Source organism: Salvia miltiorrhiza, chromosome 8 (assembly GCF_028751815.1).
Source record: "Salvia miltiorrhiza cultivar Shanhuang (shh) chromosome 8, IMPLAD_Smil_shh, whole genome shotgun sequence".
NCBI lineage: Eukaryota > Viridiplantae > Streptophyta > Magnoliopsida > Lamiales > Lamiaceae > Salvia > Salvia miltiorrhiza.
The window spans coordinates 23,647,306-23,708,253 of record NC_080394.1 but is presented as its reverse complement, the minus strand read 5'-3'; the positions used below and the strand labels follow the sequence as shown (position 1 = coordinate 23,708,253).

Here is a 60,948-nt window from a genome sequence, read left to right as displayed (position 1 = left end):
GAAGCCGCTGCCGTCGTCCGCTGGATTTTCAGAAGGAGGCGACGGCGGATCTGCTGCGAGGACGCCGGAGGCGGCGGAGCTCCGCGGAGGAGAGAGGGCTGGGTGCGTGAGTTTGTATTGGTGCGATGAGGGAGATGGGAGAAGGGGGTCTGGCGGAACCAAAGTAAATGAGAGAGGAAGATGATGTGGTGATTCGGCGGGCGGCGGCCAGTCGCCGGAGGAGGAGCCGTGGCGGTGGAAATTTGAGGGAGCCGAGAGAGGGAGAGAAGAGTGCTGCTGCGCAGCTGCTTGTGTGTATGAGTGTTGTGCGATTTGAGGGAGATAAGAGAGTGTAGGGTTGGGCTTTGGGCTTGGTGAGAGTTGGGCTTGGTTAGAGTGGGCTTGAGAGTGGGCTTGAGTGTAGTTTAGGGCTTAGTTTGAGAGTTTGGGCTTGAGGTTGGGCCTTTGTTTTAAATTTTGAGGTTGGGCCGATTTTAATTAGAGTGGGCTCGAGTCATGGGCCGATTTTTATGAGTTTTTGGGCCGAGATTTTATTTATTTTTGTTTCAGTTGGGCTTTTAATTTTTAAATCTGCTGGGCCTTTATTAATTTATTCAATTGGGCTGTGCAGCTTCTTTATTTAAAATGGACTATATTATTTTAATTAATTAAACTTTTTAAGTTTGATTAATTATTTTAAATTTTTATAATAATATTAAATTATTATTATGTGCATATTTTAAGTAAATTACTTATTATATGCTAAGCATGACAAGATTTGCATTATATTTTGCAATAAGAATATTTATGATTTAATTGGTTTTATTTATAATTCCAATTATTAAAAAAAATATGAGTAAGAATATTGTTGGTGTTCTTAACTCAAGAGAAATGTTTTCAATTATTTATTCATTAAATTTTGAAAACCCGGCTAAGTGAATTATAGAATATTAAGCACTTCACTATGACTTAAGATTAGAATTCAAGGAGACCTATTGAGAATAGATTTCTTGTAGGCTTTGAGCATCAGGAGGATTAGCACTGCTTTTCCAATTCAGAGATAAGATTAAACGACAGGCTTTGCCTATACAGGTGGGCTTATTTTTTCAAATGTATGATTTAGCTATTGAGCTTAAATATTCGTGAAATATAAACTGTTTATCCAATAAAATATTTTTGTGCACTCTACCATGTTTAAGGCTCGTACAGTTAATCAATTGAGGTTCTCTTATGACCTAACACGTTGTTTGAGAATTGTGTACACTTGTTAGCTGACTCGGTGGGTTGATCTCCATCGGGCACTAACCAGAGGCGTTATAAGGGTGCTCGACGGGATGTGTTCCGGAGCATGGTAATGATAGGCCTGTCTGGATTAATTTCCGAGGTTTATTATACTTGGCTGGGTTACGCCCTCAGTTCAAGTCAGCGGGAGACAGAGATCCGTCGGTGGCTAGAGGTCCGGGATCACAGCGAGTAACAGAATGGAGTGTGCAAACGCGCGAAAAATAATTAAGTATATATATATATGAAAATGTTTTAACATGCATATAAGTTATTTCTCTTTAAAACCTTCTATGTCATGTCAGTAAAATTGGATAAACTGTTCTTCAGATTATGAAATGCTTTAAAAGTTGCAGCCCACTAAGTACATTAGTACTTAGCCCAAAATTACTTTCAAATGTTTTCAGGTTAATGGCTGGTGATGACGGGGCAGAGCTGAGGCTAGGGTTCAACTCCGTATTTTGTCTTCCGCTATTGCACTAGCATTTATTTGTCTTTTGTTTCTCCAACTTAAGACTTTTATGTTAAATTCTGAATTATGTTTTTATCGAGCTTAAACTCTCAACTTCTAGCTCTATGTTATTTAACGTTGGTTATCGGAAGCATGAAACCGAACTTGTGATCCTAAGGCTTTGAATGTTGTTGATTGATTAGTATCACTTGATTTCTATCTTTCTTCATTCAAAGGGCATTGCCCAACATTTTATTCTATTATCTGAATTTCACAAGGTTCTTCCCTTGTTCATTTATATGATTTTAGTCGTACCCCAGTTATAGTTTATTCCTTCAAGAATTGGGGTGTGACAGAATGGTATCAGAGCATAAGTTTTCTTTCATGTCTCTGATAACCAAAAGCTTCTAATGTTGAGTCTAGATTAGTACCTCTAGACTTCTAAGAAAGTTGTTGAACCTCAGCTCGCCGTCACACTGCCGCAAGAAAAAGGTACGATTTAAAAGTTTCAAGGTTATTAAATGTTTTAGAGTTTTCAAGAAGTGCGCGCTTTAGTAAATGATGCTATGTGAATTGCTTACCGCTTTCCATATGCTATAAGTTATGAATTGCTAATCGCTTTCATATTGTTATTTTGAGTCTCCGACTCATATAACCAGCTAAGTATCGTGTTTGGGACAACCCGAGCCCTTAACGATAAGATAAGTCAGTATCGTGTTTGGGACAACCCGAGCCCTTAACGATAAGATGAGTAAGTATCGTGTTTGGGACAACCCGAGCCCTTAACGATAAGATGAGTTAAAGTCGTGTTTAGGACTATCGAGCCTTTCACGAATACCAGATGTATGGTCGAGTTAGATTTTTGAATCTTTCCGGCAATAGAAAAGTTTCATGTGGCATTTAATGTCGACATGTTTCAGGTTTCAAAGAGAATGAACGAATGAGAAAGTTATGTTATCGTTTTAGGTTCACTGCCTATACGATCAGAATGATGGGAACTCTTACAAACTGTTTGAGTACCACCCAAGAATGCCTTGGGAATGTTAGTCGTGATAGCTCCGCTTGATCGATTTAAGTAAGGACTGGTAAGATAGAAACGTTTAACATAGATATGTTATAACGTAGCAGAAATAAGATAAGAATAAGGATTCACTTGAGTATTCCACCAAGATAGATCAGTTTTCACGTAGAGTTAGCCTTTCATAGGGTTACACTATAGAAGAAATATACCTTGGGTATATCTATGTATGTATACATGTATGCATGCATGCGGAATGAGTCTCACATTTGTGTTGATTTCATCCGTTAATCAGAATGGAAGATGCGCCAAGAGGACGCAGTAGGGGATTCATCCCTGAACAGCCTATCCCTCAAGTAGCACCAGAGCGTACTGCTGAGGAAAAGTTTCGTAAGGAAAAGCCTCCAACGTTTGATGGCCTGGGCGATTCCACGAACGCCGAGAAATGGGTTAAAGCAGTAGAGCGAATCGTCAGTTACATTCGTTGCGATGACGAAGACAAAGTGACTTGCGCGACTCACCAAATAGTAGACGAAGCCGACTTCTGGTGGGAAAATTTCACATGCTGCCTGTAAGAGATTAGAACTGGCTCCACAATTGGCTGAGACAATTTTAGAAGTTAGCACTCCAGGTGGTAGAAGATTGGCTGCTAAGGACATTATCTCGAACTTAGAGCTGAACATAGGTGCTGAAACGTTTAAGGCATATTTGTATGTCATCACTATGATAGAGTTTGACATAATCCTAAGGATGGACTGGCTTACTCAAGTCGGTGCCACGATACTGTGTAGCGAGAGAAAGATATCTTTCCAATCCGCTGGAAAGGAGAAGGCAAGTTTTCATGGCATAAGAATGAGAGGAAAAGTACCAGTAATTTCTGCAATGAAGGCCACCAAGATAATAAGGAAGGGAGAATGTCAGGCTTTCCTAGTCAGTTTGACAGGAGAACGTGAAGTGGAGAAAACGATCGAAGAGGTTTCAGTGGTGCGAGAATTCAAAGATGTTTTTCCCGAAGAATTGCCCGGTTTGCCACCGAACAGACAACTAGAATTCACGATTGATCTTGAACCCGGGGCAGCACCAGTGTCAAAGGCACCATACAGGATGGCCCCGCCAGAGTTACAAGAATTGAAAGTGCAACTACAAGAACTGTTGGATCTTGGTTTCATACAACCTAGCGTGTCACCGTGGGGAGCACCAGTCTTATTCGTCAAGAAGAAAGATGGTTCACTAAGGATGTGTATTGATTATAGAGAATTAAACAAGCTCACGATAAAGAATAGATATCCTCTTCCAAGGATAGACGACTTGTTTGATCAGTTGAAAGGAGCCGGTGTGTTTTCCAAGATTGATCTAAGATCTGGTTACCATCAACTCAAGATGAAAAGAGAAGACATTCCAAAGACAGCATTTCGAACGCGTTACGGACATTACGAGTTCACAGTGATGCCCTTTGGATTAACGAATGCCCCAGCCGTTTTCATGGATTTGATGAACCGAGTGTTCCATCAATATCTCGATAGTTTTGTCTTAGTGTTTATTGACGACATTCTCATCTACTCTAAGACTGAAGAACAACACGAGGAGCACTTGCGCATCGTACTCGAAACCTTGCGTAATGAGAAATTGTTTGCTAAATTCAGCAAATGCGAGTTTTGGTTGAGAGAAGTGATGTTTCTCGGTCACATCGTGTCGACTGAAGGAATCAAAGTAGACCCCGCCAAGGTCGAAGCAGTCAAGGAATGGAAGGCACCATCAAATACCAATGAGATCAGAAGTTTCATCGGTCTAGCAGGATACTACAGAAGATTCATCGAAGGATTCTCGAAATTGGCTAGGCCAATGACTCAGCTTTTGAAAAAGGGGACTAAATACGTTTGGTCTGAAGCATGCGAACAAAGTTTTAAGGAGCTTAAGACTAGGCTGACTACTGCACCAGTGTTAGCAATACCAGAAGAGAATGAAGAATTTGTAGTGTATACTGATGCCTCGAAACTAGGATTGGGTTGCGTGTTGATGCAAAATCAGAAAGTGATAGCATACGCGTCTCGTCAATTGAAGCCCCATGAGCTGAAGTACCCGACTCATGATTTAGAACTAGCAGCCGTCGTGCACGCGCTGAAGATTTGGAGACACTACCTCTATGGAGTTAAGTGTGAGATCTTTACAGATCATAAGAGTTTGAAATACTTCTTCGAGCAAAAGGATTTGAACATGAGACAACGAAGATGGCTCGAATTAGTAAAGGATTATGATTACACCATCAGTTATCATCCAGGAAAAGCGAATGTAGTAGCTGATGCCCTGAGTCGAAAGACAAAGGCTAAGCTAGGGTATTTCATCACCCAGCAGAAGGAACTGATTCGTGACTTCGCCTCACTCAGTTTGGAAATTGTTCATCCTCCAGACACAGTATCGGGTTGTGTTGCTGCATTGATAGCTAAACCTGATTTGAGAGAAAGAATTGTGCAAGCACAAAGAGAAGATTGGTTCTTGGAGAAGATGCGTCTCGCTGCAAGAACGAATGAAACGAAAGGATTCACTGAAGCAAAGGATAATGCACTTATGGTTGGTGAAAGATTGTGTGTGCCACACAAAGAAGAATTAAAGAATGAGATTATGAGCGAGGCTCATGATACTCCTTACACTGCACATCCAGGCAGCACAAAGATGTACCAGGATTTGAAGAAAATTTTCTGGTGGAAAGGAATGAAAAGAGATGTAGCGTTGTTTGTAGAGCGATGTCTCGCTTGTCAACAAGTTAGGGCCGTGCATCAGAGGCCGTATGGAATGCTGCAACCACTACCTATCCCCGAGTGGAAGTGGGAGCACATCAACATGGACTTCGTAGTGAGCTTACCGAGGTCAGCACGTGGAAACACTGCTATTTGGGTCATAGTAGATCGATTATCAAAGTCAGCGCACTTTCTGCCGATTCAAATGACTTTTGGATTGGAGAAACTTGCAAAGTTATATGTCAAAGAGATAGTACGCCTTCACGGTGTACCTGTATCTATCACGTCAGATCGTGACACCAGATTCACATCGCGTTTCTGGAAAAGTTTACAAGAAGCAATGGGCACTCAGCTGAATTTCAGCACAGCGTACCATCCTCAGACTGATGGGCAGTCAGAAAGAACGATTCAGATTCTAGAAGATATGTTGCGAACGATTGTCGCAGACAAAGGTGGAAGTTGGGAGGATTTGTTACCTCTTGTAGAATTTGCTTATAACAACAGTTATCAAGCAACAATTGGAATGGCTCCATATGAGGCTTTGTATGGCCGAAAATGTCGATCACCACTTTACTGGGATGAAGTGGGCGAGAGAAAGTTGTTAGGTCCTGAATTGGTCCAACAGATGGTTGAGAAGGTCGACCACATCAAGCAAAGAATCAAAGAAGCTCAAGATAGACAAAAGTCTTACGCCGATAAATGCCGATCGGGGTTAGAATTCAATGTTGGGGATCGAGTTTTCCTCAAAGTTTCTCCCACAAAGGGAGTTATACGTTTCGGAAAGAGGGGCAAGTTACGACCCCGTTTTATAGGACCTTTTGAAATCCTAGATAAGATAGGCCCTGTAGCCTATAGGTTGGCATTGCCGCCCAGTATTGGAGACGTGCACAATGTGTTTCATGTCTCTCAGTTAAGAAAGTATGTGTTTGATCCAAAACACGTGATTAAGCATGATGAAGTGGTCCTAGCCCATGACTTAAGTTATGAAGAGAAACCAGTCCAGATACTTGATCGCAAGGTTCAAGTTTTACGTAACAAGAACATCGTTCTTGTTAAAGTGAAGTGGAACCATCACGGGATGGAAGAGGCCACATGGGAACTTGAAGATTCAATGAAAGTCAAGTATCCCCAGCTAGATTATCAAGGTATGTAATTTCGGGGACGAAATTTTTTTTAAGGAGGGAGGAATGTAATACCCCGTTCCTTTTTGCTAAGTTTAGAATAATTTTTCGAATTTAGAAGTAAGATGATTCACGCCGGATATAAAGAAAATGAATTTATTTTTAATTCCAACAAAAATGATTTACAAAAACATTTGTAAATTTAGTTATTGAATTTATATGCATTGCATATTTATTTAATTTAGCATTTAAGTATTTTCACGAGCTATTTATTTAACGAACCCTGAAGTATTTATTACAGTCCCAATATTTTATCTATGTTCCTAATAGCCACCTTATATCATGATTATTTATAGCATACATGTATTTATGCAGACTAATAAAATCCTCCCATATCTCATCCTCAATCCACTACTCATCAATGGTGCTACACTACTCACCAATTCACTACTTCCACCACCAACGTTAACATCACTACTCACTCACACTTTCCACCCACACTACACACGATACCTTGCCCCCCATTCCCTTCCACTCACCATTTCTCCTACATACCAAGGAACAAGTGCAGAGGTAAGAACTGCAATCATAATTTCATAATTTAATTCTTACAACCTTCAGCAACTCCCAAGCTCTCTCTCTCTAAAAAAAAAAAAACGCCACTGCCCATGTAAGTTTGGAACTTTGAAATTCTTTCATTTCTTCCTTGTCTCTCTTGCAAATTTTGAATAAAGCAACATCTGAAATTCTTGTACAACTCCATTCACAGAAGCTTAGTAAACAACAACAAATACAACAACAAACACCAGCCGAAACCTCACCAAAAGGTTATAATTCTAACTCAATTAGTTTATGCCCAATTCTTCCTGTGCTAATTGAGCCTAAAGCAGAGAAACAAATCCATATTCATCATCTCACAGATATATGCATATATTTATATATATATATATATACATTCATGTATGTGCATAAGCAAGTACTAAATAGTTTTTCAAGTCTGTGAATAAACGAAAGAAAGAAAAGAGGAGTCTTGATCTTGATTTAGCTTGCTTTCGAGTTTGAGGCGTCGAATCGGTTGGTTGTTGTTGCTGCTTGTATGAGTCGAGTCAGTGGTGGGAAGAGGTTGGCTGTGCGTCGACGGCGCAGTGACGAGCTGTTGCTGCTGCTGTCGCCGAGAGAGAGACCGAGGGAGGCGGCGGCGCTCGTCGTTGCCAAGGGGGAAAGAGAGAGTTGGGGGTTAGGACGCTGGTGGTGGTGGCGTGAAGCCGCTGCCGTCGTCCGCTGGATTTTCAGAAGGAGGCGACGGCGGATCTGCTGCGAGGACGCCGGAGGCGGCGGAGCTCCGCGGAGAAGAGAGGGCTGGGTGCGTGAGTTTGTGTTGGTGCGATGAGGGAGATGGGAGAAGGGGGTCTGGCGGAACCAAAGTAAAGGAGAGAGGAAGATGATGTGGTGATTCGGCGGGCGGCGGCCAGTCGCCGGAGGAGGAGCCGTGGCGGCGGAAATTTGAGGGAGCCGAGAGAGGGAGAGAAGAGTGCTGCTGCGCAGCTGCTTGTGTGTATGAGTGTTGTGCGATTTGAGGGAGATAAGAGAGTGTAGGGTTGGGCTTTGGGCTTGGTGAGAGTTGGGCTTGGTTAGAGTGGGCTTGAGAGTGGGCTTGAGTGTAGTTTAGGGCTTAGTTTGAGAGTTTGGGCTTGAGGTTGGGCCTTTGTTTTAAATTTTGAGGTTGGGCCGATTTTAATTAGAGTGGGCTTGAGTCATGGGCCGATTTTTATGAGTTTTTGGGCCGAGATTTTATTTATTTTTGTTTCAGTTGGGCTTTTAATTTTTAAATCTGCTGGGCCTTTATTAATTTATTCAATTGGGCTGTGCAGCTTCTTTATTTAAAATGGACTATATTATTTTAATTAATTAAACTTTTTAAGTTTGATTAATTATTTTAAATTTTTATAATAATATTAAATTATTATTATGTGCATATTTTAAGTAAATTACTTATTATATGCTAAGCATGACAAGATTTGCATTATATTTTGCAATAAGAATATTTATGATTTAATTGGTTTTATTTATAATTCCAATTATTAAAAAAAAATATGAGTAAGAATATTGTTGGTGTTCTTAACTCAAGAGAAATGTTTTCAATTATTTATTCATTAAATTTTGAAAACCCGGCTAAGTGAATTATAGAATATTAAGCACTTCACTATGACTTAAGATTAGAATTCAAGGAGACCTATTGAGAATAGATTTCTTGTAGGCTTTGAGCATCAGGAGGATTAGCACTGCTTTTCCAATTCAGAGATAAGATTAAACGACAGGCTTTGCCTATACAGGTGGGCTTATTTTTTCAAATGTATGATTTAGCTATTGAGCTTAAATATTCGTGAAATATAAACTGTTTATCCAATAAAATATTTTTGTGCACTCTACCATGTTTAAGGCTCGTACAGTTAATCAATTGAGGTTCTCTTATGACCTAACACGTTGTTTGAGAATTGTGTACACTTGTTAGCTGACTCGGTGGGTTGATCTCCATCGGGCACTAACCAGAGGCGTTATAAGGGTGCTCGACGGGATGTGTTCCGGAGCATGGTAATGATAGGCCTGTCTGGATTAATTTCCGAGGTTTATTATACTTGGCTGGGTTACGCCCTCAGTTCAAGTCAGCGGGAGACAGAGATCCGTCGGTGGCTAGAGGTCCGGGATCACAGCGAGTAACAGAATGGAGTGTGCAAACGCGCGAAAAATAATTAAGTATGTATATATATGAAAATGTTTTAACATGCATAGAAGTTATTTCTCTTTAAAACCTTCTATGTCATGTCAGTAAAATTGGATAAACTGTTCTTCAGATTATGAAATGCTTTAAAAGTTGCAGCCCACTAAGTACATTAGTACTTAGCCCAAAATTACTTTCAAATGTTTTCAGGTTAATGGCTGGTGATGACGGGGCAGAGCTGAGGCTAGGGTTCAACTCCGTATTTTGTCTTCCGCTATTGCACTAGCATTTATTTGTCTTTTGTTTCTCCAACTTAAGACTTTTATGTTAAATTCTGAATTATGTTTTTATCGAGCTTAAACTCTCAACTTCTAGCTCTATGTTATTTAACGTTGGTTATCGGAAGCATGAAACCGAACTTGTGATCCTAAGGCTTTGAATGTTGTTGATTGATTAGTATCACTTGATTTCTATCTTTCTTCATACAAAGGGCATTGCCCAACATTTTATTCTATTATCTGAATTTCACAAGGTTCTTCCCTTGTTCATTTATATGATTTTAGTCGTACCCCAGTTATAGTTTATTCCTTCAAGAATTGGGGTGTGACAATCATTGAAACATTCACCTTGTGAGGATTCAAGCTTGGAGGCTATAATGTTGAACTTACTATCACTTGTGACTTCTTGAAATGCATATCTACTTGTGATACACTAGTGAAATATTTTGAAAAAATTGAAGCCCTTGAAATGACACCAATTCATTCTCACATGTTTGTTATCTTTTATTTCTCTTCTCTTTGTTGTTTGGGGACAAACAACGCTTTAAGTTTGGGGGGGGTTGACAAACATGGTTTTCGTACCTCAATATCGCATGAATTGTTGTCATTTTCCCCCATGAATTGATTGCTAATATGTGTTTGTATCCCAATTTTGAGTTTTGTTGAGTTTTAATTCCTTGGTGTAGTTTTGGAGTGATTTCAGGGAAAATCAAGAATTAATTGGAGGATTTTGAAGACATGAGATCGAAGTACGTCTCGAGAGGAATCCGTTAGCGCAAACGGCGACCAAATCCGAGTCCGGACGAGGGAGAACGGAGCAAAACGAGCGGACTGTGCAAAACGCCCAGTACCCCGCGGTCACCACCCGCGGCCGCGGGGTAAGACCGCGGGTCAGCTGTTCCCGACTCAGGAGACACCCGCGGTCACCACCCGCGGCCGCGGGGCGGGACCGCGGGTCCCCTGAGCATCCCCCACGTTTGAAGGCCGCGGACGCGGGCCGTGACCGCGGGAAAAGGGCGGGGCTCCCCCAAGTGGACCCCAAACGCGATTTTAGCCTCAAAACTCCATTTTTCTCTTCTTTTCCCCATTCATTCACCACACACACCCACTTCATCTTCCCCAACTCTCCAATTCCAAACCCTAGCCTCCATTCTCTACCATTTTTTCTCTCTTCCACACACAAAAACAACACCAAAATCAAATAAAGAAGGGGAAGACTTGGAAAGGAGCTCATCAAGACTACATGATTGAAGATCAAGATTATAGGATTTGTCTATGAATCTCTATCTCTCTATATCTTTATTTATGTTTTCTTATGACTTGAGATTTGCTTTTATTATGAATATGCTTGGCTAAAATCTCTTATCTTAGGGATTAGATTAGATGGATTTGTAATGGATTGATTTCTTTGTTCAATATATATCTTGATTGTGCTTATTGTTATCTTTTCAAGTCCTAGATTTATCTCTTGTATGATTGGTTGGCCACCTTTTGTGCATTTCTAATTTGTGATTTGAATCGGGAGAGGATAATTACAATAGATTAGGAGTTTGATACATATCATCTCAATAAACCGGGAGGTTGAGAGGTGGGTGAGGGCTTATTGATCTTTTGTGCTATTGGGAGTTATAGGTTAGAAATTGACCGGGGACGGCAATTATGACCCGTAATCTACTGTTTTAGTCGTCCGGGAGGGGGCTAAAACTAGTGGGGAGATCGCCCTAGATAAGTAAGTCATAACAAGATTTATATTGATTTAAATTGAAGTTCATTACGATCCATCGAAATCTAGTCCCTAGGATAACTTTCATTCAAGTCATTCCCCAATTTATTCACTAAGTTTATGTTATTGTTATTTACTTTTCTTGCTTTATTTAGTTTTGTTTTAGTTATCAACACCTCTTGAACTTTGGTTGTCTAAATAGATTAAAAACAACTTATTAATAGTGTAAAGAAGTTTAAATTCACCAATCCTTGTGGAATACGACCTTGCTTCCCTTATATTGCAACTACACCGTATACTTGCGGCGTGGTGAAAATATTAGCGAACAATGACTTATTCGCACCATTCATCCCAAGGTCTATCACACCAAGTGTTGGCACGAATGGTACAAAATGGCATTTTCGCACCATTCATTCTGAGAGCTGTCGCGCCACACTTAGGACAAATTGCATGAAAGGGCCTATACGCACCATTCGTATCAAAGTCTGTTACTCCAAGTGTTTGGCACAAATGGTACGAAAGGGCTTCGCACCATTCGTACCAATGTCTATCGCACCAACAATTGGAATGAATGGTATGATATGCCATTTGGTATCATTCGTTCCACAAAAATGACGCAATTTGTTCCAATAAAAAAATATAGACTTGCAATTAGTTCCAACAAATCTAAGTATCAAAATTCAAATCAATAATTTTTTTATTTTCTTTATTTTTTCACAAATAGATTTATAATTACAAATCATATGAGCAAATCAACACGGAATCTTATAAATCTCACAACTAACACAAAATATAACTAAATCCCTATACTTAATCTTCGTTTTTTTTATCATTTTTTTACTTTCTTGCACGGGAGGAAAGCGTCGTGTGTCTTTGGCGAGCATTGCATAACGTCTTCATTGCAGACACGTTTTCTTTATCTCTTAATTTCTTTTATGATCACATGTATGTTCCTTGACCTAATCATATTCTCGTCATGTCAAACACCACATTCTCTTCTTCTATATTTAATCTTGCCACATATGAGTGACCTTCAAGGTGTTCCGTGGGTGGATGATTATAAGACTCACATACAACTTTCACAAGCCAAATATCGTCATTGTTTAATTTCACTCCCTGCAACAAAAATGGACAACCAATCTTTTTTGTACCAGTCCCAGGCCACGAGACATTGTAGAAATATTCTTAGAAAGCTTACACATTCCACTACGCTCACAACAAATTCGTAATCTAGCTTTTCTTCCACCATTTTGAGATTGAGAAGATAAGGCGATGATAATGTATCCTAATCTCTTTCCAGTTTCTTTCGCCCATGAAACTACTATTAAAAACTTGTAACATGAGTTTAATAGTGTTTTATTTGAAATAGTATATCTAATTATCTATTTTTATACTAGACTATCGACTTACATTGTCGGTATAAAATGCATTAGCAGAATTCAAAGACTTTATTTGATTTTCATAATTAACCATCTATCATCCATAATAATGTTAGCAAATTGAGATGCAAAAATAAACTCGAGAAATAACATATTTATTGTTAAACCAAGCGAAAAGCTTAAGCTTTAATTATTCAGCATAATAAGACAACAAAAAAGGTAAATATAATTAGAAATTGAACATTAATTATGCCATTCCACAAGTCTAATTTATATAAATAGATTAATAACAATATATATGTACCTAATCGCGCTCTTTTAAAAAATGTAGGGTCGAAATCGGACCAATCAAAATTACTGGGCATCGGCGCTCGAGGTGATTTTGCCATTGCTAAACTATGGGCTAACTTAATTTATGAATTGTTTGGACTAACCATGCTACGTGGCAATTAGTGAATTAGCTTTTGCTTCCAAAAATTTACTACTACTCCAAAGGATAGACGCAACTAAGCGGTAATTAAGTTGCTAAGTGAATATATTAATGGAGTGTTTAACATGAAAAACCTTAATATCAAGAGCCAAGCCTATTCCAACAAAAAATGATTTTTAAGAAAGTTTAACATGAATCACCAATCTCATAGTAGAAATTAAACATCCAAACTTCGAAAACTGAGATGACACAACATAATTTCGTAAATTTAAATGACACAGTAAAACTTTCAAAAATTAAAATGATTAAGAAGATTGCATAACACGGTTATAAAAACAAAGTATAGAAGAATAATTACTATGTAACTTGGGAGGCTATGAGCTATAAGGTAAATAATTGGGGATTATAAGTTATAAAGTATTTAATTCGAGGACTATGAGTTTTGAAATAAATAATAAATTTATAATTATTTATTTTGGACGAATGACTATACTGAGTAAATAGGAATTAGGAATAAAATTATCCATTAAAGAATGTAAATAAGACGAAAAAGAGATGGAGATTTTGGAAATATTGACCCACAGCAAGTGTGATTCATTAAAACTGAGTTGGATGGGCTCTCAAAGTCTCAATATAAAACTCCAAAACCTTAAATAATGTCCCCACCACAAACTTGTCCATGCTTTCTTGTTTCTTACTCATTCAACATCATCCTTCATTCCTTTTTAATTATTCACCATTTCAATCTACGCCACTTCTTTATTTTATTCAACAAACTACACAAACACATGCAATGCAATCATAGGTCGTATTTTATCCAAGGATTGCAAGTTTTTGCTACCTAACATACTTTATTGGGAAAATGTATTCATTAAATTGATAAATGTTCGTATTTTTCAAAAATGTATATCCTCATGGAATACTATTTATAAAAATATTTGTGTAATGAATTAAGAAGGTTTTCAAGTCTAATCAGAGGTCGATTTTTCGATGCTATTAAATTGAGCTGGCAACCAGAATAGTATTGAGTCGAATAAATTTGCTGACGTGGAAATTCACGTTGATTTTGACATCAAATCAAATTTGAAAAAACAAGTTGAAAAAACTTGCCAGATTATTAGTTACATTTGTAAGAATTGATTTATTAATTTAGATTTGAAAATACGAACATTTATCATATCAAAATTTGCAAGGACGCATTATTTTATACTAGTGACAATAGATATACATATATAATATCATATCACATTATTATTTTTAAAGTATAAGGGAAAGTCAATTCGATTAGCTTGATAATTCACATACTCATAACTTTCGTTTAAATTTTAATTAATACATTATTCTAATTCACATACTCATAACTTTCGTTTAAATTTTAATTAATACATTATTCAAATTCCACAAATTAATTTAGTGGTAATTTTAGCCCGATATGAATTTTCTATAAGAGAGTAACACGAGTTTTAAGAAAAATATTGCTAAGTGTATTAAAAATTATGAAAAAAGTGTTCTAATTAGTAGTGTTAATAGGCAAAAATGCCCTATTTCTTAAGGGCATGGTTGGTATGCAGTAATAGAATGAAAATGGAATGGTGATTCTTGCATCCATTCCCAATCATATGGCTGATACTGTTTTTATAATGAGAATCAGTCATGCTATTAACACATATATGGCAACAAGAAGGCATGCTATCAAGAAAAATGATCCGATTATTATACCGGCAAGGACTAAGCCTCATGATTATGATTTCTTGTGACTTGCACAGTTGTTGCTGGTTGCTTTGCTGAGCAGAGTCCTGGATTTCCGACATACGTCCGGGGATGGATGCGGAGCCAACACCTTGGCCTAAACTGTTGGGATTTGGACAGAGAGTTGATTTTGAAGAAAGAAACAGTGAGAGAGAGTCAGAAAATCGAGAGAGAGGGCTACAGAGCTTTCATAATTGGGCTGCGAAAGTGGGAATTATGGTTCCTAATTTAATTACAAATATATTTATCAGATATTAATTGAAAAATGTAGTGAGAATTACATGTAATATCCAGCGCAGTGACACTTGGATAAAATAGGTACACATATTATCCGCGTCAAAAATTAATTGATCGAAAAATATCGTCGAAGAAAAATTCTGAATGATTATTTAATTCATGGATTATCACGCAAAATTTAAAAATTATGAAAAAAATCAAAAAATGCGAAAATATATGAATTTTTCAGTAATTAACCCTAAATAAAATATAAATTAAGCGGTGCATAAGTATAAATAAAATACTAGTAATACACTTTCTTTATCGTTTTTGAGAAGCATAGGAATGTGAGTTAGTATATTAAATTATACTCGTTTTGGTAAAAAGAATCTATATTTGAAAAGTCACCCGCCGGCACGGCACCTGAGAAAAGTCCTGGAAAGATCGACTGTTTGTATATGAAAATCCCACCTCCAATTCAGCGCGTACTTGCATAAATCCCTCTAATATTCCCATAAAAAGCTCCCTTTTTAGATTTAATTCTGCTGTTTTTCTTAACAATCAAACCGAAAGCCTCTTTTTTTGATGTTATTGGTTTTAAACTTTTAAATGAAGGCTGCATAATTACGCGTTTTCAAGAATCAGTCTTTGTATTTATTTAGTACACAGTCGCATTCGACTACTCTTTTCAGACCCTTATCTCTTTTGCTTGCAATTTGCTTCTACTCTCTCTTTCTCTCTCTCCTATTCAACTTTCTTGTTTTTGTATCTGTCCGCTCGACTGAGTCAACCAGGTTAGGTGGTTGAACTATTTCAAGAAACTGGTTCTATTGCCATTTTGGAGCTGGATTGATTATTTGATTATATACTTTTGGTTGACGGAATAGTGGGGCTCGAATTGGTTTCTGATGAGATGAAAGAGTTTTGGAGATCTAAAAATCGTGTCTTGGCGGCATTTGCTTTGTGCAGCCTTTGTTTGCTCAACTTGAGTTTTTGCTGGTCTCTCAATGATGAAGGTACGATTTGTATGTTTGAAATGAAATAGTAGAACAAAAAATAAAAAAAAATGAAGTGGAGAGTAATTCTGGGGTTTCAAATTTTGCATGATTAGGTGTGGCGTTGCTGAAATTTAAAGAAGAAATTGAGAGTGATCCACATGGAGCTTTGTCAAATTGGATTGATGAAGTTGGAGTGGAGAATCCCTGTTCTTGGTCTGGAGTTGGTTGCTCAAAAGGATATGTTGTTGATCTGTACGTAATTTTTCTGCTCAAAATTGCTTCTAATTTTGTTGATTTTGAGATTCTTGATGTGCAGAAAGTCTTATATTATATTTTTTGCAGGAACCTCAAAGATCTCTGTCTGAGAGGTACTTTGTCTCCTCATATTGGGATTCTAATTCACTTGAAATCTCTGTAAGATATGCTATAGTTCAACCTGTGTTCAAACAATTCATATCCATTTTCCTTCCCCATTTTGTACCCCTTTTCGGTTTTATTTACTTGAAATTGTTTGTTTGTAGAATTTTGCGCAACAATTCATTTTCTGGTGTGATCCCTGATGAAATCACTTACATAAAGGGATTGGAGGTGTTAGATGTTGGATATAATAACTTCAGTGGACATCTTCCTTGTAGTCTAGGCAACAATTTCTCAATGACACTTCTGTAAGTATTGCATTGGAGCCTGCTCGATCCTTTGATAGAATAATGCCGTTTCTCTCTCTGATGAATAGGGTTCTTTGTATGATGCAGTTTGCTGGACAATAATGAGCGTATTAGCGACATAAGTCCTGAGATTTACGAGCTTCAGAAGCTATCTGAAGTTCAAGTGGAGGAGGACTTGTTATCCAGATCCAAAGATGCAGCTTGTGAAAGCCTATTTATGTCGTGGTATATACAATTGCTTATGCTTCCATTTCCGTTAAATGTTAATCTCTTTTTGGTGAGTGAACGGTGATGTGTGAAAAAGCCAAATGAATAGTAGTAAAAATAAAAGAGAGTGAAAATGAATGAGAGTTTTTGTAGTGATCACAGTTGATTTAACATGTCTATGTAGTTTCTTATGTGACACTTGGGTATAATGAACAAGTATATTTATACATAATATTAAACATTAACATAAATATGTACTACATACATATCTTACATAATAGAAGTAATTTTACTACATAGAAACAAAATACTATGTATTATATATCTATGTAGGAACTTTTATGTTTGTGCATAATTATGTAAACTCACATGTATTTTAATATTTTAAAATTAATATACATATTTTTGTAAGCTTAAAAGCATATAAATAGTTTCATATTCAGGTTCTTAAAATCATATGATTTACTCTTCTCATCCTTTAAATGTATCAAAGTCCTTATTGACATTCAATATACTTTTCCTTTTCAAGTCCATGATATCCATTACCTCTACAGGCCTTCCTGGGAAAAAAGAGATGTGGGAGAGCGGAAATTATTACAAGAACCTCCTCCAGTTAGGAGAAACCCTTACAGGATCGTTCTTCCACCAAGTCCCCCTCGAGAATTTCTACCACCATTTCCAGATCCAGATTTAGCTCCACCTCCAAGTTCAGCTCCGGCTCCTGATCCTGTGCCACAGTCTCCTCCACCTGTGCCTACGCCACCTTCCTCATCCTCTTCCCCTTCCGCTAACAATAATTCTCGAACAATACTTCCAGAAGCAGAGAATCGAACTACCGCAGCTAGGAGTGGCAGAAAGGATCAGACACTTGTACTGCTTGCATCCATTGGTGGTTCTCTATTGCTTTTACTTACAATTATTGGTATTGTCTTCTATCAATATGGTAAAGTTGCAACTGTCAAGCCCTGGGCAACAGGATTAAGTGGCCAGCTGCAGAGAGCGTTTGTAACTGGTACTCTCCTTGCCTCTACACAATTTACGTTTTATTGCTATGCATAACGTGGCACAGAGATTCAAGTTAACTTCACTGTTCTAGCATCGTGTGTAGATTTTCAGTTACCAAATTATCCATTGTTGGTGTCTCAGGTGTCCCAAAGCTCAAGAGATCTGAGCTCGAAGCTGCTTGTGAAGATTTTAGCAACGTGATTGGTTCAACATCGATTTGTACATTCTACAAGGGCACATTGTCCAGTGGGGTTGAGATTGCAGTTGCATCCGTTGCCATGTCATCTGCAAAGGACTGGTCTGGTAATCTGGAAAGCCAATTCAGGAAGAAGGTACCTTTTATGTGATTATATTGGGAGTTTCTAAAATTTCATAACAACTTACGATAATGATGAATTTCATGGTGTATCTTACTTGGACATCCTAATGTATGTAGCCTTCCAATGTTAAAAGCTGGAATGAAACTTAGCCGTTGATTGTTGTTGGCATTAACACCTTTTTCATCTGCAATTTCAGATTGACTCACTATCAAAAGTGAATCACAAGAATTTCGTCAGCCTACTTGGTTTTTGTGAGGAGCAGGTGCCTTTCACAAGAATGATGGTTTTTGAGTATGCTCCCAACGGAACTCTGTTCGAGCACATACACAGTGAGTGCTCGATTCTGAATTACTTTTTGCATTTCCCTTTGGATCTCTATTGTTTAAGCTGACAGTCATTTTCCCACCTATATTGCAGTAAAAGAAGCCGAACACTTGGACTGGACAATGCGATTGAGAATTGCAATGGGCATCGCATACTGTCTCGAGCACATGCACCAATTGACATCCCCATTAGCGCACAAAAACCTGACTTCATCCTCAATCTATCTAACCGAAGACTATGCTGCCAAAGTATCCGACATTGTCTTCTGGGACGAAGGTGCTGCAGCAGAGAGGCAGTCTGATCCACAGAGCAACGTCTACAGCTTTGGGGTCATACTGTTTGAGATGATGACAGGTAGGCTCCCATACACCACGGGTAGTGACTCTCTTGAAGACTGGGCATCGGATTATCTTAGAGGAACACAAACTCTGAGAGAAATGGTCGACCCGACCTTGAGAACGTATCAGGAAGATCAGCTCCAACAGATTGGTGAACTGATCAGATGTTGTGCTGATGAGAGGCCGTCGATGAAAGAAGTTTGTACGAGGTTGAGAGTGATAACCGGGATAGGGCCCGACGGAGCCATCCCGAAACTGTCACCCCTTTGGTGGGCGGAGCTTGAGATTCTGTCGACTGAGGCCAGCTAAGTTGAAAATGGGATTAGGTTTCTTATGTTTATTGTCTGTGGAGGAAGCTTCTTGCTGCCTCTTCGTGTAAATTCAAGTATGTAGAGAGGGGCGGGGATAAAATATGGTGGTGAATATATATATAAATGTCTTTTTTTAATTTTGGTGAGAGATGTGAACTAAGGTTTGGTGTAAATGACAAATGCAGTTGAGAAAGTGTACCGTCTATTAAAATTTAAGAGTGGAATCTATTGCCATATGCAAACTAATTCAATTACTATTAATCTAGGACTTCACAATATGGAGGCCTTGCTTTTAAGGTTGTAATTAAGCTGGGTTATACTTCCTTTGTACCATTAATAATAACTCTTTTTTCTTTTTCGTCTGTTCCATTAATAATGACCCATTTTAAAAAAAAAAAATTACTCTCACACACAAAAAGTTATGAACTTCACCACTATTTATCATTTTTATCATTCAATTAATGTTCTTCTTAATTACGTGTCTAAAAGTAGGGAGCCATTCTTAGTGGGACGAAGGAAGTATGAAATTTGGTTCAAATTAAGTTACTTTGATCTTGTTTAATAAGTTACATCATTATTAAATAAATATGCATTTGATAGTGTGTGTGTTGGTCTAATGATAGAGTGTTTAATATTTGAGGTCAAATTGTCTCAAGTTTAAGTCCACCGACATGTAATCTTTAAATTTAATTGTTAAGATTTCAGTGGAACTGAGAACCACATCTTTTAGTGAGAACTAAGAACTATATACAAATACATAAAATACATAAACAAGAGATAATCGGACCGTAAACAATTATAATACATGAACAATCACATTAGTTGATTTTCAATCTTCAATATGTGTTATATTTAGTTATTCACGATTTGACCATCTCTTATTCATGTATTTTACGTGTTTGTCCATAGTTCTCAGTTATCACGAAAAGATGTAGTTCTCACTTAATCCTTTTGTTAATTGATATATGGTTCCAATGAGCTCCCCTATATATGGTGATATCATAGATTGATTCGTATGTGTTGATTTAATGTAACATACTGCTAATATTTACCTGGAGGGAGCGAAATTTTACCTAGGTTCGAATCCAGGAGTAGCAAAAGCTTTATCAATTTTTTAAATATCGTTATTCAATACTATATACACCTAATTCAATACTATATACTGTCTTATTCATTATTCTCATGTCCCACGAAAAATAACAATCTCACTAGAATCTAACCCTATTTTTTGTGAGAACCATTATAATTAATGTATCCACAATAAAAATTAATGTATCTACTATAAAAATAAACACTTCTAAACATATAAAATAAGAACTACCTAAAATGTATGAATTCTTTGTAGAACATGTATGAATTCGCTGTGTAAATATATGAATTGCGAAAAATAATTTTTTTTGCTACGTATGGAATTTGATCCAATGTCAAGTATAGGGGATCAAACACCAAAGGGGTGTCCATGTTAGAGGTTTAATTGCTACTTTTTCCTTTTTTATTTTACTAGCAGAAAGAACGTACGCTGTACGTTTAATTAATGTTATTTTATTTGATAATTTATTATCTTAAAAAATTTATTAATTCATTACTTTTGTTAGATAATTTATTGAATGGATATATTTATTTATAAGCCTAATCAATAGCTATAGTTATATATCACATAGATTTAGTGTAATATCTAATGAATTAATATATTCTTATAAATACATACTCCCTCCGTCCACGAAATGAGTACCCATATTTCCTTTTTGGTCCGTCCACCAAATGAGTACCCATTTCCTTTTTTGGTAAGTGTACCCCACTCATCCTACTCACAATAAAAGTGGGTCCCTTATTCCACTTACACACACTTAATCAATTTCTTAAAACCCGTGTCACCCCCAAATGGGTACTCATTTCGTAGACGGAGGGAGTATAATATATAAAACAATTTTAAAATAAAATATGTAGTAAGGGTAAAATAGACAACCCATAAGTTGTCCTTAAATTGCTTTAGACTCTTTTTCTATTAGTATAGATAGTATAGATTAGTGCTAACTATTATTCATTGTTTGATTAATCTTTAGGGGTAACTATTTACTGAATTCTAACCGTAATAACTTCTTGATAGTTTGAATTGCAATTTTGTATGTTAGACGACGAACATGGAAAACGGCAATCCACACGAAGTGTTGACTTTAGATGAATGTTTAAATCTCAATTCTAAATTCGTACAAAAAATTAGAAGGTGCAAATTAACTATCAACCGCAAGGTTGAGACATTGTTGAAACACTTTGTGAATAGGTCTATCTAATTTGCAACAAGTTCTAAAATTTGGATAAAAATTGCATAGTCAACATTATCGAATGAAAGTTCCTAGCCAATATTATGAAAGGTCGATACAAATAGCAAACAAAATGAAGCGAGATAAAGAGCACGATTAAATTATAGGCAGAACACATATATTATATATGAAGGTGGCCATCACGTTGGCAATAACGTGAACCCCAAATTATACAAATAGAATTTTAGTTGTTACCACGTTGGGAATCATATATGCCCAAATTCAAGCCCCACAACCCAAACTATAAATACCAGCAATACTCTCAGCAATTCATAACACAATCTTGAGAAAAAGTCACCCTACCTCGTAGCATCTCAAAGATGGCAAACCGTCATTTCCTTACTATAATTCCTTTCCTCTTTCTCACCCTGCTCCCCCACTTGATGAACGCCAACGAGACAGCCCCGCAGCTTCCAAAACCGGCAGAGAAGGTCGCTGACGTCGTGGTCGAAGGTGTCGTCTACTGCCAAAGCTGTGAGACCTACGGTACGTGGCACCTGAGCGGAGCTAAGCCTATTGAAGCAGCCACCATTAGTGTCATCTGCAAAGATCACAGAAATCGAGTCAGCTACTACAAGGCATTTGATACCGATAAAAATGGTTACTTCTATGCACAGCTTAAAGGCTTCAAGATGAGCCACTCTTTCTTGGACCATCCCCTACATTCATGCAAAGTAAAACTGGTGTCTTCCCCTCTCAAAACCTGCAACCTTCTCACCAATGTCAATTATGGACTCTATGGTGCTCCACTTCGCTACGAAGACAAGAGAATTGTTGGAAAAAACTACGAGGCAGTGATATATGCTGCAGGTCCACTGGCTTTCCGCCCGGATCATTGTGCTCCTAAGGAAGAACCCTAAATTAATTATTAGCTCCCCAAGCCCTGATAAAGCTCCATTTCCAATTTTCCCTATGTTGTTTATCAATCTACATTTCCATTTATTAGAAAATATTCTATTTGTAAGTCGAATTATTTATGAAGTATCCTGAGCAGCTTCTTGATTTGTGAATCATTTAACTACTTTCCCGCATTTACTTTTGAAGGATATAGGACTATTAGAATCTAAAAGCACAAATAAAAAAAATTAATAAAACACGAAAGGAACACAAAACATATGGACATGAAGTAAAGAAAAGTTTGGTATTATCAAGAGCATGGACTAGATAAACTACAGCAAATTATCAAAATACTATGAAAGAGGACTAAAAATCTCACTTACAGGCATTTAAAAATCCATTGGCATTGCAAACAATTTGTTGATTTCAGCCATTGCCTCTTTGGTGCACAAAGTTTGTTCAAATAAATCACTGTCGTTTCTAGTAGATGAACTTGGCATGGAGCTCTCTTGTTGATTATCCAATTCATCATCGGGAAGAATTAAAAACCCAGAATGATTGCTCATATCTTCTGACATTTTATTTCGGCTCTGATCAGGGTTACATTTCGAAGCCATATTTAGAGGTTTTTGGAAGAAACCACTAGCAGCATCAGCCTTTGTATCATCTGGTTCATCATCATCAGGAAGTATTAGAAACCCTCCACTATGATCTTTCACTTCAGGTGATTCGACGTGTTTCCTTGGCCTTCTTTTCCTTGTAAATTCAATTGGCTTTCCAAACATGCTATTAATATCTTGCATAGCCTCCCTCAGATTAATGGTGGGGTCTACAAGGCCATGATGCCAAGCATTCTCCACCTCTGGTTCATCTGAAATGGTTGATCCTACAAACCTATAAACTACTGTATCCTCCCGGATCCCAGCTTGGATTGGCCTCCTAGGATTTGGGTCCTTAAATGCTGAAGGGTGATCATTTGGTCTAGCAAACACGGAAGCATGACTATTAGATATGTTAACAGGATTAGTGTCTTGAGCTGGTATACCTTTTCCATATACTTCCTCTTTAATATCAACAGTTTCCTCGCCATCCACGTATATTTCAAATGATTCGTCCAGAGGCTGATTAGTGTCAGGTGGTGTGAGTTGGGGCAGTGATGGAACCTCTGAAGAGTTCTGCTGCGACTCTAAGCTTTCATCAGTAAGAACCCTAAATCCATTCTTCATATTGCCACTAGCACTGGACTTATTTGCTCTTGTCCTGCCAGAGATTGATGGTTCTAATGGCTGTCGAAACATGCTATTAATGGCATTCATGGCCTCTTTTGTATTAATCGTAGGTTCAACAAGACCATGATGCCGTGCATCTTCTGCATTGGATTTTCCAACAATCGCAGTATCTACAAACCTAACCACAACCGTGTCATCACTACAAAGTTTTTTGTTTTCATCTTGTCCAACTTTGACCTCAACTCGGGAATCACTTACAACTACCTTTCTAAAAAGTTCTTCATCAAGTACTCCAATATTACTGGATGTTGCAGAGATGTGCTTACGATTTGATTCATGTACAAGCATTTCATTCTGGGAGCTTTGGAGTGACACCTTATTTCCAATATTCACGAACTTAGCTTCTGTTCCAAGCAAATGATCTTTACACCGGATATCTGCAGGCTGACCATCCATTTTGTGCAAACTCTCTTTGCAACTTCTAACCTCATCGCGCTTCAATCTCCCCTTGTTTGTATCCCCTCCCTGTACCTGCACTATGAGCAGACATGGTTTAATATACGAACCTGACCAACAATGGAAAAGTTGCTACGCAAAATGTGATAAACAGAAAAACCTGAACTCTCTTTTTTTTTGTTCGCTCCAGACGATAGAGAAACTGCTCGTATGACTTTTGCAACTCATCAGCGGGCTCTGCAAGGCTGTATAAGTATAGAGGATGTAAAACTTCAGCACAGCAATAATAAATGCAACCACACTTCTGCATCATTCATGAGTTTTAAAAGGAGATTGTAAACAAACTGATCATGGTATAATCAGCAATATGATTTTTTTTGTGAAATGCTAAATTGAAGTTGGAATTTGCGATCATATGCACGACCATCACATGGTTTTAAAACTCAAAACTATTAAATCAAAATCTGAAAGCAAACTCAATTGAGATGAATAAATGGTCTATATTAGAGAGCTCAGTACAAAACATAAGAATCTAAGACATGCTTAAATAAAGAGGATGCAATTACTAAATAGTAGATGGATCAGACGGGTAAAAATGCAATTAATTTTGTCCTAGCCTCACTGCAGAAAAAGGTCAGATTTCTCCATGAAAGTTGCTACCGAACTGCTAACTAAAAGTTTCTTACTTCTGCACCCCCAGATGATAAATTTTCTCCGCTGCGTCAAACTTCTTCATCTTCTCATAATAAAGGGCATACGCTTGGTAAAACAGAGACTTTTTCAGCCCGATCCGATTCATCTCCATTGTTTTCAACACTGCTCTTGGTTCTTCCACAAAATCCAACTACATTGCAAGACATATAAAAATTTATAAAAGCATGCTTCAAATCTCATCCAATCAATGACCACATTAGAGTGTTCAATACTGAGCCAATAAGTTCATAACGACACAATGAGCTCAATGCTTCCCAAACACAAAATCAAACTAAACGTCAATCGAAAGAACGCCGGAAACAAAAACGATAACTTGCTACAGCGGATAAGAAGGAGATACCAATTGCAACCAAACGCGGAGGTATCGCAAATCGTTGGAGTAACGGCGGTCGGTCATGAAAGTCTCGGCGCATTTCTGGAGAAATCGAGGAAGTTTCTCTTTCAGAAGCTGAGGCGGCAGCGTCTCCTTCATCTTCTTTATCCCACTGCTCAGATACACAAGTAAATCGCAACCCAATCATACAAATGCAAGTACAACACATGAAATAAACTTGGAGTCGAGAAGTGAGATTATTACCGAAGCCATGGAAGCAGAGGATCCATCCCATTGTAGGATTTGATCTCGGAAATCAGAGACGAGAAGAGATTTTCGCAAGGAGATTTCGCGTTGCTCGTCTCTGACATCTTGTTGCAAATTGAGCAGAAAGGGGTTTTTTTGGGGGGTATAGGTGCAATTGCTTAATTTTGAATTCATTAAGGCGCCTTCATCTTGCTTGCTTCAATTCGTCCAAAACCTTTTTAGTTTTTACTTTTTAATATATATATATATATATAGATCTTCTCCCTATATATATATATATATATAGAGAGAGTTCAATGGAGACCACTCCCTTAAATAAAGAAAAAAGACCAAATCTTGTGAATTGATCTTACTTAATCTAATGTGATAATTTAACCTTTAATTATGATTTTATTTCATTTATTTTATATAATAAAGGTTAGGTTTGTCATTTTGTATTTTCTTCTCCCAACTCACACACTCTCTATCTCTCCCACAGTGTTCTTCTCCGGCGAAGCCGCCGGCATCTCCTCTTCCTCCTGCTGCTGCTCCTCGCCTCCATCTCCTCCTCCGTCTCATCCGCCGTACCCTCCGAGTTCGAGACCGCCGTTGTCCCCTCCATTCCCCCTTCCCTCGCCTCCCTCCCAATCTCCCCAATCTATCGACGACGGCGTAGCCAAGGAGAGGCCGACGAAGACGGCGACGGTGAAGAGGGAGTTTACGTTCACCAGGCCGTCCAGAGCGGTCACGTGGACGCTCGTGGTGGCGACCGTCGCGCTGCCGCCGGATCTGCAGATTTGTAGTGTTTGTAGAAAATAGTTCTAATGAACATATTAATGTTTGTCGATATGTTCGTAGAAAAACAAATGAACATACTAATGTTCGTCGATATGTTCGTAGAAAACAAATGAACATTTTAATGTTCACCTATTATGTTCATTGACGGATCAGGTCCCAGAATGGAAAGAGAAGAATTTTCGGGATTTGTTCAAACCAATATTTAATTACAAGAAAAATCAAATCAGGAAATTATATGAACCGTTGATTGGAGTAAGATGAATGGTCTTAATTTAGTCTTTATTTTTTATCTAAGGGAGTGGTCTCCATTGAATATATATAGGGTTAGGTTCAATGAAGAAGGCCTAAATGTAAGAAAGAAGAGAGAAGTAATCTTATCCGTTGATCTTATCTAATCTAACGGACATGATTTATTCACGTCATGTTCAACGAATTTTTTCGTTGAACATTCCTGAACATATACAATATTTTTGGGGGTTCTGGGTTTCGACCCCCCATATGTTCAACGAAAAAATTCGTTGAAAATAGCGTGAATAAATCATGTCCGTTAGAATATTAATATAATGTTTTTTAGATATTCAATAGTTTTTAGATATATAATGATTTTTAGATATTTAATAGTTTTTTGATATGAAAATTGATTAAAAATTAAAAAAATAAGAATGAATGAGAATTGAGGAAAATTAGAATGGAGTGATTATACGACGCCACGTAGGATAGAATTTATTTTGTTGAAGTATTTATATAATGACTTTTTAGATATTTAGTTTTTAAATATATCATGACTTTTAGATTTTTAATGATTTTTAGATATAGAAATTGATTAAAATTTAGAAAAAAATAAGAATGAATGAGAATTGAGAAAGATAGAATGGAGTGATTGTATGATGCCACGTAGGATATGATTTATTTTGCTTTAATATATAGATTCCGATATAGCAATATGGCCACAATTTTCAAGAAGTATTTTGTTTTGATTTTGATTTTGATTTTCAGCATAGTATTATTAGCTATGGTAATAATAATATCATTTTTTGATTTGTTACAAAATAAACACGTTTGACTCATATGACGACGTTCCATGAGTGATATGTGATTAGTGCACATTAAATTTCGAGGAAAATATTAACATAGACTTTTTTTTGAAAGGAAAATAGTACGATTTTATTACTCAACGTTAAGACGTACAATATCCCTAAGCCAACACGAGAAATCCTGCGTCCATTGACAACAACTATCTATCTTCCACGCATATTGCGCTAAACAATGTGCGGCCTCATTCACCGATCTGGAAAACGCCAATAAGAATACTATCACGAGCAGCCTCAAGGATCTCGCGTATATCTAACGGTAAGAAATCCGCCTCCTCTGTTGGATCTGCCATTACTCTCGCGGCCAAACATCAAATCTGTGTAAATACGAATCGGCCTGAATTCACACTCCACGCAAAACACTATACCAGCGACCACCGCCATAACTTCCGCTATCATCGAGTTCGTCGTAGGTTGAGTTCTCTTAGACATTGCAGCACAAATCGTCCCCAACTCATTCCTGACAATCACTCCAACTCCGAAAGCTCGAGCCCCTTCATCGAAAAGAACATCAACATCCACTCGGTATTCTCCTCGCTTTGGTCTCTTCCACTTCTTCTCACCCAATGACAACCCCATGACAGTGCTCATCGCAAAGGCTGGTTTTGCACGTTGAAAACCCTCACATATAGCCATACATTCCTGTGCCGATGGTATTCTAAGAACCTCGCCATCCCCATGTTTAAACTTACACTTAGCAACCCATATCTGCCACACCATTATCACCCACACCTCATGCTCCTCTTTAGAAAAATTGTCACGAATAGCCCAAGCCACATGCATCAACTCCAGTCCTCGTGCTTTCTGTAACAGAGACTAGAAAATACTCTCCTTCCAAGACTGCCGGACAGCTGAACAATAGAGCAAACTATGCTCAGTAGAATCCCAGCCACCCCCGCAGCTAACGCAGCTGCCTTCAACCGGGACGTGTTGTCTCTTAAGGTTAAGCTCTGTTGGAATCAGGTTCGAGAGAGCTCGCCACATGAAGACTCGCGCCTTTGGCGGAATAGAGAGATGCCAAACAAGCTTACTCCACCATTTCATCTCTCGCACACTTGTCGAAGAATGCTGATCATAAAAGCCAATCGCAAGTAAATAAGCAGACTTCACTGAAAACTGACCTTTAGGCTCAAATCGCCAAGCAATCTCATCACTTTCACCATGCTCGGCAACAGGCGTAATAAGCACTCGATCAACATCTGGCGGCCAAAGAAACTGATCGAGCCGAGCTTTATTCCATTTTCCATCATCATCTATAAAGTTTGCTACTCTTAGATCCTCCACCCGATCACTTCTTTCTTTTCCCATCAGCCTGCTGTCAGAACCATTCTTCACCCATGAATCTTGAAAAAATTGGATCCTTTCGCCATCACCGACCTTCCAATATTTACCCCAGTCCACAAGATCTCGACTCCAAGCAAGAGACCGCCAAATATAGGACGCTCCCGCTCGAACCGACGCATCCATAATATCCATGTTTCTGTAGTACCGAGCTTTAAAGACTCTAGACACCAGGGATTCTGGGTTCCGAATCATACGCCATACTTGTTTAGCAAGAAGAGCTTTGTTAAAATTCTGCAGATCCAAGAAACCCATCCCTCCCCACTCCTTGGGCCGACACAAGTTATCCCATCGCTTCCAATGTATTCTCCGCTTATCATCTTTATCTCCTCACCAAAATCCCGCACACAAACGATTAATATTATCACAAATAGAATCGGGAAACTTAAAACACTGCATCGCATAAGTAGGAATAGCTTGAATGACCGCTTTGATCAACACATCTCTTCCTCCTCCCGAGAACTCCCGCTGACCCCAGCTGAGAAGCTTTTTTTGCACTTTTTCAATCAAATAGCTAAATTGAAGTCTTTTTTGTCAGAGAGAAAAAGCAGGCAACCCCAAATACTTCTGAATTCCGTTACTTCCTGAACACCAAGACTCTCAAGCACTGATTCCTGTTGCCAGCGCTGCGTATTAGGGCTGAAAGATGCCGAAGACTTCTCAAAATTTACCCTCTGCCCCGAAGCCAACTCATACTCTCGGAGAATCCGCTTCACAACAGCAGCCTCTGTGCGGTCTGCCTTAAAAAATATCAAGGAGTCATTCGCAAAGAACAAATGCGTGATGGACAACTCCCTTGGAATAATCGGAACTCCATGAATATGCCCTCTATGTGACGCCAAGTGGAATAAGGAAGAGAGACCCTGCGCACAAAGAACAAAAAGAAAAGGTGAAAGGGGATCACCTTGCCGAAGACCTCTCGTCAGCTTCACCTCTCCATAAACACTTCTATTAAGCAAGAAGCTAAAGGAGACTGATCGAACACATTGCATAATGAGCCTTTGCATTCTGTCAGGAAAGCCCAGTTGTCGAAGAACCGCCTCCAAATAATCCCACTCCACTCAATCATAAGCTTTGCTCATGTCAAGCTTAAGAGCCACCGTACCATTCCGCCCTTGTCTCCGATTACGAATCCAGTGCTGACATTCAAAACTAATAAGGATATTGTCTGTGATTTGCCGACCCTTAATGAAAGCACTTTGATTTTGATCCACCAACCGACCCAAAATTTCACGCAAACGATAACAATAGCTTTAGAAACGATCTTATACCCTGTGTTACACATACTAATTGGCCGGAAATCGGCCACCACCTCCGGATTCGCTTTCTTGGGTATAAGACTAATCAAAGTTTTATTCCAGCCTTCAAAATCCGCACCCCTGTTCAGCACCTCAAGAACTTCTTTTGTTATAAAATTGCCCATAGCCGGCCAAAACCGTTGGAAGAAACGAGCATTAAAACCATCCGGCCCCGGCGCTTTAGATGGATGCATGTCAAAGATAGCTCGCTTAACCTTCTCCTCAGTAAACGGTCTCTCTAGCAAGTCAATATCGTCTTCTGACAATCTTTCCTCAATGGAACTCACCACACGCATAACATCCTCCGTCGACGATCCACAAGAAGTAAACAGATTGTCAAAATATCTATTGACCACTCGAGCCATCTCCATTTCTTCTACCTGCCACTCCTCATACTCATCTCGTAACCGCTTTATCGTGTCCTTCTTCTTTCGCTTTGAGGCTTGAGCATGAAACGCCTTCGTATTTCTATCCCCATTAGCAAGCCAATTCACACGCGCCCGTTGCTTCCAATGACAAGCCTCTTCTTCAACTGCTTGCTCAATCTTTTTTGTAAGCTCCAAAATGTGCTCCTCCGAGATTTTTGAATTCACATTCTGAACTCGCTTATTCCGATCCTCCCGGAGCTTCTTAATCCGCTTAGTGAGGTTGCCAAACTTCTCCTTCGACCACTTCTTCAAAAACAGTTCACACTTTCGGAGTTTACTTGGGAAATCAGACTCAAAATGGAGGGAAAACCATTCGCATAAGAAGTCAGGTACAAACTCCCGCTCCATAAACTATTTATCTTCACAATGAAAACGACCCTTCCCTTTACACACAAGCGGGGCCCCTTCTACCTCAAAACGGCAGCCTACCGTCCTATGATCCGAGCCAAAAAAAATCATAAACCTTAGTAACCATGCAAGGAAAAACATCTTTCCAGTCCCTATTAGCGACAAAACGATCCAGTTTCTCATAAATCATATCATCCCTTCGCTTATTCCACCAGGTAAACTCTGTATTAAGTGGTTCCAACTCGGACAAGCCACTATACACAAGAGCATCACGAAACTCCTGCATCTGCCTTGGTGGTCTGCCCCGACCTCCTTGCTTTTCAGAATCTGAAAGAATTTCGTTAAAATCCCCCGCAACTAGCCAAGGCAGCCCGTCAAAACTAATATTATCAATGAGCCTCTTAAGAAGAGTCCACGAAAAACTGCGTTGCTCCGTGACATGATTACCATAAAACCTGGTGAAGCGAAAACTTGGCCCCACACCGCTGATCATACAGTCTACATGTCCCACAGAATAAGATAATATTCGTACGTCCACCGGATTCTTCCACATGAGAATCAAACCACCACTCCTACCCTGTGCATCCACGACAAACACACCATCGAACCCAAACATTGCTTTCCAATTTGTGCATTTCGAACTCACAAGCCTTTTTCATACAAGAAAACAAGACCTGGGGAAGATTCGGTGATAAGACACCGAAGTTCGTGGACCGCACGAGAACTTCCCAACCCCCGTGCGTTCCATACAAGACAATTCATTGGGCTCGGCAGGGCTGCTTCGCAGCCTCCGCCATTATTGCCAACATTTTATCAGTACCATCCTCTACGCGATTAATTTTCATTGCCGGGGTCCCAAGCTCCGCGCCATCACTCGGGCCCCCTTTTCTTTTGCTTCCCGGAGACTCCAACACCCCCGGGTTAACATCCACATCTTCAACCTCAGCAACCCCCAACCTTTGAAAACCCTCCCGACTATACTGTCTCTCACCCCCTCTTCCACCTCTCCCATGCCCTCATCGCCCTCCAAACACCTCATTGTCCCCTCTAGCTCTCCTTTTCCAGCCCCGTGACTTCCCTTCAGTACTCATCCCTCCTTCTTTACACGTATCAACTCCTGCTCCCACCTTATGCATCCTCTTGCCACCATCTCCCACATAATCATCACTATTCACCTTTCCCTTATCCTGCTCTCTTGCTACCTTAGCCCCCAACTCCTGCCTTACGGAGGAAGAATCTCCCTGCACATCCTCCTTATCCCGCCTCATCTCCACTCGTCGAGGCTCATCAATCGGCCTCGAATTAACATTATCCGTCGGTTTTATGATCCGTCGATCCGTAGATCTACTAGTTTCAGTCGAATAATGAGTTTTATTGAGGCCTTCCTTACGTAGTAAATTTCCCATAACCGATTTTCTTCTTGTCTCCTGAGGTTTAGCAGCCATCAGCCATGTTCCAAATTTAAACTCAGCACCCTTATCCACCTTTGTATCCTCGCAAAAACGAACTAGGTGTCCGATCTTCCCACAAGCAAAGCAAAAGTTGGGAAGCTTCTCATAAATGAGTAACACGATAGCACCCTCCATCTCTCCATCTGGCAATATGCGCACGCATCTTTTAAGAGGATTATCCATCCGCCATCGCACGCGGACACGTGCGAAACGACCCATGCACAAGCCCCTCACTCCCATATCGATCTCTTCAACAATCCCAATCTGTTCCCATATTCGACGAACCACATCTAGGTGCATACACGCGATAGGCAGATTATGACATTGCACCCATCCCGTAAACTTATCAAAACAGACATCTGCCGGATTCTGAAAACCCTCCAACTCCTTAAACAACATTAAATCCTGAAACAGATGCCATGGTCCTCCAAGTAGTGCATGCTTCTTGTCCAACGCAGAGGCAAATAGAGCAACGAATATATTCGCCCCCACTATCTCAATTTCCACACGTTGTTGCACTTGGAGAATGCTTGGTAAATGATTCGCTAGCAACTCCCTACTAATTTGATGCCCCGCAAATACCTTCCCCACCAAACAAAGCTTTGTATCTTGCCGTAAACTTTCTGACAAATTTTGTGACAGATTCACCGTACTCGCGTCCGCCTCCTCCTCCAACTTCATTTTATCCACAAGTCGTCGTATCTCATCTTGATCCATGATCACAACCAGCATGAGAAGTCTCAGCCTACCCCATCGAACCGGGAAGAAATTCACCTTTGGAGGCGAAAACCCTAGTCTCTCAAAACCCTAGAGCGTTGGAGAAAAAAATCAATATGAAAATATTAACATAGACTTATTTTATAAATATACTAGTGTTGTTGTACCTGTGCGATATTCATGAAATAATATTGAATTTTTTATATAAAATTTTAGTTCTAAAATGACCTTATATTTTTTTAAGAATTGATTTTAATTAATATTAAATCATTTTAGTCAATTACAAATTAATATATGTTATAATTAAGATTGGCATGTGGCATGGATAGGGCTGAAAAATATACCGAAAATTCGGTATATCGGTCATACCGTATCAAAAAATATAGTAAAATATTGAATTTAAGGTATACCAAATTTTTTGGTAAGATATGATACCGTACCGAAGATTTTCGATAAGGTAAAGGTATGAATTTTTCAGATACCGGGGTATACCAGTGTATACCGATACCGCGGTATATATCGAAAAAATCAATAAATATCGTATTAAAGGTATATACCGGAATATGGTATGATACCGTATTACTGGTATACCGGCATATACCGTCTAACAATATATACGGATGATGCAGTATGATACCTTTGCCTGATATACCGCAATTTGCAGTATATACCAATATACTAGTAATACGACATCATACCTTGTTCCGGTATGATACCATAATTATCGATATACCGAAAATTACTATATATACCGTATCAAAATTTATATTTTTAAAATATATAATATATATTTTTATATATATACTTTTAAAAATATTGATTAATAATACTGTAGAATGATTTATTAAGCTATGTAGTTTATTATACAATTTAAAATAATATATGAATATACATGTATGAGAATATATATAACTTATAATTTAGTATAATATATGAATATACATGTGAGAGAGAATATAAATATCATCAAACTATATAAAAATAAAATAAAAATATAATACTATATAAATAATACAATTTAATATAATCAAATTATAGCATTGGTTATACTAATTTATAACATTGTTATAATATAAAGATCACCTTATATAAATTAAATAGTTATAATATAATAATAACATTATATGAGTTACACAGTTATAACATCTAATTTATAACATTATAAATTACAGCTAACTTTGTAATATAACCTTATAAAATACCTTATAGTATAACATTATTAATTACATCTAATATCTAACTTTATAATAATCATATAAATTACATCTATCTAACTATATAACATCTAACGTATAACTTATTATATCTAACTTGTTACATTTAACTTATAATTTATACTAACATTTAACTTTTAACATCTAATTTTATTGTGTTTGAATTTTATTATTGAAGCTATTATATTTATTAGATGTTATTCATTAGGTAAGCAAGTTTTTTAAAAAATTAAGTTATCAATAATACCGTATCGAAACTTATAATTTCAATATACAGATTATTTTTGTATGTCGTGAAAGTACGATATACCGAAATATGATATGGTATATCGAAACACGGTACGGTATATCGAAACTAAGGTACGGTAAATGTATGAAAATTTTTTGTACCGTACTTTAAGGTATACCAGACTAAGGTATACCGTAGATAAATGTATGCGATTTTTCCATACCGGAGGTAAAGGTAAGGTATAAGGTATAGAGAATTTAGTAAGGTATACCATACTGTCCCACCCCTAGGCATGGATAATCACACAAATTTATACTCCATCCGTCTGCGATATCGTTTCCACATTGTGGACGGCGTGAGTTTTAAGAAAAGTGGTGGATAGTAGTGGATATTATAGTGAGTGGAGTTTGAGTCCTACTATTATTGTGATAGAAAGTTTGTGGACCCTACTTTTATAAATGAAAGTGAAAATGATATCGCGGACGGAGGAAGTATAATTTTATTGGGCTTTTGAATTTATATATAAAGGATCATGTATTTTATATATTTTGTTATCAAACAAATTATTAGGGTATCATAATTATATTATACATCTTAATCACATCGTGTGTATTAATTATGTCTCTTGAATTTTCATTCATACAATAATAGTGATACAAAGAGTATAATTTTATCATAAATTCATTTAAATTTTATGTTCTTAAGTCTTAACAATTAAAAGAGCAAGGGCCAATTCAATTTTTCTTTTTGAAAATACAGTAAATAAATATGCATCTCTCCAAAAAGAAATCCCAAGCTAACTACGACGTCGTACCGGTGCTTTCATTTCCCTAGAAATCCCGCCTCGCCGCCGCTGATCGCCGCCGCTCGTTTCTCTTCTCCTCACTCCACATTACACTCCGACGAGCAACCACCACTCCGTCCATGGAAGCCCAGCCTGAATCCGACCCGAAAACCAACCGAGCGGAGAACCCGAAGCCCGACTACGAAGAAATCGAAGATGATGAAGACGAAGACGACACGGAGCTGGAAGAAGACGACGACAACGAGAAAACAACGGATGCCCGAATGCAAAGGGACCGAGCCGACATGGACTCGCTATTCAGGCGCCTCTCGTCGGAGCGGGTTCCGGTTCGGGTTCACGACATAGTCGTCAAGGGAAACAGGAAGACGAAGGATTCCGTGATCGAGGCAGAGGTGGAGACTCTGTTCAGAGATGCCAACAGCTTCCAACAGCTGCTGCGCGCCGCCGGTGTCGCCAAATTGCGGCTGCACCGTCTCGGTATTTTTGATTCTGTTAGTATCACGCTCGACGCCGGCCCGCCGGAACTTCCGGGGACGGCGAATGTCGTCATTGATGTTTCGGAGGGGAGTTTGCTCTCTGGGGATTTTGGCGTTTATTCCAAACCGGAGGTATTATTATTGGATTAATGGTGTTTATTTCGAAATCATTTGATTGATTATTATGTTTGTTGTTCGGAATTAGGGAGTTTGAAGAAGTATTGTAATTCGATTGGCGGTTTTTGGGATTTATGAAATTCTATCTCTATGTATTAGGGTTTATGTTGTTCTAATCTTATCTCATAAAATGGTTAGCTATGCAACTGCGGTGAAGTGGCTACTGGCAAAGCAACCAGTATAGTTAATAGGTAGTAAGTAATGATGATTGCACTAATATTCTTCCAGACTAGCTTGAGTAATCATCACTCGATTCAAAACTACTTGTAGAATGTGGAATTTGGTTTATAACTTGTGGAATGCTGAGCATCTTAAGGGGTAGGCTGGAAAAGGGTAGTAATTTAGCATACAAATTAAAGATTCCCTAAAGCAAATAAGAGATTGTGTTTTGCATTTTAGAGATTAGTCAGTTTTTCATGTGTATTGGAATTAATTTTTTAACAATGGAGTGCTTTCTCCTCCGCTTTCTTCTGCATTGTTTGGATGTAATTGATGGTTTTCTATCTTAATTTTTTGATATGCTAAAGTGCTTCTGTAGGCTAGATCGTGGTCTCTGGAAGCAGCAGCAAGACTGAAAAATCTGTTGGGGTATGGAGATTTGTGGGATGGTTCACTGGCTTATGGTTGGGGTCAGTCATTGGAAATTAGCTCAGGGGTGGCTTTACCCAGATTCAAATCGATTCCTACTCCAGTGTCTGGGAGAATATCTCTGCTTTCCCAGGATTGGTTGAAGTTCTCTTCCTACAAAGAACGAGCTCTTGGGCTCTCACTCAGTCTATTGTCAACGGGGAACCATGACCTGTCTTACAATCTCTCTTGGCGGACTCTAACAGATCCATCTCAAATGTCTTCCTACACAGTGAGGAGGCAGCTCGGACATAATCTGTTGTCAGCACTGAAGTATGCATTTAAAATAGACCATAGAGATTCACCAATGAGGCCAACTAGAGGATATGCTTTTGTTTCCACTACTCAAATTGGTGGCCTTTTTCCTGATTTACGGAGTTTGCGCTTTTCCCGTCAGGTATTATGCTCCTCTTTTAAAATTTCATTTCTTATAGTTTAAATAGTACTTCAGCAACTGCACTTTTCCAAGATATTTGTTTGGCCGAGCGATCTTGACAGCCGCATTGAATCTGCTGTTGTGGAGTCATCTCCTATTCTTTTGCAGTTATTCCTCACATTCTTACATACTTATTTTTTAAAAAATCAATGACAACTATGCTTCTTATAATGTTACATGATTTTGTTGTACTAAGTTTTAGTAACATGGTTAACTCTGAAGCATTTTGTCGGTGGATGTCTTGGTGGACCCATGATTTGTTCTATCATTTCTAAATGGAACATATGTTGTCTTGGCTGTAGAGTTTGCGATGAATTGGTTGGCTCTGGCTTGTCGTATTTTGGAAAGTGCTAAGTTTACTGATAAATTTAAACACCTTTTATTTTCATCTGAGATTATCTCTTTGTCGAACAGGAGTTTGATCTTCGTTATGCTATCCCCCTTGGATTCTATCGGGCTGCATTGAACTTTGGGATATCTGGTGGTGTTTTGTTTCCATGGGGGAGGGGATCTTTGAGTAGTCCCACGTATTTGCCTGAGAGGTTCTTCATGGGTGGCAATACTTCACCAGTTTGCTCCTTGATAGGGCCAACATCTATTTTAGGCTTCAAGTCGAGGGGAGTGGGTCTCGCTGAACCTAGACGAGCTACGAGAGAAAATTCAAATGATGAGAACTCTGGTGATTCTGGAATAGATCATGTTGGGGGAGATCTTGCTCTCACTGCCTTTGCAGACCTTTCTTTTGATCTACCTCTCAAGGTTCTTAGGAATGCTGGTATCCATGGGCATGCCTTTGCTTGCACTGGCAGTCTAAATAAATTGAGCGAGAATTCATTCAGGGAATTTTCTCTTCAGAAATTTAAGGATTCTTTCCGAAGCTCTGTGGGAGCTGGACTTGTCGTGCCGACTCAGCTATTTCGAATGGAGGTAAAGAGTTCTTCAGCTTCTAAAGTCTCATATATTAACTTCTGTTTCCCAATTTTCCTCTCTACGGCTGATTTTGCTAAAGTATAAAAGATACACACACTCGACACAGCTTAGATTCATACAATCTCCATTTCAACAAAAAGGTTCTCCCAGAAAGGAATCTGTTACTTACTGCAGGTTTCAATGTCTATACGAAGAAAAGTATGTTATTTCATCACTTTATCGGATGTTATAGACTATTTGCAGTCCTTCAATCTAGACTGTAAGATTAACCGGATAGTATTGGCTTACAAATTACATGATTGCAACTAGTATTATTGGGAGAATTTCCTAGTTTCCAACATGATTTGCTGCTTGTCGGAGAAAGGGCTCCTTCGTATCTATGCTATAACAAATTTCTAGTTAGAGTAATGGAGGAAATAAAACTTATGTGTTACTTGAGATGGAAGCAATGCAGAATGCTTTGAGATATTCTGTGTAATGCTCAAACACAAGGATTCCATCATTTGTTTCCTTTGATTAACAGGTCAACTACTGCTATATTCTGAAGAAACAAGAGCACGACAAAGGGAAGACTGGTGTACAGTTTTGCTTCTCTTCTCCACATTGATTTCGTGTTTTGATAACTCGCGGCTTATTACAGATTTAGAATTTGAGTAAGTTTATCTTCTTCATATCCAACTATAGACAGCTCTGAAACAATTTCTCGATGCAGCTCCAGAGAAAAAATTATATTTAATTCTTACCTTTCCTTGACTATGGAAAAAAAACATTTATTGTTGCTTCAAATAGATAAAGCTGCACTTCTTTTTTGATCATTTGCGGAGTCTTGAGTTTCCTTTAGTTTTATTGTTGAATCCTTTAAAATATATTGGCTTTTGCTGGGTGAATTGGAGCTTTGTTTGTGGTTTATTGAAAATGCTGGGATGAAGGATGCCACAGTTAATATTTTATTTCTTATCAACTGTTTACTTTGTGTGTTAAATTAAATAATTATAGTGAAAGTTCCCCAAGTCAATATTGCATAGTAGTAATAATTAGCATTTCGACATCCTTCATGAATTGCACAGCTGTTATGACTTTCTTTGATCTATTTTATTGTTGTATGAATTATATCCGAACTCGTCTTGATCAAACTACATCAGGATCCTGAAATAGCAAACTTCCATGGTATTTATCTAACAAGTTGAAAAATGTTTACTACAATTCATTACTATTTTCGTGTAAGGTTGATTAGATAATTATATGCTTATAAATAATATAAATATAACAAAGAAATACAGATTATAATATTTTTAAACTAACTCATAACTATATTAATGAACTTTCTCACAAGCTAACAAGTCAAATATAGTCAAGCTCAAGCTTGACATTGAGTCTCTCACTAAGCAAGTCTTGTGTGGTTGGATTGGTTCGGTTGGATTAGGTGGATACAATAGGAAAACCCACAAGTGAATCTCTTATTCTGTTTGGTCAATTTGTCAACTAATTACTGATATTTTACTCATTTTACACACCATATACATGGTGGAGAACAATATCAAAATTTTGGTATACGGCAATTATTGTATCAGAAAGTTAATGAAAATCCCAAATTTCTTGGCATATCGTAATTTCTTATACGGTACGATATTATACCATTTTTTTTTTATATGATAGTAATATTCAATTTTAAATATCGCAATATACTAGTGAATACCGACAATTCAATACTCCATTAGCCTATAAAATTAGTTCATTTTTACCATCTTGGAACATCCACAAAAATTAGTCCATTTCTATTTATGGACAATATCTCATTATATGGTGGACCCTTTTATTTACTCGTAATACAATTAATTATGATTATTAACAATATTTTTTAGGTGAGATATTTTCCCACTCACAATTAATATATTTAATTATTTTTATTAAAACTCATGTTGAATCTTTTTAGGACTATTTTTATGGACGGAATGAGTATATACTTCACCGTCAATGCATACCGCAACATCACTACATATTTTGGCTTTCCCCTAATAGAAATTAGCATAGACAATTAAATTTTACAACACTTATTTAAATCAATATATTATCAATGAAAAATTTTGTTTATTAGTTTAGACATAAAAGGGGGAAACTTGGTCCAACGAAAGACAAATATAAAGCTGCAATTATTTGGGGGATAACTTTGGAATAAAATAGATAGAATACCAATTCCTATAAGAGCATCCACCGGAGAGTCACCTAGATATAGAAACAGTCCCTCTCCCTTCATAACAGGGGCTTTGTAGCGAGCTCTATAAATTTTTCCTTTAATTTTTGAAGTCCGAATTTTAAATTAAATAAATATTAATTTTTTTTAAAATTAAAATTTTATTAAATTTAAATTTAAAAATTACAATAATTAAAATAGAAAATAGCATTAAATTACCTAAATTGCATTTACGACTCAATAGGATCAGATCTTGCCCAAATAAATTGCATTCGCATATTCTTGCATCTTGAGCCAAATATGTTTTGAATTCGGGCAAAAAAATTTGTGTAGCTTCGTGAGTGTTGCTCGACACCCCGTTGTCCCTCTCATCTCTCCATTCCATAGCATATTCTCCTCATCCTCGTTTATCATGTTGTGCAAAATAATGCACGCAAACTTGACATTAGTTTAGACCTAGCTCTTCATCTTCTCGTCAGTCGAAAATGAAGGACTCTTCACGACGTTGATCAATCTGGATAGATTTCATCAATTAAGTAGTACCTCATACTATAGTGAGAATCGTTAACCTCAAATTACACCGGCGAAGTCCTTCCCGCAAGAACATTGTTAAATGAACGTCGTCTAAAACCTTGCCTTTTCTAATTTTGTAAGCACTTAGGGCATGACTGGTATGCAGGAATGGAATGGTGATTCCTGCGACCATTCCCAATCATATGACTGGTACGGCTTTTGTAATGAGAATCATCATTCCCGATGGAATATCTATTCCCATGTACGAGATTAGCCATTCCCCCCTCCCCCATGGTATTATGTATTCCTATTTCCCACAAATATGAGATTACTCTATAATAAAAGTTTAATTTTTAATTAAATAATAATAATAAATAATAGTAAAATAACTTTAATAATAATAATAATAATAATAAATAATATCAATAGTAATAATAATAAATATAAATAATACTAGTAAAATAATTTAATATTATTACTATAATAATAATATAATAATTATAAAAATAATAAAATAATTTTAATAATAATATAATTTATAAAATTAATTATATATAAATAAATAATATTAGTAAAAAATAATTTTAATAATAATATAATATATTAAAATTAATTATAATAATAAATAATATTAGTAAAAAAAATAATTTTAATAATAATAATAATAATAAATAAATAATATTAAGTTAAATAATAAATATAATAATAGTAAAACAATGATGATAATAATAATAATAATAATAATAATAATAATAATAATAATAATAATTTATTATCATTGTGTTAATTTTATTTCATTCATATCCATTCATTCCTTGTAAATACCAACCACATGAATCCTATATTTCATTCCATTCGATTCTCATTAATGTCATTTCATTCCAAAATCCATTACATTCCCTTCTAATTCCATTCCTGCATACCAGCAATCACCTTAGGGGATGGCTGGTATGCAGGAATGGAATTGGAATGGAATGGTGATTCTTGCATCCATTCCCAATCCTATGGCTGGTACAGTCCTTGTGGTGGGAATCGCCATTCCTCCCCTCCCCCATGGTATTGTGTATTCCCACGAATATGATATTACTAAAAAATAAAAGTTTATTTATTTTACTTAAATAATACTACTAATAATAATATAATAATAAATTTAATAATAATAAAAATTCAAAAATAATATAATAAATAAATAAATAAATGTATCAATTAATAATTATAAATTATAAATTAATGATAAATAATAATAATAATAATAATAAAATGTAACAATTAATAATTATAAAATAATGATAAATAATAATAATAATAATAATAAATTAACAATTAATAATTAATAATAATAATAATATTATTATTATTATTGTGAGATTACTCACAAAATAAATATTTATTTATTTTAAATTAATAATCAATAATAATATTAAATACTAATTGTTAAAAAATAAAATAATTATTATTAATAATATTATATAATAAAATGTCACTCGTAACAAATAATAATTAATCAATGATATTATGAGATAATAATTTAAGTGAATATACATTCAAAATAATATAATAAAGTAAAATAATACTAAGAAATGTAAAAATAATAATTAAAAATTATAAATTAATATTAATAATAATAATAATAAAATGTAACAATTAATAATAATAATAATAATAATAATAAATTTAACAATTAATAATTAATAATAATATTATTATTATTGTGAGATTACTCAAAAATAAATATTTATTTATTTTAAATTAAATAATAATAATAATAAAAATATTATTATTATTATTATTAAATAATAGTTGTAAAAAATAAAGTAATTATTATTAATAATATTATATAATAAAATGTACTAGTAACAAATAATAATAATAATAATAATAATAATAATAATAATAATAATAATAATAATAATAATTATTATTATTATTATTATTATTATTATTATTATTATTATTATTATTATTATTATTATTATTATTATTATTATTATTATTATTATTATTATTATTATTGTGTTAATTTTATTTCATTCCTATCCATTCATTCCTTGTAAATACCAACCATGGGAATACTACATTTCATTCCATTCCATTCTCACTGTCATTCCATTCCAAATTCAATTCCATTCCCTTCTAATTCCATTCCTGCATACCAGCCATCCTAGAGTTTTAGATGCATGCCTTTTTTGATTTATTTTATTTTATTTTATGTTTTTGTTTAACACATAATTTTTAATCTTGGATGAACAACGTCTAAAACTTTGTTGATCATTCAATTTTACCATCAAAATTTATATACTCTAATTTAACTCATCTATCTATATTTCTCCTTCTCTCTTTATTTTCTCTCTCTCTCTATATAATATTTTCATACTATATTTTTCCACCAAAGTGAACATGAGATAAAAAGAGCGAGGACCACTAAAATGTGATAAAATTTTCTCTTCTTTTTCCCCCTTCTTTTCTCATGATAAACTTACAAGTACAATCAAAGAGAACACCCCCTAAAAAGACAAATTGATAATATATATGATGCTTTTCATAATCGATATCTCCTATTTTTATGCTATATTATACTTCTTTAATTATTTTTTCACGTATATTATTCTCATTTATTTCCAAGCAACTCTAAGTCTCTTGCACTATTTCTTGTGAAGTCTGAATTAATTTTTTAGATTGCTGGAGTTGCATATTGGGCTAAGTATTGATTCGTTTATTTCCACGTTTTGATGATTTTTTTAAAATATTTTTTATTTTATGTTTTCGTTTCACTTATAATTTATAGTATACAATGATTCAAAAGATCAACGAACAATGTGTCAACTTTGTCGAATAACTAAGTTAGACAGATTCTATTGTGGTCGTTGTTGTTGTGATTCATGCGTTTCACTATTATTTAATGCGTTTGTCATTTGTTTGTTGCGCACATATATTATCGTATTTTGAGTTCCTGTAATTTTGCGAGCTACAAATTAAGGTATTAGTGGCTTGCGTTTAATGGTTGTGTATTTCGAAGTGCTTTTTTTAAGCATTATGATAAACATCGGACACACAATTCAGATATCTGTATACATTTTTACAGGTGTTCGAAAAATATGAAAAGACACAATATGAACAATGAGTAGTGTTGGGTGTGTGCCTAAAAGTAGGAGATTAATGTTAAAGACGTGAGGTTCTGGATTCGAGTTTCGTCGCACGATTTTTAATTTTTTTTATTTATTTATGTAATTTATTCAAAAAATGAGGTAGTGTATACTCCCTCCGTTCTATTACAAATATTCTACTTCTAATAGTGTGATGTCTCATTACAAATATCGCATCCTCTTTTTGGCTATATATTTTCTCTCTATATCTAATAATTAAATAATTTCTACCAATTCACTTAATCTATTTTTTACACATTTCTTAATCTTCGCACCCAAAAATAATGAGACATTTGTAATGAGACGTAGGAAGTAATACCTAACAAACATAATCAACCACAATTTGTTCAATGTCCAATAACCAAAAATTGCAAAAATAAAAAAAGTGAGTTTATAAATTATAAGCATCAACAACATAACTCCATCAATGAAATATTCACTTTACTGATATTAAAAACACATCAATAGAAGCAACAGATGATAGACAACTACAACATTCAATTAACCAATGCCACACCCAATACAATAATAACTTTCTTTTTTAGGCTGTCCATCAATAATAGCACATTCCAAAAAAAAAGAAAATACTCTCTCTCACAAAAAATTATAGTTTCTACAATTATCTATTAATTTTATCTTTTAATCACTTTTCTTCTTAATAATCCTGCTCAAAAATAGCTAGAGAGCCATACTTAGGGAGGGAATATTATTCTTCTCTTCACGAAAGTAACTCTGAGAAACAATTGTAAATAACTTGTTCTTCTGCTTCGCAAAACCCTAGATTCGTCGATAGATAGCGATCTTCAATTTTCGTAGATTCGCAAACAGGTGTACTTTTTTTTTTTTTTTTCAATCCACAAATCGCCGAATAAAAGCCCGCCAAATTTGATATTCGGAAGAGAGATGATAAATGGAAGTAGTAATTTTACATTTTTTAAACCCTATTCTAGTATGAACGTGTCAATATTAGTAACTTTCTATTTCACATATTTTTTTATTGCTTATTGATTAAGCACAGTTAGATCTCTATTTCTAATGGACTAAATCTATTCCTACTTCTCACACTTAGGCCGATTCTCATTCTAACTAAACCATCATTTTATGAACTTAAGTAATATTATAAATTAAGAATTAATTAAACTTGTATAAATTAGACCATATCCAAATCACTAACCAAGGAGTATAAAGTAATTAGTCAAATATTCAAAGAGGTGGTCTTGGGTACACTCGGGTTGACCCGTGTCCAAATCTTAACCCGTTTCTTGATCCAAACCTGCATTCTGACTCAAATCGTATAAATAACACTATTCGTTTATACAAATTATGACACTGTCTGTAATTAACACTATTATGTTATACAAATGATAATGCGTATAAATGACACTATAACATTGTAAATGACACTGTATATAATTGGCACTATTCAAATAAATGACACTTCATGTAATTAACACTATAAGATTGTAAATGACACTATAATATTTTAAAATGTTACAGTGTCATTTATATAATTGAATAGTGTCAATTATAAACAGTGCCAATTTTATAACTGAATAGTGTCATTTACACGATTTGGGTCAAAATACGGGTTTGGATTAGCATGCGGGTCAGGATCTGGGTACGGGTTAATCCGGATGTACAGGAGATTTTGTGATATTCAAATAACATTAGGAGTGGACTTTAAAAATATCCAAATTGAAATAGGAAAAATAAAAATTATCCACTAAAATAAAAAACCTAAAAATTAATCACATTTACCATTTTACGCTTAAGATAAAAAAATTTAAAAATCATTTTCTAATTTTTTAGTTGTAAATTCGAATTTTTGTGCTCGAATTCACAACCAAGGTTATTTCTAGTTGTGAATTACAGCTTTAAAACTCGAATTTACAACCAATACCATTTTTATTTTATTTTTTTGATTCAACCAAGACCATTTTCAATAGTGAATTATTGTTTTAAAATTTGAATTCACAACCAAAACTATTTCTAATTGTCAATTATAGCTTTAAAATCGAATTCACAACTATCCTACATCCGAGTTGTGACTTCTAACTCAAAAACTCGAATTCATAACCAAGATTATTCATAGTTGTGAATTATAGATTTAAAACTTGAACTTACAACAAACATATATTTGGATTATTAATTCTAACTAGCATTTGCACCCCGTGCAATGCACGGAAAATATTTTTATATTTTTATATATATAAATTGATACCAACTCAATTAAATATAAGAAAAAAATTAATTTTCACTTAATATATTTGAGTTGAATATTAAAAAAATAAAAAAACAAAGAAAAATTCACAATAATAAAAATTGATATTGTGAAAAGGCATAAATAACAAGTAAAAAGAATAAAATAGAAAAAAATGATTTATTCAAAAAAAGAGGAGAGATGAGAGAGAATTTTTAAAAATCATTAATCTTTAAATAAATATAACTCTCCATTTTAAATCAAATATTTACATAAAATATATCAAATGAATGCTCAAATTTCACAATTTTAGAAAGAAATAATATTAAAAAACAAGAACACAAAGAAAAAATTATATTGTACAAATAAAACTTCAATTTTTTATAACTACAAAATTGCCACTTATTAATTTTGAAATCAATTTGAAATTGAAAATTATCTTCTTAATATATTATAAATTATTATATAAATATAAATTTATAAATTATTTATAACCAATGCCTTATAAATTGTGTATATATACACATATAAACATATACTTCATTATGGAATTATAAACGTGGGTTATGCAATTTTTCTTTTTAAACGTGGGGTGTGCATTTTTTAAAAATTATGGGTTATGCAATTTTAATTGAGTTAGTTACTTAATTTTTGAATATATACAATAAGTCATTATTTTTGTAAGAAATCATAAAATTGGCATTGAAATTGATTTAAATCAATTTCTAATTGAAAACTGCTGTTTTAATATAGTATAGATTTTAAAATTCGAATTCACAATTAAGAATATTCCTAATTGTGAATTCTAGCTTTAAAACTCGAGTTCACAACTCGAAAATTAACAACCAACCTATATTCGAATTGTGAATTCTAGCTTTAAAACTCGAATTCACAACTTACTTGGGTTCGAGTTGTGAAATCATCGTGAATCCAAAATTGGTTGTTAATTTAAGAACATCACAAATTTGGACTTTATCAACCTAAAAAGCCCAAATTCCTCAGCCTCCGCCGTGGACAGCAGCGCCACCACCCTCACCGGCATCCTCGACAACTCCTCGTTGTCGATTCCAACTCCTCCCACACCAGCAACAACAAGTCCAGGTTTGCGAAATTCTCTAGATTTAAATAAGAATTCCAAATTAGAATTGATTTTATCTCAATATTAAATTAATAGATATCTCAATTACTAGCGACCGGCTGTTGCAGCGCTGCGGGCTAGGCCGGTGATCGTCGCTCTCCCGATTGACAATGGATGCAGGCGCAACGCGCGATGATAACGAGGCCGAGAAAGTAGATTAGGGCGTAGAGGAAAACAATAAGCATCACTATGAAAGGTAAAGTCGAGAGTCTCGACCGACAGGGTGAGGATTTTGAACGGAGATGACGGTGGGGTTACGTTGCTGAGAGAGAGAAAGTGAGCGTAGGAGAGACAAGGAGATGAAAAATTGAAGAAGAAAATTATGGGTGATGAAAAATGAGAAAAAGGGGGAAAAAATGGTACTAAAAAGATATATAAGGATAATGATGCAATTTTACAAGTTTTTTTTTTTTTTTTTAAACTTAGTGGATAGTACTTTTTATTTTTGTTATATGAGAATTGATAATTTTATATATTGACTCTAAAATAAAAATACAACATACACTTCAATTAACTGATCTTTTATACTCTCTTCGTCCCAATTTAGTAAGTCAAATGAAGAAATAAATAATTTATAATAAAATTGGAAAGAAAAATTAACTTTTTTTAAGGATATATTTGTCTAAAAAGTAGGAGAGATAAAATGAAGATATTATTTTTCTAAATGAAATGAGAGATAATTATGTGTGAGCTACGATGATATTTGGTGTAAATAATGAATTTTGTGGAGATATTTATCATGTATTGAATTGTCATTTTAAGATGTGGTCTATTGAAATGAGACCTTGGAATAAAAAATAATATCTCTATTCATCAATTTGTGTCATAATTTGTCATTTTCGCTGTCCACCAATTCGTGTCCTATTTATTTTTAGTAATTATATTTTTTGACAACTAAATCACTTTTTTAAAAATTGCGCTCTTTCTCCGCTCAATAAATAAATAATATACTTTTTTTTTTTTTAGAAATTTGCCTCATTTCTCTAAAACACGAATTGGTGAGCATAAGAAGTATAACCTATAAACTTAAGACGAAGGAAATAACAAATACTCTGATGTTTTAATTTTATCACTCGAGAGTACCTCTTCGCAATGATTGCACTCAAAGAAGAAAAGAATAATGATTCGTGAGAAGATAAAACATATAATGACCTAACCATGGCCCATACTTGGAATCTCTTGTTTGCTTAAAGAGGGAAGGTAAGCAATATTTATCAAATATTTTCCAAGTGGAAGTCCAATTGTTTATGCAAATTTTTTAGTCGCAATATTACTTAGTACTAATACCAAATCTATGAATATCTTTGTTGAAAGGGTAGTCTTGGAATGGTCAATTTCTTGTGTCGACCATCTATCTCTATCTCTATCTCTATCTCTATCTCTATCTCATTAGAACTACATATATGCAACTGCAACAGGTTATTTAGGAGATAAAGTTTAATATGCTTGAATAAAATATCTTTTCTCATAGGTATCAATATAATTTTTGTTTTGAAGATTAATTTAAATCTGTATATAAACTTAATTTTTGTTGTTTGATTAGAATCATTAAATTAATTAAAATGTTTATTTTATGGGATGGATGGACTAATATCTTAATTAATTTAATGAATTTAACCAAACAACAAAAATTAAGTTCATATGTACTTTATGCTATTTTGGAACATTTCACAAGAGTATGTACTTTTTTTTTTGAATTTGTCTTCCACTAATATATAAAAGTGGATTTTTTTTCCACTAATAATATATTCACTTAATATTTATTAAAATTCGTATCACCAATAATTATGCACAATTTTATGGAAGGAAGGAGAATATAATTACATTTTTGGATTACATATCACCCCTTGTTAATGCGCCATGATATCATGGTGGAAGTCGGAATTTTAAGAGTAGCAAATATGTCTATATAAATTAAAAATCATATTACTATATTAGATTACAATTCAAATTTATAGAAGTATATGGATGAATAAAGTAATAAATAAAATCGATAATTCCACGTAAATACACCAACTTCGGCGAGAATTCATTTTTACTACGAACTCAAAAAAATCAAATAAAATACACGAACTTTATTTTTCGTTCAAATTTGACTTCGTTAAATCTTAAAATGTTAAAAATTGTCCCCTCTTTGAAAACAAATTACACAAAAAGCCCACTTTCAAATTTATGTGTACAAGAAAGTCCACTTTTAAATTTGTGTGTAAAATTTTAATAAATTATCTTGGTGAACATGTTTTCTTATAAGTATAATCGCACGCTCTCGTCAAAAATCGTATCGGAGCAGATTTTTATTGAGAATTTATAAAATATTCAATATATTAATTAATTAACTCTATATGAGAGGAGACTCCAAAGAAATTATAAATCCAGACAACTGTCCAAGATGAATACTTGCTTGAATTCATTTTATTGTTGCTTGGAATTTGACGATTTCTAGTATATGGATGAATAAAGTAATAAATAAAAAAATATCCGAGAGAAACCTAACTACAATTTCACAATCATATACACTACAAAAAAATGCACGATTACCGACGGCATTTTACCGTCGGTAATAAGACACGGCCGCCGGTGATAAAGGTTACCGGCGGCAACTCGCCGTCGCTAACCGGCTCGTCAGTAACGCCATTACCGACGGCGATTGGCCGCCGCCGGCATTTCCGCCGTTAAATACCGCCGTTGAACGGCGGAGAGTTGCCGGAAAATTACCGACGGCAAATGCCGTCGGTAATTAGCGGCGGCGAGATCACCGTCTGTAATTTCCACCGGACGGTGGTGGCACACACGCCGGAGTTGTTCAAGGTATTACCGAGGGCAAAATGCCGTCGGTAATTACCGACGGCATATGCCCTCGGTAATATTTTTTAATTTATTTATTTTATTTTATTTTATTTATTTATTTATTTTATTTATTTATTTATTTTATTGTATATCCACAATTTATTTCGGTATTTATACAGTATTGCATAATTTAGACGAACTTTCCAGTCGGTCACCCATCTTAGTTGTGCTCTAAGTCAAGCACGCTTAACCTTGAAGTTCTTTTCGAATGGTCACCAGTACAGAACACTCGTATTATTGATATATATAGTATCTATTAATTCATTTAAAGTCTACTTCAATATACAATATCATATATATTCATAACCTTAGAATATGTCGAGATGATATACAAAAAATGTTGTTAATTACGGATTGGGCTCGTTTCCGTTCTTATTTTTATGTCGGAAAAATATTTATTAATTAATTTATTATTAATTTTCGATTTTTTTTTATCAATCTAGTTTATACACCATTCATAACCTTAGTGTTGATTGATGAGTGAATCACTAATCAAATAAACATTATTAAGTTATAATTATCAGTTTCTCACTAACAATTTTGAATGCTTAGCAATAATATTAGAGTAGTGATGATTGATGAGTGAATCACTAATCAAATTAACATTCTTAAGTTATAATTATAAGATTCTTACTAAGAATCTTGAATTCTTAAGTAATATCTTACATTAGTGACGAGTGATGTGTGAATCACAAATCAAATTAACATTCTTAAGTTATAACTATAAGATTTTTACTAAGAATCTTGAATTCTTAGTAATAATCTTGGATTGGTGATGATTGATGAGTGAATCACTAATCAAATTAACATTCTTAAGTTATAATTATAAGTTTCTTACTAAGAATCTTGAATTCTTAGTAATAATCTTAGATTAGTGATGATTGATGAGTGAATCACTAATCAAATTAACATTCTTAAGTTATAATTATAAGATTCTTACTAAGAATCTTGAATTCTTAGTAATAATCTTGGATTGGTGATGATTGATGAGTGAATCACTAATCAAATTAACATTCTTAAGTTATAATTATAAGTTTCTTACTAAGAATCTTGAATTCTTAGTAATAATCTTGGATTAGTGATGATTGATGAGTGAATCACTAATCAAATTAACATTCTTAAGTTATAATTATAAGTTTCTTACTAAGAATCTTGAATTCTTAGTAATAATCTTGGATTAGTGATGATTGATGAGTGAATCACTAATCAAATTGGCATTCTTAAGTTATAATTATAAGATTCTTACTAAGAATCTTGAATTCTTAGTAATAATCTTGGATTAGTGATGATTGATGAGTGAATCACTAATCAAATTAACATTCTTAAGTTATAATTATAAGTTTCTTACTAAGAATCTTGAATTCTTAGTGATAATCTTGGATTAGTGATGATTGATGAGTGAATCACTAATCAAATTAACATTCTTAAGTTATAATTATAAGTTTCTTACTAAGAATCTTGAATTCTTAGTAATAATCTTGGATTAGTGATGATTGATGAGTGAATCACTAATCAAATTGGCATTCTTAAGTTATAATTATAAGATTCTTACTAAGAATCTTGAATTCTTAGTAATAATCTTGGATTAGTGATGATTGATGAGTGAATCACTAATCAAATTAACATTCTTAAGTTATAATTATAAGTTTCTTACTAAGAATCTTGAATTCTTAGTAATAATCTTGGATTAGTGATGATTGATGAGTGAATCACTAATCAAATTAACATTCTTAAGTTATAATTATAAGATTCTTACTAAGAATCTTGAATTCTTAAGTAATATCTTACATTAGTGATGAGTGATGTGTGAATCACTAATCAAATTAACATTCTTAAGTTATAATTATAAGATTTTTACTAAGAATCTTGAATTCTTAGTAATAATCTTGGATTGGTGATGATTGATGAGTGAATCACTAATCAAATTAACATTCTTAAGTTATAATTATAAGTTTCTTACTAAGAATCTTGAATTCTTAGTAATAATCTTAGATTAGTGATGATTGATGAGTGAATCACTAATCAAATTAACATTCTTAAGTTATAATTATAAGATTCTTACTAAGAATCTTGAATTCTTAGTAATAATCTTACTAAGAATCTTGAATTCTTAGTAATAATCTTGGATTGGTGATGATTGATGAGTGAATCACTAATCAAATTAACATTCTTAAGTTATAATTATAAGTTTCTTACTAAGAATCTTGAATTCTTAGTAATAATCTTAGATTAGTGATGATTGATGAGTGAATCACTAATCAAATTAGCATTCTTAAGTTATAATTATAAGATTCTTACTAAGAATCTTGAATTCTTAGTAATAATCTTGGATTAGTGATGATTGATGAGTGAATCACTAATCAAATTAACATTCTTAAGTTATAATTATAAGATTCTTACTAAGAATCTTGAATTCTTAGTAATAATCTTGGATTAGTGATGATTGATGAGTGAATCACTAATCAAATTAACATTCTTAAGTTATAATTATAAGTTTCTTACTAAGAATCTTGAATTCTTAGTGATAATCTTGGATTAGTGATGATTGATGAGTGAATAACTAATCAAATTAACATTCTTAAGTTATAATTATAAGTTTCTTACTAAGAATCTTGAATTCTTAGTAATAATCTTAGATTAGTGATGATTGATGAGTGAATCACTAATCAAATTAACATTCTTAAGTTATAATTATAAGATTCTTACTAAGAATCTTGAATTCTTAGTAATAATCTTACTAAGAATCTTGAATTCTTAGTAATAATCTTGGATTGGTGATGATTGATTAGTGAATCACTAATCAAATTAACATTCTTAAGTTATAATTATAAGTTTCTTACTAAGAATCTTGAATTCTTAGTAATAATCTTAGATTAGTAATAATCAATGTTTAAATTTTCACTTGTATTTCAATATATATTTGATTTTAATGTTTTTGTATTTTTATCTTTGATCAATTTATTAGATGATAAATGAAAAAAAAAATAAAAAAAAAATAATAATAATAAAAATAAATAAATAAAAAAATAAAATAAAATTAATTACCGACGGCATTTGCCGTCGGTAATTAGAATTTGCCGTCGGTAATTAGCGGCGGAAAAATGCCGTCGGTAATTTTGGCCGGACGGCGGTGGTGCTATCGCCGGATGTCTCCGGCGGTGGTGATTAGCGGCGGCCGGTTGCCGCCGGTAAATACCAACGGCAATTGCCGTCGGTAATAAATACGGAGTAATATATATTTATATTAATATATATTTAAATTAGCGACGGCGTAACCGCCGCTAATTAGCGGCGGCCCGTTTGCCGTCGGTAATGCGCCGGTAATAGTCAAAAGGCGGGTCGCCTTTTTTGTCGCCGCCGTGCCGTCGGTAATTGCCGGCGGCGGCGCCGCCGTCGGTAATTTTCGTCGCTATTTACGCGTTTTTTTGTAGTGATATATGTATCAAAACATTTCTTTCTTGTAAGTAAAGATATGAGGAAATCGCTTAGAATTCACAAAAAATCGGTCACACATGAATTCCGTGGTTCCCTCGTGTCATGAGCACAAAAGTAAAGTATTATTCAAATTGATTTTTAATTAAAATGAAAAGAATGATCTTAATATGAGGATATATGTAATACTCTATCTGGGTTGGAGTTGGCCTAGGCTAAGCTTAGTACACGGGCAAGCCACCGGCATCGACTAAAATTCAGGAATTGAGTACATATGTATGATTTTTGAGGTCGGGTAAAATGTAAGATTGAATATTTGAAGAATTACATCATCAAATAAGTTTTGCATAAAATCTCTTGTACACTCGGTATCCGACCCGAATCTTGACCTGGATCTAACCCAATTGGACTATCCTATCCGAATGTCAAGTATTATTGTTATTTCGATATAGTGTTAATGTCATTTACATGTAGTGTTAGTGTCATTTTGACATGTAGTGTTAATGTCATTTTAATATAGTGTTAGTGTTATTTTCAAAATAGTGTCATTTGTAAAACAAAATAATGCTAGTGTCATTCCAAGATCGTGTTAGTGTTAGTGTCATTTCGTGTTAGTGTTAGTGTTATTTCAAGAAAAACTGGGTCAGGATAATCCAACTGAGTCAGGATCTGGGTCGGGTACAACCCGGGTGTACGGTACACCACCCGGGTGTACAGAAGACCACCTCTAAATTTTAAATTGTTCAGCCCATCAAAGGATGTGTGATGGGTCATCGATAGTAAACGAAGTATATATAGGATGGTCTCAGATCATAAATTAATTCAATGATAACATCTGAATAAATGGTATTCCTTTTGGCATGAAAATTAAGAAAGTAGTGTTTTGTATGTATGTGAAAAAGTGAAATGGTGAATAAATGGTAAAAATTTTGCCAAATAAAGAAATGTCTCAAGATAGATGGGACGCCCAAAAAAAATGTCTCGAGATAGGTGGGACGGAGGGAATATTAAATGAATGCAAAACTTATTATATATACTACATCAAATGAAGGTATATGTTTTTTAAAAAGGTGCTACCCTTAGATTATTACGCTCTTAAACTATATATAATAGAGATATATGGGCAAATGAAATTTAATAAAACAAGGGTATAGATTATGTATTTCCTTATAACTATATCCCACTATTGGAACCTCTTTTTCAAAAATAAGTTAAAAATATTAGATACTTAATAAATTTATCATTCGATTAAAACTTAATTTAAAGAGTTAACCCAATTAAAGTTTTTTTCACTCACAAAAACACAATCAAATCAACACAATAAAATAAAGAAGAAGAGCAACGTCTATAATTTCAGAGCAAGTGGGATGGGATATAGGATGGTGAGATGTCACTCACGTGGGACAAAGAGACATGTGATAAAGAGACGAAAAATACCTTTGTATTACAATTATTGAATGAAAGATAAGTAAATATTATTCTTCTCCCAAAACATGCATACGTAATTCATGGGATTAGGTTTCAACAAATAATATTTTTGTTAATTACATATTGTACGCAATATGCATGCAACTATAGTTGGGTTAATTTCATGCACCAAAATCCACACCCTCCATTTTCAACAAACCCCTGCTAATCAACGATCGATAATCTTCGATTATTTGATCACTGACCTTAATTAAGTATATTTTTCATCGTCGGCCGACGTGACATTTAGAATTAGTGGGGAATATTACAATTTATTTCTTAGTTGTGGTGGTTGCGACTATATTCCGAGTTGGGTTGGTATTCAAGCAAATCTACAATTATTAAAAATGTGCCATCACTCGATCGATATATGTGAATTCTCCTATTATTATTTTTTTAAAATATATTATTTGCGTTCAAATAAAAGTTTTATAAGAAAACTTTGAAAGCATTGCATGGCCCACTGTTAGAAAAAACAAAATGTGCAATATTATTATATATCACTGACGTGTAATTAAATAAATTTGAGTTGATAAATTAATTTATTAATCATCATTACCATAATTATATTTAAATGAATTGGGAGTAATTCGACGCCTACCTTCTCATCACTATATGTCCATAGCATGATTTACACTCACATGCTCGCTCGAAGAAAATTGCATCCTTGAGACTTGATTTTGAAATTTATTAAATATTGAAAAATTATTAAATTTATAGTTGAAATTTGGAGCAAGACATTCTAGATATTTATAATAAATATTGATGATAATTGATAGTATAATTCAATATTAGTTGTTTATTATTTTTATTATTAATTAGGTTTTACTTTATTAAAAAATTAATTACTTTTGTAGGGGCCATAAAATATATCTAAATTTTTTTTTTAATTCCCAAACCTACGAAATCGGTTATTAACCGGTGTTATCAATGTCATTGTGTAGCGGTGTCTATTAGCACAAAAGACACCGCAAGCTAAAAATGGCGCTGATAAAAATCGGTGTCTAACATACATACAACACCGATTATTAACCGGTTTGATCTATCAACATTTTTTTTGGACCCTTACAAAATCAATAGATACAAAACGGTTAAAATTTATTTCTATTAGCATTTTTCTTGTAGTGTTTGAACCTCTTCATATATATATGTGTTAGCTATAGACAAAATAGAGCTCGATAAACACTTCAATCTTCACCGATTCAAATACATAAGCTGAAACGCTGCCGAATTCGTCACTTAGCAAATCAAAGTCATTCCAAAGTTTGAATCGAAGAAGAGAATCACAAAGCCAAAAATCAGTCTCTACTGATTACACACATTCTCTTAGAACTTAGGCAAATATTGTATATCCTAAACCTAGGTATAACTGATTACAGAGAGCCTGCTCTTTGTAATCTAGTTGGCAAGTTTTCGAACCTCTTTTCAACCGACCGAATCGAGAGTTTGAGCCGAGAGGAGTTCAGACCAGTGTTCTAACTCTGTGAGATCTTAGTCTTTGCGGAAAGGCATGGTTTTGTCTCAGTGAAGTTAAGAGTGAGAAATCCAACCCAGTGTGTTGGTACCAAAGATTGGATCTTTGGTTATTTAGGTTTGCTGTGTACCCGTAAGCACAAGCCCAGTGAAGTTTGTCAGTGTGATCAACTGACCGTGGATGTAGGAATTGGATTCTGAACCACGTAAAAATCCCTTTGTTGTTTATAGCTTTCAGTATTTAATTTCTTATTTGTGATCAAACCTTTCGTTAACTGAAGCTGATTAACTGCAAAGTGAAACATAAGTCTTGACAACGTGTTTAATCACTAAGGCTATTTCAAAGTAAAGTTTTCCGCTGCCAGTGTTATTATTCTAACTGATAAATCTTCGGATAGTCAGTAAGACTCATAATACTTCTCTGTTTTACAAACCCGACTGAAGCCTAACGTGTATCAGTTCAAGTCTTTGACTTAACTGATAACTATTTACTGAAGAGATATTCAGTATCAGTCGCCAACCGTAGTTTTGCTAAACTCTTTTAACTGAAAAGGTTGTGTTGGCTTGTTTTTCTTCAATTTCGTTTAAAATAGTTTATAGGTGTATTCCCCCCCATACACTTATTCGAGACCTTCCGGGACCCAACAAAAGGTTATTGTAATAGCTCGGTAACAATCAATTTTATTTTGTTAATAGTGGACAGAAGGTTACTGTAATATACTCCCTCTGTCCCAATTAAGTTGATCAACCTTTTTTCGGCACGAGATTTAAGAGTCATTATTTTAAGTGCGTTTGGTAATAAAGTAAATAAGAGATTATATGTTTCTTTGCTTATATTTATTTCATATAAGAAAAATGATCAACTTAGTTGGTACGGCCCAAAAAGAAATATTGATCAAGTTGGATAGATGGAGTATAAAAATTAAAGGGGTTATTGCCATAAAATACATCAAGTTTGTTAATTTTCTAGTTTATATCATGACCTTGTTTTTTTGGCCAAAAAATACATGAATTTATGATTGACTCTTAAATATCCCATAAGTTGTAATTTCGTCCAAACTAATCTGAGGTGGCTGCCGGAATTACCAACGTGGCTGCCGGAATTGCCAAATCATACATACACACACTTTTTTCTCTCTCTCTCTCTCTCTCTCTCTCTCTCTCTCTCACACACACACACACACAGACACACACACACACAGACACACACACAAACACACGCACACACCCACTGCGCCACACACACGCAGCCCCTCCCTCTTCTTCCTTCTCCGGCGACGGTAGCGTCGCCGCCGCCGCCCTCTCGTCCCTTAACCATCCCCTGTCTCTCTCTCTCTCTCTCTCACACACACACACACACACACAAACATACGCACACACCCACTGCACCACACACACACACGCGCAACCCCTCCCCCTTCTTCCTTCTCCGGCGACGGTAGCGCCGCTGCCGCCCTCTCATCCCTTAACCATCCCCTCTTTCTCTCTCTCTCTCTCACCATCTCCCCCACCAGCAATTTCTTCAAAAACTCAACAAAAACCACCAATTTCACCATGCTCAATTATAGATCTGCAAATTGGAAAACTTTGGGTGAAGGCGGTAGAGATCGAGAGGGGAAGTGGTGGCAGCGGGGTTGGGGAAAGGGGAAGGCTCCGCCCGCCGGGGGGGTGGGCGAATCCAGTCTTGTCTCGCCGTGAATTGAAGGAGAAATGGCGTTTGGACGGCGACGCCGGGCAGGAGAAGATGGTGACGGGCGGCCAAGATCGCGCGACGCGGTAGTGGCTGGGCGCGGTGAGGAGCGTGACAGAGGGTGGTGAGAAATGAGGGAAGGGAGATAGGTCGAAGGGGGAAGAGAGAGGAGGCAGGGCCGCCGGCTCCGCCGACGACGCTGTCGTCCGGTGACGGCGGCAGGAGGAGGACCGAGGGAGAGAGAAGGTGGGGAGTGAGGGGCAGCTTCTGTGTGAGGGGGATTGGGGTTGGGGGCAGGGGCGGGGAGGGGGGGAAGAAAGGGGACGGTGTGGGTGGGTGGGTGGGTGGGGGGAGTGGCAACTGGCAACACATCATCATTCTCAAATAAATTAAATGCCACGTCACTGCCACATAAGCCACGTAAATGACACATAAGTTTCGATTTCGCCGGAGATACTCGCCGTGGGATTTTTACCAACAAATCATAAATTCATGTATTTTTTGGCAAAAAAAAAGGTCATGATATAAACTAGAAAATTAACAAACTTGATGTATTTTATGGCAATAACCCCAAAATTAAACATGAAGAAAATCATGAACATACAAGTAGAACTTTTGAATATATTTTTCTCATATTCTTGTGAATATATGGGGTACAAATATATACAAATAAAAAAAGCAATAATCCCACTAATGGAGAGCAAAAAACTAACTAATAAGAGTGATTACAGAAGATAAGTATGAAAAAAGAATATCATCGGATATCACCAAATTATTCATTCCCCCTCAAGTTGGTACATGAAGGTTACAAATGCTCAACTTGCCGACCAAATTATGAAAGCACGCAGCGCCCAAGGCCTTGGTAAATAAATATGCTACTTGATGATCAGTAGAAATATTGCGCGGCAAGATTTTTTTGGATACAACACGTTCTCGAACAAAGTAACAATCCATTTCTACATGTTTTGACCATTCATGAAAGACCGGGTTGTTTGAGATATGGATAGCAGCTTGTTTATCACAATGGAGCGGAGTTGCCTTGGATTGTGGTGCTTCAATGTCCTTGAGCAACCATCGTAACCATAAGATTTTACTGACAATAGTTGTCATAGTTTTATATTCTACCTCTGTGGAAGAGCGGGAGATGACATATTCTTTCTTGGTGCACCAAGATATAGGTGCGCCTCCTAGAGAAATAAAATAACATGTAGTAGAGTGCCTTGTCATATGGCAACCGCTCCAATCAGCATCACATGATGCTTCAAGCTCAAAAATTTTATTTGCTGGGAGAAAGAGTCCATGCCCTGTTGTAGCTTTTAGAAAGCGTAAAACTTGCATAACAACATCCAAATGATTGCAGCGTGGAGATGTGATGAACTGGCTCAAATAATTTACAACAAATTGGATATCCGGTCTTGTGATGGTCAACTATAGAAGTCGACCTATTAATCTTCGATAACGAAAAACATCCACACATGGGCTATCATCTTCATCACTCAAATGCAAGTTTTGTTCCATTGGAAACTCACTCGAGCGGCCATCTTGTAAGCCACTTTTTTCAAGAATATTATCAAGGGTATACTTCATTTGACTTAGGACAATCCGCTAATCTGATCTTGTCACGTCAATTACAAGAAAATATTTTAAAGTTCCCAAGTTCTTTATGCTAAACAACTTGTCTAAATATGTCTTCACAGAGGTTATTTTATGAATGTAATTACCAACCAATATGATATCGTCAACGTAGATGAGTGCAACTACATAAGTTTATCTTCTTTTGAAAATGAACAATGAATGATTGGCTTTTGATTGACGAAATCCAATATTGACTAAGGCTTGAGTAAACTTATGGTACCAATTTCTCGAGGCTTGATGGAGACCATAAAGTGACCTTTGTAATTTGCAAACTCTAGTTTCTTTTTCCTTTGCAAATCCTAGTGGAATCTTCATGTACACATCTTCCACCAAATCGCCATGGAGGAAGGCATTATTAACATCCGATTGATGTATTCCCCAATTTTTCTTAGTTGCGATGGCACGTAGGCCCCTTGCAGTGACTAGTTTTGCAACTGGTGCAAATGTCTCATGGAAGTCGGTTATCTCAACTTGTGTGAAGTCTTTAGCCACCAACCGCACCTTATAGAGCTCAATCTCTCAATTAGGTTTATATATGATTTTGTAAACCCATTTGAAGTTGATCGCCTTCTTTCCGGGTGGTAAGGCAACAATTATCCATGTGCCATTTTTCTCTAAAGCTTTTATTTCATTTGCATTTCCTCACACCATCGCATTGCAGATCTTTTGTTGCCTGGTAAAAAAACTTTGGCTCATCATGGGTGGTGATGACCACAAGGTAAGCCCTATGTTTACGAGAAAATCTATCATAGGAGATGAAATGTACTAAAGGATATACCTTGGAGGTTTCTGATTTGGTAATGGGTTGCAAATGGTCAATGGACTTTGGCGAATCTATGACATAATGTTCAAGATGTTTGGGTTGTTTTTTAGTTCGTTCACTTTTTCGTATGCTCTCATTGACCTGCTAAACATCACTAGAAACAACTTGAGCTTGTTCACTTTTGGTGGCCCACTTCTAGATGTGGTGACCCCTGCTCATGGTTGTCTTCCGTGGATGGATTATCCACAACAGTAAGCTCATTTCCCGTAATGGTTGAATCCTTTGATAGGCTTGTCCCAAATTCATGTGGATGCCCATCTTTATCAATTACCCATTATGTTTGTCTTTGTTTGTTTAATCTCGTCATTCGCCTTTTCCTGTTTAGATTCTTTAAAAAGAAAAATATTCTCAACAAACATAACATCACGGGAAGTCAAAAACATGATGTCCTTTTTGAGAATATAGGTACCCTACAAAAATGCAATGTCACCCCCTTTCTCCAAACTTATCTCTCATTTTTTCGATTATCTTTGGCATAAACTGAACACCAAAAAACACGAAGATGGTAACAGAATGGTGCTTTCCCAAACAAAATTCCATAAGGTGTTTTGTGTTGTAGGACTTTAGAAGGTAATCGATTTATAATGTCAACTTTAGAAGGTAATCGATTTATAATGTATGTGACAGTCAAAATACACTCCCCCCCCAAACCTCTATGGGTAATTCT

At 35.5% G+C, this 60,948-nt stretch overlaps 4 protein-coding genes and 2 long non-coding RNA genes across 9 annotated transcripts; 5 read left to right on the top strand and 1 right to left on the bottom strand.

Annotated features, from left to right (window-relative positions):
- Window positions 1-876: 876 nt before the first annotated feature.
- On the top strand, window positions 877-1,928 carry LOC131001995 (uncharacterized). 2 transcript variants are annotated; one of them, XR_009094099.1, is made up of 2 exons: window positions 877-1,071; window positions 1,668-1,928. It is a non-coding gene; the product is annotated as an uncharacterized LOC131001995 (long non-coding RNA). The 2 variants fall into 2 exon arrangements; XR_009094098.1 differs by lacking the exon at window positions 877-1,071 and adding an exon at window positions 1,078-1,492.
- Window positions 1,929-8,723: 6,795 nt separating this feature from the next.
- LOC131001994 (uncharacterized) lies at window positions 8,724-9,775 on the top strand. 2 transcript variants are annotated; one of them, XR_009094097.1, is made up of 2 exons: window positions 8,724-8,918; window positions 9,515-9,775. It is a non-coding gene; the product is annotated as an uncharacterized LOC131001994 (long non-coding RNA). The 2 variants fall into 2 exon arrangements; XR_009094096.1 differs by lacking the exon at window positions 8,724-8,918 and adding an exon at window positions 8,925-9,339.
- Window positions 9,776-15,407: 5,632 nt separating this feature from the next.
- LOC131001993 (probable inactive receptor-like protein kinase At3g56050) lies at window positions 15,408-19,440 on the top strand. The gene is made up of 9 exons (XM_057928664.1): window positions 15,408-16,095; window positions 16,191-16,329; window positions 16,420-16,491; window positions 16,599-16,742; window positions 16,830-16,967; window positions 17,504-17,961; window positions 18,096-18,286; window positions 18,471-18,603; window positions 18,692-19,440. Exons 1-9 carry the CDS (start codon window positions 15,993-15,995, stop codon window positions 19,243-19,245), a joined length of 1,932 nt encoding a protein of 643 aa, XP_057784647.1. The 5' UTR covers window positions 15,408-15,992; the 3' UTR covers window positions 19,246-19,440.
- A 2,224-nt stretch (window positions 19,441-21,664) lies between these two features.
- LOC131001991 (uncharacterized) lies at window positions 21,665-25,567 on the bottom strand. The gene is made up of 6 exons (XM_057928662.1): window positions 25,382-25,567; window positions 25,145-25,289; window positions 24,777-24,934; window positions 24,251-24,335; window positions 22,789-24,165; window positions 21,665-22,109 (listed from the first exon to the last, which is right to left on the bottom strand). The coding sequence occupies exons 1-5, from the start codon at window positions 25,486-25,488 to the stop codon at window positions 22,795-22,797; spliced, it is 1,866 nt and encodes a 621-aa protein (XP_057784645.1). The 5' UTR covers window positions 25,489-25,567; the 3' UTR covers window positions 21,665-22,109; window positions 22,789-22,794.
- Window positions 21,847-22,581, top strand: LOC131001992 (non-classical arabinogalactan protein 30). Its single transcript, XM_057928663.1, has one exon. It carries the CDS (start codon window positions 21,889-21,891, stop codon window positions 22,426-22,428), a length of 540 nt encoding a protein of 179 aa, XP_057784646.1. The 5' UTR covers window positions 21,847-21,888; the 3' UTR covers window positions 22,429-22,581.
- A 9,416-nt stretch (window positions 25,568-34,983) lies between the features above and the next one.
- Window positions 34,984-38,544, top strand: LOC131001990 (uncharacterized). 2 transcript variants are annotated; one of them, XM_057928661.1, is made up of 4 exons: window positions 34,984-35,691; window positions 36,275-36,760; window positions 37,214-37,726; window positions 38,253-38,544. In XM_057928661.1, the coding sequence occupies exons 1-4, from the start codon at window positions 35,203-35,205 to the stop codon at window positions 38,334-38,336; spliced, it is 1,572 nt and encodes a 523-aa protein (XP_057784644.1). In that variant the 5' UTR covers window positions 34,984-35,202; the 3' UTR covers window positions 38,337-38,544. The 2 variants fall into 2 exon arrangements, with proteins under 2 accessions (XP_057784644.1, XP_057784643.1); XM_057928660.1 differs by having other exon boundaries at window positions 35,023-35,691; window positions 37,214-38,544.
- The last annotated feature ends 22,404 nt before the right edge of the window (window positions 38,545-60,948 follow it).

Coding starts and splice junctions, on each gene's coding strand:
- LOC131001991 (XM_057928662.1), bottom strand. CDS start 25,488: ATGTCAGAGACGAGCAACGCGAAATCTCCTTGCGAAAATCTCTTCTCG. Junction 24,336..24,776: donor TATCATCTGGGGGTGCAGAA/GTAAGAAACTTT, acceptor ATACTTATACAG/CCTTGCAGAGCCCGCTGATG. Junction 24,166..24,250: donor CAAAAAAAAAGAGAGTTCAG/GTTTTTCTGTTT, acceptor CTCATAGTGCAG/GTACAGGGAGGGGATACAAA.
- LOC131001993 (XM_057928664.1), top strand. CDS start 15,993: ATGAAAGAGTTTTGGAGATCTAAAAATCGTGTCTTGGCGGCATTTGCT. Junction 16,096..16,190: donor CTGGTCTCTCAATGATGAAG/GTACGATTTGTA, acceptor TTGCATGATTAG/GTGTGGCGTTGCTGAAATTT. Junction 16,492..16,598: donor CTAATTCACTTGAAATCTCT/GTAAGATATGCT, acceptor GTTTGTTTGTAG/AATTTTGCGCAACAATTCAT.
- LOC131001990 (XM_057928660.1), top strand. CDS start 35,203: ATGGAAGCCCAGCCTGAATCCGACCCGAAAACCAACCGAGCGGAGAAC. Junction 35,692..36,274: donor GCGTTTATTCCAAACCGGAG/GTATTATTATTG, acceptor GTGCTTCTGTAG/GCTAGATCGTGGTCTCTGGA. Junction 36,761..37,213: donor GTTTGCGCTTTTCCCGTCAG/GTATTATGCTCC, acceptor TTTGTCGAACAG/GAGTTTGATCTTCGTTATGC.
- LOC131001992 (XM_057928663.1), top strand. CDS start 21,889: ATGGCAAACCGTCATTTCCTTACTATAATTCCTTTCCTCTTTCTCACC.